The sequence below is a fragment of the Chelonoidis abingdonii genome, chromosome 2, assembly GCF_003597395.2.
Source record: "Chelonoidis abingdonii isolate Lonesome George chromosome 2, CheloAbing_2.0, whole genome shotgun sequence".
NCBI lineage: Eukaryota > Metazoa > Chordata > Testudines > Testudinidae > Chelonoidis > Chelonoidis abingdonii.
The window spans coordinates 163044277-163115994 of NC_133770.1; the positions used below are offsets into that span (position 1 = coordinate 163044277).

Below are 71718 nucleotides of genomic sequence, written 5' to 3' on the forward strand. Positions count from 1 at the left end.
TAAAGGCCACTCAGGGTTTGCACTGGGGTAAAATTTTAATGAGCTTGGTTAGTGTTATCCCCAATTTGCACTTGCCAGCAACTCTGCAGCTATGCCTAATGCTATCATAGGGCTACTCCCCATTATACAACAAGGACAGTATACTAGACTCTGAGAAGAGACCTCTTATCTCAGTGGCAAGGCAGCAGCGTTCACGACAGCATTTGTTGCGGTGCCAGTTTTAAATATCAAACATTCAGGCTCCAATTAGCACAGACTGCACTCTGGCCCAGTGTTCCGGCATCTCTGCCTTCTTTGTTGCATTTCAGTCCATTACTCCTCCTTCATGTTTATATTCCTTCCACTGTTTCTGTACAGTTTGTAACATTGCTAATGCCCTGTTGCAAGAGAAGATTCAGTGGGTTAAAATGAAACTCAGTCAACCTTGGTATTTGATTGGTACTCAGCACCTTGTGCACACTGGGGTGTGCCCAGATAGACAAATTGAATGGAATCATCATCTCTGTTCCCCTGGCTACAACTGAACACAGGACCCTAATGAGGCAATAGCTTGGTCTTCAATTAGAAGTTAAATTGGCATAGCTATATATGTTGGGGGTGTGAACAGCCCACCCCTCTGGCCAAGGATGCCAGACAAGGGGCAGTTTGCAGGAGTACATTTTACTTTTTTTTTTTTTAAAAAAGTCACACTACTCTCATTCAGTGTTGGCTATGCTGGTATACTTTGAGCAGCAGCCCAATCCAGGCTAAGTGGCTTGGCTACTTATCATCCACTAGCAGCTCAAGGGCTGCTTCATTCAAAGCATCACCCTCACAAATGTTTTTATACACACACTTTGCTTTTTGGGTGCTCTGTTAAGCCTTATTTCCTGCTCATGTTTCTAACCCTCTTGAGAAGTAGCTGCTCACATGGCTGTGTCCACTAAGCTCAAAAGTTGGTTCAATAAGATACCTCTCCGACCTTGCCTATCTAAGCGTAGAGTCAGTCCATTGATCCAGCATTTGCTGTTGAGCATGGGCCCTTGCTCAGCAAAAACTCTGTAGGAATCCCCTCACCAAGAGAAACATCTGTCAAGCTGGAAGCCCCTGAGGGATGTAATGAAAATTTAGGAGGAGGGAGTGAAGAGCAGAGAAGCTGGGAATGGTCAACAGGGGATGGATCACTTGATTATCTCTTCTGTTCATTCCCTGTGGAGCACCTGGCATTGGCCACAATCAGAAGACAGGATACTAGGCTAGATAGTATCAGAGGGGTAGCCGTGTTAGTCTGGATCTGTAAAAGCAGCAGAGAATCCTGTGGCACCTTATAGACTAACAGTTAGTCTATAAGGTGCCACAGGATTCTCTGCTGCTTAGGCTAGATAGACCTTCGGTCTGACCTAATGTATCTGTTCTTATGTAAAGAAGAATCTGCTAGGGTTAGTGCATCAAGTTTGGGAAATAGGGGAGTAGAGAGGTGCACAGAGCTGATTTGAAGACACACACTAACCTTCCTGTCCGTAGTAGACAAGTATAGTCTCACTTCAGCACCCCTAACTAGTCTCTACAGCAGGCAGGATGATCAGCGGTCAACCTGCAAGAGTAGAGCTTGATTTACTCAAGTTAACCAGGCTGGAAGCTGGGAGTTATGTTGAAGTAATAGCCTGATAGGGAAGGGGGGAATCCTCTTCCCTAGAGGACCAGATTTTATAGAGACAATCCTGATAATAGGGGCCTATAAAGAAAAAACCCCAACTATCCCCCACCACCCCATCCTGATTGGTCATGCTCGCTATCTGATCAATCTACCTCTTCCCCAAGTTTTGGGCAAGACTATATGGGTCAATGGAGCAGATTAGTGTCTGAGCTGATTCAAGAACCCTGAACAGCTTGAGGCCATATAGAAGGTCACTTCCCTCATATAAGCTTCTGGTTCTCCTCCTCTTATGGCCTTTACAAGATGTTTATACAACATCTCGAACAACCAGGCTCCCTCCAGAAACCCAGGGCCTCCAGCTACTACACATTAAGTTTTTCTGTGTATACAGGTGACTGCATTTTATCTGTCCACTCCAGCCTCCATCAGCACTTGACTGCTAAGCCAGTCCTCAGATGCCAAGAACTGAATGGCCCGGCGAGAATAAGCTACTTCCAGGTCGATCTGGGCTACCTCCAGCTCAAAAGCAGTGTTGTAGGGAAGATTTGAGTCTGTTAGGGGAAGAACCCTCTTTCCTTGAGGACCAGTAGCCTTTAATTAAAGTTAGTATTTGCATTCTGCTTGCTGCAGCTTTTTGGAGCAGATTCACTTGCAGTCCACAAGCTCAGCCTTACATAGAAATTCCCGAGGCTATTACATAGCTCTAAATCTCTGGTGCTATCCAGAATTTCAGAGCTGAGAGCACCATCCTGTGGTCATTATTGGATAGCACCATAACCAACCCAGTAACTGCCAGCAGCAGGGGACAGAGACATACAAAGTTTAAGTAAAAACAGATTTTATTTTGGAGTATGAGAAAGGTTTGCCCAGTGCACTGAACAGAGCGTGCTTAGGGCACAGACATTTGATATTTCATAAAAATGAGAAAAGTTTTTTTTTAAAAATTTGGTAAGAGACTGAGTGCACTGGCCCCCCAACTTCATTCACCCCAGGCAAGGCCTGAGGAACCTTTGAAAGCTGCAGTAAGCAGCCTTTGACCACTTAGCCTGTATAGCATCAAATGAGGCACTAAGGGTTTAGACCAGCACCAGTGACCCTCTTCTCCCAAACACAGTAGACGCTGGGCCCATTCATTTATATCCACCTATAAGTGTCCAGCAAGCAGGCAAAGGGCTCCCCCCCGCCCCACCCCACGCATTTCTGATCATGTCCTTATTAGGTTTGGGGTTGTTTTTTTTTTTTTTTAAAGTATGTTAAAATCTAAGTCTAAATATTTAGTAGGAAGTGCCAAGTAAATACTACAGAGAACAAGACTGAATGTCAGTCAGTCATGTCCCTATCGAGTTGTGTACCACTTCTTGCTTGGTGTTTGTACTAGACAGTTAAACACCCTGCCCCTACACAACCTAGGAGGTCTCAGAACCAGCCTGAGCTGCTGCTTGTTGGAGCTGCTCTTGGTGCACTTTTACTGCAGTCATATGAAGGGTTCAAGAGCACAGGGTTGGTCTCCTTGGAGTCAGAGGAGACTGCAGGGCCAGCCTCCATGAACAGATCTGGCAGAGCTGTTGAGTGCACCTCCTCAAACCCAGCAGGTACTTGAGCCTCTATTGCTCCAGCTGCCCTCCCACTGCCAGGAGCAATAGGTTGGGCTATCCTTTAGGGGGCTGCTTTGGTCCCCGGCCAAACTGGCCCCAACTCCTCCCTCCAGCTTCATCTCTGCCCCCTCAGGCAAGCTTCTCACCAAAGGCTTAATGGAACTAGCTGGAGATATCTTCTCTCCCTTACCAAGGTCTCCACCCTCTACAACCAGCTCTGTTTCTACCTCCATGGCAACAGGGCACAGAGGTGGCTGCTTCTCTGTGGCTTCTAGAAAACCCAGGTCTCTAGTAGTTAGCGCAGCAGACAGGGCTTGGTTAGTATTTAATTTCAAGATGATGGCATCATCCATGCAAGAGGCAGCTAGGACGTTTATGTTCTGACCTGTGCCCCTGACAAGCAGATCTTACACAGAAGGGCTGGTTTCTAATGGGCAAGAGGCATCAAGGGGTGCTAGAGACAGATGTTTGCAACTGGCAAGGTCAGTCTTAAGAGCACCACACTGAGTAGTGATTTGTCTCGACCAGGATTCTGGTCACCAAGGCCAAGAGGCTGGGCCACCTCACTTGCTGGGCCTGCACTCAGCTCCCCCTCCACACATCTCACCTGCTGCTACAGTTTCTGCCTCCCCTTCATTCTCAGTGTTCTCCTTCCCCACAGCCAACGGGTTCTTGCTACTTGGAGACCCGCTGCAGTCTGTTGGCTCAGAGTCCTGTGAGATTTGAGCAGTAGCACCCAACTCCAGACTAGTTAGAGAGCCACAAGGGATCTCCTCAAGGTTGTCCCCTTCCTCTAGTAGGGTGATTGCTGGAAGATGACTAGTAGTGCTCCTTGTATTATCTTCAGAGCTTCTGCTGGGATCTTCCTGTTCCCTAGAGTTCCACATAGGGCTCATATCAGTTCTGCAATATGCCAGTTTGAAATGGGAGGAAGTGGTTCTATTGTGTCAAGTGGGAGCACTGACCCAGATGAAAGCTCCCAATGTTGAGATTTTAGCTGACAGCGCTGCAGGCACTCCAGCCCCTATTGGGCTCTGCTAGGTGTGGCATTTTAGTCTGCTGCTCCCAGACAGCTTTGGGGATTGATAGGGAACTTCATTAAGCATGCAGGACAGAAGTGGGTCACTAGGGAGAGAGATTAGACACAAAGGGCAGTTCAGGTGCCCAGCTCCCACATGGGCCTTGGAAAGTCTCCCTCTAAGCAGTTGGAGACACAAGCCAACCAGTTGAATTTGTTTTTGGAGCAGAAGGGTAGGCTATAGTTAAGGCACCCAGACTAGAGATTTGAATTGATTCCCAATTCTGTCACAAACTCCTTGTAGCCTCCCAACCTCCATCCATGCAATGAGATCCATTGAAAGAAAGGTGAGAGAAGGGAAGTACTATTTAAGTTGCCAGCTTTGAGGCAGGGACCATCTCTTCCTGCATGTCTGTACAGTGCCTAGTAACCTAGGACCCTGGTCTGAGGTCAGGAGCTCCAAATATATTTAGAGGCCATGAGCCCTTCCACTCCTAACACCTTCAAAAGACATTCTGTACATACCCCAGAAAAGGTTCTCAGAGATGGCCAAGAGAATTCTGGAATGGGTGAAGACTGGAAGAAAGTGCTACAGCTTAAACATTATGGAAAGATTTCCTGCAAAATAAGGTTGTCTGCTTCTCAGTCAGCTCCAGTCTTCTAGACCTCATCCATCCTGTGGCCCTTTGCTTGCTGATACCATGGTTGCTTTTAATTTTGTGGGAGGAGAAACCTACAGCAGGAACATACCTCACTGCACAATTGTAAGCTAGTTCTAGTCTTTTAGAAGAGTGCTCACCTACAGATAGACAAGTTGCTAGAGATATTCCGCTGCTAAAGCTAGCCAGGAAAGGGTCCAAGCTCACCCTTTGGAGGAACTAGAAAAGGACAGTGGGTGCAGGACTCACATGTATGCCTATATCAGAAGGGGTAGCCGTGTTAGTCTGAATCTGTAAAAGCAGCAAAGAATCCTGTGGCACCTTATAGACTAACTGTTAGCCTATAAGGTGCCACAGGATTCTTTGCTGCTTTTACATGTATGCTTGCTGTTCTATATCTGTGAATTAGAAGAGGCCACCTTGATCTTCCTGCAAGCAACTCACCTCCTGCCAGATACACCTAGCTCAGAATTCTAGAAGCTGGATGTGATTGCAAGGAAAGTCTCCAGCAAGTTAAATTCCTTCCACATTAGCAGCTAGATAAATGAGCACTTCATGGCCATGCAAGCTTTTGGTTTACCTTTGTGAGCAGCTATCCTCCTCTCTTTAAGCCTGGGAAGCACAGACACCACTAGAAGTCCCACTGCTAGGGACTATGATGAGGCTCCCAAAGGGTTGAAGAGTCTGGCTTGAAGTGGGCATGTTGCCCAAGGATTCCAGAGGGCCATCTGCAAGCAGAAACAGAAAAGTTCTTAATACCTTCTTCAGACATTGACAATGTGAAGGCTTAGCCATAGTTCATGTGTTCTCCACTGGGATCGGTGCCTCAGACTTGCTTTGGCCATTCACATTCTGTTATTCATATCTGTTTCAGAGCAGCTTTTGTTCCCTTTCTTGGTCACAGGCTCCTGCTCATATTCTAAAGATGCAGCCTCTTCCACTCAGGACATCCTGCCCTTTGGAAGAGGAAGAAAAAAAAATGAGGGAGAGTTCAGTGCCAGACACAATCACTGACAGTTACTGTAGCCAGCAGGGAGATTTCCTTACTGCCCTTCATCCAGTGACAAGCCAAGGAGGAAGACTGTACTTGATCTCCTTCCCTTAACATCCTCCATTCTTACTGCTTTGTCCTCATTTAGCCAATCAAGTCAGCCATTTCCCTGGTATGTTCTGTCTAGAACGCAGCAGTAGCACCCTAGGGTGCTACAACTAAGGTAGCGCCAGCCCTTCCTTCTCTGGACATGCACACTGGTCTCAACAGATTGTACCCAGTACTTCCTCCCTCCATGCTGCTCTGCTTGGCCAAGACATTCATCTGCAGGATGAAAAGGGGCGGTTAGACATGAGCCTTGGAGAGCTCTCAGAAGGTGGCCCAGGGAAAGTAGCCTCCAGTTCAGGGAGGCAAGGACCACTACAGGGGACAGAGCTGCTTCCCACAGCACCTCCAACTCTGTTTTGGTGAAGCCCTTTCATCCCATCCTCCCAGGAGGGAGACAGGGTGGGCTCATTGAATTGGGCACATGTGGCCTTGCCCAGTTGAGATTCAAGATAGCTACATGTAGCACTGACAGCATCTCCTCCCCCCAGTCCCAATGCCCTAGCTGGTGAGAACTAGCCCAGGCTGGTGCTACACATACCACAGGGGGCACTTCGCTGTTTCAGTGGAGTCTGCGCCGCTGGCTTCACTGCTGACTTTTGGGCATTTAGAGAGAAGGAGTTGGGGGGGGGGGAGGGAAGAAGAGGGAAACACACCTGTTGTGTCTGAGTCCCTCATCCTTTGTACAGTACCCCTCCCACTGTCATCCCATATGGGCCCAGCAGCAATGCATCATGGGAGCAGTGCTACAGCCCAGTCATTGCAGATGGTGGAGGCAGCGGTGGCAAGGGGAAAAGCTATTTCTAGATCCTTCTGTGTGCTGAATCAGAGCTCAGGTCTCTGCCAGGGTAGAGGTATTCTAGTGATGCAGAGACCTTAGCACCACCTTCAACCAGGGCCAACCACTGAGTAGCTGCTGCTATCAGGAAAAAAGATTAACACAGATCTTTGGTGAATGAAAGGTAAAGGCCAGACCCAGGAGGTCCTGAAGGAGGAGAGATGGAACCTATGCAGCAGGTATGCATTATATAGCAGTATCTGATCTCAACTTCAGTTCTGTTGCTTTTAAAGCCATCCACCCCACAAACAACTCTGGTACCACAACCATCAGGGCACTTCCGCTATATGTCTAGCTAGTGCCACTGCATCCAAAGAGGATGGATCTAGACTGTTCTCTGTGGTACCAGATGCCAGAACAAGGAGTAATGGTCTCAAGTTGCAGCGGGGGAGGTCTAGGTTGGATATTAGGAAAGCTATTTCACTAGGAGGGTGGTGAACCACTGGAATGGGTTACCTAGGCGAGGTGATCAGAACTCTATCCTTTAGAGTTCTAAGGCCGGCTTGACTAAAGCCCTGGGCTGGGAGATTTATCTTGGGATTGGTCCTTGTTGAGCATTGGGTTGACTAGATGAACCTGCTGAGGTCCCTTCACCCTGAATTCTATGATCGAGTCCAAGTGCTCACAGGAATATCCGGTGTCTCCTACAGCCAAGTGCCTAAATCCAGAAATGGAGATATTAGGGTTTAATCATTCACTGCAGGTAACTTGAGTGTTGTCCTAACTTGACAGCCACTCTTGAAAGACGAATGGGCTGTCTACTGAGAGTTGGGGCTGTCCCGTTGGAAGTGAGCAGGCACTCTTACCAGTTGTTGATGTGGGACACAATATGGGGATCATGGGAGTAGCACCTCTCAGTTGCCAACAGTGGCAAGGCACTGGCAGGACAATTCCCCCACCCCTGGGCCCCAGAAGGACAGATTCTCCCCCCCCCCCCAACTGTTTATGGAATAGCTCAGCCTACTGCAGCACTAGAACCATGAGATGTTTCCCTAGAAATCTTAAGGCCATGACCGAGTGGCATTGCCATTATAGTCAGCCAGAATTCCTCCAGACTGTACTCCCACAGTAGACCTAGGAGTTCTTGAAGGCATGAAGGAAGCTATTTTCCCCTCACCATAGCAAGGTCTGAGAGTGGTATATCATGAAAAAGCCTGTTCTGCTTCTGAAGTCATGAAGATCAGTTAGGGAACATCATCTCCTAATGCTGATAGAACCCAGATGGCACAATACCCTTCCTCAAGAGGGCTTAGGAACCCTGGACTGTGATCTGTGACTACATCAGCATCCCCAAGGCAGTGATCCAGCCAGGATGGGGACTCCAAGTCCCAACATTACCAGCTACACAAGGGACCTGAATAAAGTTTGTCAAGTGGAAAACTCAGATTTTGCAACACTGAGAATTTAGAAAAAAATTTAAACAAAACCACCACAAAGTTCTGAAAAACATAATCTAAGTGTTTCAGTTTTGAGTGACTGTTTCTGAACTCATATCAGGAGTTTAAAGATGGAAGAAGTCAAAACAAATATTGCAGAACAATGTTCAGGGTTTTAAATTAGCTCAAAGTTCGGTTCAACTCAAAGCCAACCCTTCGGTTCACTGGCAAATCCAAAGAGTCAGTTCTTTGCAGAGTTGTAGGTCTGAACCCCAGGTGGAAGGTGCAATTTGAAGTTTGCCCCCAGTACTTCTGACACCCGTTTAGTCATCCCAGCCCCACAGCCTGGTTTATCTCTAGGGTTTGAGTTTGTTGTAGAGTTGCCCATCTATAGCCATCTCTTCATAGTGATGGGAGAGTTGCCACAGGTCTTACCTAATGGAAGAACGTTGCAGGGGAGGGGAAGGTGACAGTGGAAGAGACTGAGGAGCAATAGCCAACAGAGCTATGGTGGTTGGAGAGAGACCCTCAGCCTGCAGGCACTTCTTCAGAACAGCCACTACAGAGTGGGAGAGGGAGAGAGACATTATTCCATTTAGTGTTAATGTTGGCATCAGCAAATGACAGCTCTGGATAGTGGTTACACCAAGTGCATGACAGTTAAGTACCCTGGATACAAGTCACTTGTATTCACCCATCTCTGAAATGCTTTGAGCTTCCATATATAGGTGTTCGGCAAGGTCAGTGCTGTCTCCCTACTTCCACTCCCAGATACAGTAAGTTTGGAGCATTTTTTGTTCCTGGCCACACTCCAGCCTCCTTTCCCACAAGGGAGTATTGCTCCAAGCCTGGAATCAGCCATATACATGGTGCAAAGAATTGCATGTCTCCACACCTCCAGTGCATCACACATAAGGTCCTTACTCTCATGCTTGAGGTCCTGGATGCTCTCCTCAGCCTCCAGAGCTCTGCATTCCAGCTCCTGCTTCTCTAGTAGCGAGCACTCCAGGTGCAGCTGCAGCTTCTCACCCAGGCTGGGCTGGACAGAGTTATGCCACTACATTTGCAGCGTGAGGGTGGTCAGGGAGAAAGATCAGTCACCAGAATCCAGACCGCCTCAATGCTCCCATGAAAGCCTGAGTGTGTGCCTACCCCTGGGAACATGAGGCACTCCAGCTCACTCACACGGCAGGACAGTTCTCTGGCTCATGACTGAGAACATTTCAGTTTCTCCTTGAGCTCTGAATTGAAAGATACCAAGTCACTGAAGACATTATCCACATTTCCCCAGCATTCCCCATTAGTGTGCTTACTTTTGATTGTATATTCCAGGATACAATGAAATACAGCCACCTCTAGAACAGAGCATGGCAGCTGTTTAGATTACAGCAGCAGTATTAGTCAGGAAGTAAAGATTACTACCTCTCACATTGTGGGGGGAGGCAGGGGTTAGAAGAGTTGGCCAGTGTGCTGGCCCAACTAGATAAGTGGTCAGAGTCTTGTCTTCACCATATGGTGAGATGCTACCTTGGATAGTGCCCCACTGTGGAGCCATGGGGCATTCACGCCAGTACTAGCACTGAAGTCACTGCAGCAGACTGGAATGCTTGCACACAGGAATGGTTTCCTGCAGCTCATGCTCCATGCCCATGCTTCACCCCCCACAGAACTGAGTTTACCATGAATGCACTGTAGATAAAGTAGTTCAGCATTTTGATTTGCTGTTTCTCTGGGCTGAGGCTCTGCATGGGCAGGAGGAAGGGGACAGTCAAGCTGGGTACTCACGCTAGTCTGGAGTGGAGCCTGGCAAAGTTTCTTTGTATTAGTTCCTGAATGCACCCCAGCCCAAGTCCAATTGTGCAAACTGCTTTAGAGAAGCCTGACCTACAGAGTTGCTCCATTGTAACTAGCATTATTGTATACAGATTTAGTTAGACCAATGCCTTTGTCTTGTTCTATGCTTAGATCAGTATATTTGCTGATACAAGCTAAACCAACAGAATGAGTTTGAAACAAGAGATCAGGCACCAGTCTAATGAAAATCTGAGTTAAACCCAGGTAACAGTGTTTAGACATGATCAGCTACATAACAAGAGAAGTCCCAGCCCTAAAGAACCTACAATCTAAGTAAACAAGCTAGACACAGGGTGGGAGGGGAATAGGGTGACCAAATGTCTTGATTTCATTAAGAGACAGCCCCAAATATCAGGACTGGTTTTCATAGGTGCCTATTACCCTCCAGCCCATCCTGATTTTTCACACTTGCTGTCTGGTCACTCTAGAGGAGAAGAGAGTTACCCAAGGTCACAATGCAGGCCAGTGCCAGGGATGGGAGCATGATCTAGGTCTCCTGACCCCCAGACCAGCACCTTATCATCCAACTTAAAGCTTCCCTGGGCTTTTTCCCTGGTGCCTAAAGTAGGGCTTGGCAGTGAAAGCTGGTTGTATTTGCCCAATGGGAATAATGCAATACTCATCTGATATAGTGCCCACCACCACATCTCAAAGTGAGGCATTATTCATAATCCCCATTTTACAGATGAAACAGAGGGGTGGGAAGTGACCTGCTCAAAGTCACAAGCTGGTCAATGGCAGATCCAGGACCAAGTCTCCTGACTTACTCCAGCGCTCAGTCCTCCAGGCTATACTACAGTCTCCCATGCACTAGATTCAGTCCCAACTACCCTGCAAGGTAGACTTTGGGGGAGTACCACTGCTAGAAGGCAGGATACTTTGTAGCATAGCCTGGATTAGAGAACATCTACACCAGTGAATAGCAGTCCAGGAAAGACTCCTTGCATAGTCATGGCTAAATACAGCCAATACCCATCAGATCAGAGTTTGAAAAGGGGTCTAACTGGAAAAAAAATTCAAGAATGCAGAGGACAGAGAAGACACCCTGCTCTTTTTCCCAGCCAAGGTCATTTTGTATCTCTAGAAAACCCAAGAATATAGAGACCCCATCACTGCAGTATTGATCTGGAGGATGATTAACCAAAGAGCCTAGCCTGGACCAAAAGCTGGAGGGAGCTCAGGGACTACAGAGCATGTATTTTAAGCAACATCAACCTGATGAGTTTTGCGTTTAAAAGGATACTGGTAAGGCTCTGATGTTAACACCTCCCTCAAGCTAGCAGTTGTTTCCCCACCCTGCTTCTTTTTGGGAGAGAGACAAAGGCCATATATTTAAAGACAGTTTAATTAGGAAGACACTGAACTATTCATTATGTGCTCAATGCAGGGAGAGGAACATGTTTGCACTTCATCAAGGAAGGAAATGGAGGTCGTCCTAGAAATCAGACAAAGCACATTTCCTGGGCAAAGTAATCGATACGTGAAGGGGTATAATAATAGCACGAGATGATCTGACGCAGATGCCCTTTCAGTCTACTGGGGGGAAATGCAGGGTAAGAAGTTACCGTGAGAAAGGCAGTTGTCAACATTCAGATTTTGAAGCTCGCAAGCACTGGACAACTGAAAGCAGCAGTTGATACCTTCAGGGTATTCTGATTAATAATATTTTGTAATCAGATCTGCTGATGTTCCACACTGATCTGGTATTACACATGTTTTACAATGGGCCAGAATGACACATGTAGCTACAGTCCTGTGAGCCCCTTAAGATGATGTCTAAGATGAGAAGAGCTGTTTCTGGAGTGCACTGTTGTCCAAAGGATTCTCCTCTAGTCTGGTCCTTTCCTCAGCAAGCTGACAGTCTTGGATTGTCTTTTCAACAATGGGAACTGCATAGGTCTGAGCTGCATATATTCCAGTGCAGGTCCCAAACAAGTCCTAGTACTGCAGAAGATCAGAGTTTGGCTACAATGTAGCCTCCCAGAAACCCTTTGAGAAATGGAGATGCCAGCAAAGAATCATCCTGGCCCATGCCAGCCTGCACCTCACCCGCCACTCACTGCTGTAAGTTTTCCAACTGAGTTCAAAAAAGCAAGATCCTTCAGCTTTGTCCACGAGTCCTTATCTACCGTGACAATTTTTTGTAGGGCAACCAAAGTTCTCTGAAATAACATTGGAATTAGTTTTAATTCCCCAGCCCCGGGCACTTGTTTCCCAGGACACAGAGTTAATTTAGTATTGTTTACTACTTCAGTGATACCACCCTGTAGTGTTGACAATTTTGGTATAAAGGTGTTTATATTAGTATCACTTATTCCTATTAGGGAAAGGGAATATGATACACTGGTAACAGTACATTTATACCACTGTAACTCCATCCACATTAGGGGCTGTACTCATATAGCTATTTCAGTAAAGTCACCTCTTCCCCCCGCCCCCCAAAAAATAGTTAAATCAATATAGAAGTGTGGAGACCAAATCTTCTACCCAGTCTCACTGCTGAAAACAGGACTGCCTGTGAAGGGAGAAGCAGTCAGAGAAGATTTAAAGATGAAACTAAAGACCTTAGTTGCTGTGACATGAGTGCAAGACACCTGTTACCAAATCAAACTAGGATCAAGGCCTTGTGTACAGAGGAAAGTTGCACTGGTTTATCTTAGTCTGTTTTAAAAACAGAATTTAAATTCAGCCAATGTAGGCTTCTGGGTAGACTTATTTCAGTTTAAGAGCAACTCATTTTGGTTTTAGCCTAAGTCTATTTTTAATTGGCCTCAGCTAAAGTGAAATAAAAGTATAGTTTAAACCCAAAATAACATCCACACAGCCTTTTGCACCTGTTTAAGTCTACTTAAAAGCCAACACACATACTGACCCTAAGCCAGTACAACTCTCTCAGTTAAACAAGCCTTAAGTAACTATTCAAGGTACGTGGGTGAATCAGGCCAAACTATGGACTAATACTGCCACTTAGTGGCTGTATTGGTTTGTCACTGTGTTTAGGATTTGCTTTGCAGTTTGTGTAGATCATGTGATTCAGACCTGACCCAGCATCTCCAGGTGAGCATTGTGTTGGCTGATTAGGCTAAGGGAATTGCCTAGGCTCTAGACCCAATGGCTATTTCACATTTTATTAATAGCTACAGCACTTAGTATTGTCAAGTAATATCTCCAATATGAAGGTTGCTCACCACCACCTCCCACCTTTTGGTATTACAACAGATCTTAAGACTTCCATCCTCCTTTGGGCATCAACCCATCTGCTGATGCTTCTGAGGTAGCTGGCTTACTACCTAGTTAGTTCTATTCTCTTTTGGCAAAACAGCTTGTCATGCCAGTTGGCTCATAGCATTAATGCTATCCTCAGAACCCATCTGATGCAGAAATAAGAGTTCCCCCCTCTTCTGTTTTACAGAAGAGAGATTAAGTGAGTTGTCCAAGGTCAAACAGGGGATCTGTGGCATAGCTAGAAAGAGGGTCCAAGTCTCAGAGGTTCCAGTCAGTCTTAATCACAGAGATCAATCAATCATCATCATCTCCCAACATGGACACTTAAGTTCTCCTTGTTTTCCTCCCTCCCCCACATCTCACCCCAGAACAAAGCAATTTGGCAACAAATTGGAAATAAGAGGCTCTCTTTCTCAAGAAAGAAAGACAACTGTCCACTTTGAAGGCTAGATGACAATCAAGGCATAGCCCTTGACCAAACGTGCAATAAGTATGAATCTCATTGTTTAGGGTGAGCAATCTTTAATAGAGTTAGGAATTGAATGTGAATTGCCATAATTCACTACCCAGTTTGTTTTCATATCCGGTGAAAACTCTAGTATCTGCTGCAGAAAAGTTAGTTTTGGGAGGCCCTGCAGCACTCTAGATTCTTCTGCACTAACTAACTCAAGAGGAGGCATTCTATCCAACAGAGAACAGGTTTTCAAAGCTGTCTTAGGAATTTGGGTACTTAGTACAGTAGCTAATAGGCATTGGGGAATCCATGTGTCTAAGGCAGGCTTGAGCACCTCAGATGTATATGCTAAATTATAGGACTTCACAAGAGTACTTCCAGTCATTACACAGGCTGCTTCAGTGTAATGTGACTATTCTAAGCAAATGCACATTCAGACTAGAATAGTTCACCACCGCTCCAAGAATGGTCATTACACATGGCTAGAATGGGTTATTTTGAGTCTTATCACCCCATCCTCTGGGCACATAGGGCCATCAGACACACACAGTGGAGGCTGCTCCTTCTTAGGCTCTAATGCACCATCTAAAGAGGAGAGATGTTAACAGTTTCCCTACACACTTCCACAGATATGAATACAGCCAGATCTCTTTTTAAGAAGAGCCCCGTACTAGAGTTAATGGGAATCAGATTTCACATGCCTAATGGAAGACAACATGCGGGAAAGGCAAGACCACTGTAGCAGGAGGATACAAGACATTATTATCTTTATGCCTTATACCTGAAGGTAGCAAGTTAAAGAATCATGATCATTAATCTCATTTAAGTTACAGTCCAGTTTTTCAGAAACTACTAGCTACTTTAGGTACCCAGTCAAATACCTTAAAACACTTGATTTGAGAAATTGCTGAGCACCCACCAAAAAAAAAAATAGATCCACACACAACACCACACACTTTAAAGGTGTCCTCAGTCAGATAACTAGAGTCACTACCTACTTCCAAAAACATTAGCCTATAGCTTTATCTAGCAAGAAGAAAGTTATAACAATGCAAGAGAGACTGGAGGAAAGAGGAGAGGGATGAAAAAAGCTTCAAGTTGGGTGTTTTTGCCAAATTCAGAGTTCTGACAGCAATTTAAAAAAAAAAAAAGAATTCAAGTTTTAGAAAGTTTTCATCCAGCTCTAGGGTTACTAGACTTGGAGCCCATTATCATGTTAAAGTCCTAGAGAACTAGGACTGAGCAGATCAAGAGACTCTACCAGTAAACATTCATTTTATCAATCAAAAAAACTAACCTTTTGTAGCCTGGCAGCAAAGTACATGCTTTACACTAGTCCTCAGGTACCTGGCAGGAGCTATTGCTTAACTAAACACATTTCTGGATCACTTATATTAAGTCTGTGCCCCTTGGCCAGATCAGCAGGGCTCTCTCATTGGTGAAGCCACACCAAATAGTTAGCACCTCCAAGACTATCAGCAGCCAGCAATTAGCTTTAAAGGCATTGATACTGCTGCTCCTTCCGCACCCCCTATAAGGAAGGCACTAAGTAATGAAAGGAAACTCCTTTCATCAAGAGGCAGCAGGCTTGTCAAATGAGAAACTATTGCAGCACATTGACAAACAGATCTGTTGCAACCATCTCCAGGGAAGTGAGAGTGACTGATTGACAGGGATCTGAGTTATAGCTAATACACTGGTTTTTCAGTCATGCTTAATTCCAGCTCAATCATGTTCACAGGGATTCTTTTATTTGTTTTTTTAATGAACCTCACAATTCTGCAGAGATTTAAGGGCAAGTGCCTGGCTCCAAGACACTCCTGCTCCGTGGATGTTTGCATGGTCTTTGTCCTAGCTGCTGTAGGGCTTTAGGAATCCCTTCTCCCAGCCTGAGTGGTGTTTTAAATCCCTTTTGCCTGAGGTTACTTCTGAACTTTGGACCCTCTCCTGTAATGGATGTTTCCAAACAAAGAACAAGCCCCAGGGCACAGGCAGGTCCAGTCTCCTTCAGCTGGACAGAGGGTTCGCTCTGCTGCCATAATTTAAAGAAGTTATTAAAGTGCCTTAATCAGAAGATATTCCTTTAAGGGGGATTGTGGCCCTGCACTAGAACTTGGGAGGCTCCTGGTTCTGCTGTAATTTCCTGTAAACATCCTCAGCTCTGCTTTGGAACAATCTCCATCTCATGATTTTTTGGACCCTGCCTTATGCTTGCTGCCTATGTGCCCTTGGGCAAGGCCCTGATTCCAAAGGTATTTAGACTCCTTTCACTGAACTCCATGGAAGTTAGGAGCGTAAATACCATTGAGGGTCTAGGCCCTCATCTCTCTGTGCTTCAACTCCCCCTCTGTAAAATAATACTTCCTCCCTGCCCATCCTTTGTCTGCCTTGTCTATTTAGACTCTTTGATACACACACAGTGATTGTCTCTTACTAGGTGTATATACGGCGCCTGGCTCTATGGGGCTTAATATGAGGGTAGAAGAAATACGTGGCGGAGCTGGGATTGACTTTCTTAGATGCAAACCAGGGCCTCAACTACAAGACCATCCTCTCCCCCATCAAAGGCCCTCAAGATGCTTTACAAAAGGGAGTATCATTTTCATTTTACAGAAGGGGAAACTGAGGCATATAGGCATGACATTAACCAAAGTCACCCACTGAGTCAGAAATGCCTTTCTGCTGGCTCTTGGCTCCCTTCTCTGCTATGCATATTGTCTTCCATTTTTCTACTCCCTCTCCCCCCTTTTTTGAGACCAGCAGGGAATGAATGAATTTACTCTTTTAAAGGTGTGCCTGGGAAAGTCAAGATATATATCCAAGACTGGCAATGCAATTATAAATGCCATTTTCCCAGAGATAATGGCTTGTGAAGTGTCTTGCCCAGGGAAAACACATATTTTCCAAGAACTAGTTTGAACATTTAAGTGACTTTAAAAATATCAACTAACGCCATCATCTGCTGCAAGGCCTTGTTGAACTCCTGTACCTCAGTGAATTTCAAAATGGAATGGCTGTTTAATGTGGAGGAGGAGACCTCAGAGAGTCCTTGGATTTATCACACAAGCAAAAGGAAACGTTGTTTACAGGAGATGGCTGTCACAGCAGCACTCCAGAAGTTGTGGAAACTCCAGGCATGGCCCTTAAAAAGTGAACTGAAGTGCAAGGGGGCACAGCCCTTAAAAAGGGAACAAAGGCTTATGTTTCAGGCTCTTTTCCTACTACATTCCCCTACTTTTTTCTGTTTATGGGGAGGATGTTTATCCATGTTTGCAGAGGTACCATTTTAACTATAAAGTGACATAACCCTCTACACACACACATACTTGTGTGGAAGCAATTTATTACCTCACCCATCTTTTCTCTCCTCTCCTGGGACAACATGGCTATAACATTACAAACTTATGGCAGTATAACAGATTCCCAACTAGGGAGGGAAAAGCTAAACACATATAACTGGATCCACCTTAGCAGTTGTACCAGGATAACAATGTATTAACCTCCTCCACCCCCCCAACGGTTATGACACAAAAATTGTGTCGATGCGGGTTTCGTTGCAGTAGCCTGGGGATCTGGAGTAGGGCCCATGGAAAATCCCTTATTCTGAAGCTTTACCCTCAGTTTGTGCCCCTTTCCTTTAGCATACGTCTAATATATGCTTTCCTAGCCTTTTCTGGTGCAAACTAACAATTGTAATGCACAGAGTTGCTGGTGCCATGCTATCTCACCCTTCCTGAAAAGTGGGTTCAACACAGACAGCAACTCACTCTTTCCCCCCATTTTGCCTAGCTGAAGCATTAAGCCCCCGAGTTTATGGCTATTCAACTGCTAATATTTTGCAGACTACATCACCCTAGCCAGGAGGCAAGATGTCACTCTTTCTGCAATCATCCACCTGACTTTCAGCAGAAAGCATCAACACTAGTGACCCTCACATATTGTGAACTCACTCCACAGATGAGTATGGTAAAGACTTGTACTATGTTCATTTGACTTTGGGATAGTGTACTCCTGTAATGGGGTAAAGTCAGTGAATTGGGTATGTGGTGTTGTAGTCATATTGGTCATACTATTAGAGAGACAAGGTGTGTAAAGTATTTTATTGGACCAACTTCTGTTAGTCAGAGAAGCTTTCAAGCTAAATGGAGCTGGAGGACTGCCTCACCCACCTTGTCTCATTGTAGTGCCAAGACAGTTTTGGTGAAGTGCCAAAGTGTGGGGTTTTTTCCTCCTCCAGCTGCAGATTTGTATCAATTATGGGGCACATAACACTAGCTCAATTCCACTCCATGGCCTTCTCTATATTTTCCACACCAGTAGCAGCAACAATGGAGATACTATGGCAGACAGTACAGGCAGCTCCTGCTGTTTCACCCACCCTGCCATCTAGACCCACTCAGAGCTAGAGCAGTGCTTCCAGCAGTGGAAGTGTTGAGGGGAGAAGGCTAGAGACTAGGTTATTTGGTAGCACAACCCTCCACCTTTTGTTAATACAGCAGCAGAGCCCTGTAGACATGTAACAGAAGGCACCTGCCATACAAATTTGAGTAGAGACCTCAGAAAATGCTCACTGAATGAAATCTGAAGGAAAGGCCTTTCCTGAACTTTATCATCAGTCCTACCTTTATTCTGAGAAGCAACTGTTGTGAGACAAATTATTTGCATTAGTGGAGAGCTATGAAGAAAGGATAGTCATTGACCAGTGCTTGGCTCTGTGCACAGACAAAGACAATCCAATCTTCAGAGCAGGTTTGGTTGTGATCGTCACTGGAAGAAAGTTAGGTGGTTGCTATGCCCTACTCCTTGCCATCCCCTCCCCAGTTAGATGTTGTCAGGACCCCAGCACCATACTATATGCTTAGCAGAAGTTCTGTACATCTAATATTTTCCATTTTCATAAAACAATTGTCAGTCCAAAAGCCACTAGAAATGTTGGTAACTGAAGCTGATTCATTGACCATATACTACTATTCCGCTTTGAAGAAATGGCAGCAGCAGCAGATTTGGCCATGGTCGCATAGAAAGATCCAGGAATAGAACCAGAGTCTGCTTTGTCCCATTACTCTCTCCCTTACCATAAAGCTAACCTCATACTCTTAAGCTTCCAGTGTATTTCAGAAACTGGAAGATGGGCTCATGGCTATATGAGGGCACTGAGCCACTACAGCTAATACTGGCAAGCCTAGGGAGTGGGAATAGTTAGGCTTAAGTCTACACCTTAGACATGGTAATTGTTTAAGTTTCAATGTCAACTGTTACATGTTTGTAGAATTAAAGTTTTAATCCAGGGATCAATATCCTCTAGGTACAGAGCTAATTTTTGCCAATGCCTATTTATGCACCAGTACCACCACAACTGTAGTTGGAAAACAAAGCAGATGTGTGCAGGATCATGTCTTGTAAAATCTGCCTGCAAGTGTGAGGAAGATTTGCTACAATTTTAACCAGTAGGTCTCAAGTTTTGTAGCTTAGCGTAGCAGTTGTGTGTGTAAAATGGTTTCACTGGAATTGGGAGATACTCCTGCTGTCTATTCCAAATGACTTCACATGCCTCAGGAAAGCCCAAGCAACACATTTTTTCACCATAGAGCCACTGAGACTTGATTTCTTCAACATTTATTTTTCATATTTAACTTATTCAGATATCACATTTTCTACATTAAAATATTCTCATGCTAACACCTTCCCATTCCTCCCTCCCCAAGAAAAACAGAATTGATACAGCTTTAAAATGGAATGCGCTAAAGAATCTGCTATTGCACTCGAGTTACAGAGCCCAAACAATAGAAAGTGAGATCTGCACAGGACACAGCTGCAGGGCAACGAGGGACAAGCTGAAGTCAGAGTATTTGGCACAGTTTAAACCATGTTGCACCTCTGAGTTTAACACTTGTCTAGGAAGGTACTAACATGGTTTGCAACTCATGCATGGATAGGAAAATAACTTGAACTGACCAGATTAGCCTGGAAATGAAAAGTAGACAAATAAGGAACTCTAAAATCCTCTCTGCAGTGGTCTTTGAACCCAATTTAAACGAATTCCAAGCATGCAGATACTGGCTGGGTTAGAAGTGTTTTGGAAACACTTAACCATTTGGCCAGATCTAAACTGGCTAGCCAAATCCATGTTTGGAAGGGTGATTTAAACCAAAGTTAAAACATGGTTTAAGGCCCAATGTCATGCAGAGAATGACTTAACACAGAATTCAAAATATCCTTTCATACACGCCAACAAGAGCTGTCTTTTGCCTGTGTGCATCATTTAGTAGAAGACTTCTAAATTACAAGATTAACTGGGCCTCCCTCCAACACTACCAATACAATTGTATCTGGAGGACCTGGTATAATAGGGTTGTCTCCTATAATGGGGTAACAGTTCAGTTTTGTACTGAGGAGAGTCTGAAGCTTTGGACAGTCTATAGTGTTGTACTATCAGGCGTTTGCGTGATTTGGGACAGCGCTGGGCTTTAGCCCCCTTTCATATTTGTGACTTCTATATTTCAGGGAGTGGAATGGTTGGAGTAAGTTTCCTGCGTCTCTACCTTTCCCCAGGGGGCAGTTCAACAGGCTGATTGACTCCCTAGTTCAAGACAAGGACAAAACCTATGATCCTCATATAGAGACTTACTGCTCTGGATCTCTGAAGAGGTAGGAATCTTGCTGTGCTACTTGGAAAGCATTATTTGTGCAAATGTTGCAACTTCATATATGCATAACTCTGGGGACAGCAGCAAAATGATCAAGGATCCCGCAGTTCTAATTAAAGCAAACAGTGAATTGTGTTCTGGTATCAGATGTACACTGCCATGTAGCCAACTTTCCGCTTGCTAGTCTGTCCATCCATCACAATAGCAGGTCAGCACGGAGTGCCATCTGTTCTAAGCAACAGCACAGCAGTCGCACATGATCAGGCTGAAAGCAGATGCTCTGGGCAAGAGGGGGGCTACCACTTGCTCCTTGGCTCCCCCTATATAACTAGTTATATTGTTCCTGGTTTGGAGACCAAGTGCAGCTTCTGGTAATCCCTCTCCTGAGATGATTTAAGGGAAGACATAGTTATAGTAACTGAAATTACATATATCTACAAAGATAGGTGACTTTGAAGCTTCTTCCTCTCAGGAAATTTTACCAAAACCACTGAAGATCCAGGATTTGGAAAGAGATATTTTAAACTTTTATCAGCATAACACATCAGGAACACTGGCACAACATGTCACTTAAACTTAGTTTTAATTACAGGAGTGACAAGTAAACACCAACACATGAAAAAGGAAAATAAACAGCCTTTCACAGAATACAGAGCCAGAGATGAAGCTGTGGCTAGTGCTTTGCAGTGGAGTCTCGAGGATAGAACTCTGCCAGGGTGCTCTGAGGAATTCTCTTTAGCATCTCTTTGGGGAAGATTCGCAGAAGCTGCCAGCCAATGTCCAGGGTCTCGTAAACAGTGCGATTTTCATAAGGACCTGAAGAGGTAAGAGACTAAATTATGGAAACAGCCCGAGGATCAGTATCAAAGACAAGACCTGGTCACTCCATCGTTTGAGTGCCTTGCACAGTATGTCCCATATACTTTAGACATACTTACCCTGAGCTATGAAATTCCTTTCAAACTTCTGCAGAAACTCCAGATAAAGAAGATCATCTGAGCTAAGCGCTTCCTCACCAACTACAGCCTTCATAGCTTGCACATCCTTTCCAATAGCATAGCAGGCATACTAGAAGGGAGGCGAAACAAAGAGGGGAGAAAGCAAGATCATGAGGCATTTGACCTATGTTACAAGGAGTGATGTACAGTACCAACAGTGTACTGGGTGGATAGGACAACAATTTGAAGCTTTTATTCCAGAGTTTATGATTTTAAACAGAGCTGAGGGATGGGGAGCAAGAAACAGCATGACATCGCTCAGACACGACAGTGTTGGGTGCAGTGTCAGAACCTGGTATTAGAGTAAGTTACTTAAGGAACAAAACCTTAAGTTGACTGACTATATACACAGCATCTGCTGGATAATGACACTGCACAAAATACAGTCAGAGTGGTTGGTGTGGAAAGAAAGCAGCATTTGGCAGAATGAGCCTGGAAAGAACTCCACAGACTATTTACTGGTACATTAGGAGCCTACATATGATTTGTGCACAAAGCCCAGTAACTGAAAAGGGCTTGTAGCAGCAGACCAAATGGGAAGAGTGGGTCGCTTATAGAACAGATTTGTACAAAAGCTCTTATCAGCGTACTACAGCAGAATCTCAGCTTTAAGGTATCAGAGTGAAGCGGCTTCAGATTTGAAAGTGCTAGCCATGTCTGATCCTTTTCAGGGTGCTTGACGGATGCAGCAAAGGTGTATGTACAGGTGAATACAGATTCCACATAAGAAAGATAACACATACCAGCTGGTTGGACACATCTGAATGGTCCTTCCTGGTCATACCCTCTCCAATAGCAGACTTCATCAGTCGAGACAAGGAGGGTAACACGTTAATAGGTGGGTAAATCTTTGGGAGGAGAAAAGAAAGTTAATAGATAGCACTGAAAAAAGCATGTGGAAGCTCAACATTATTGGTTGTTACATGAAGTTTTCTTCCTACACATACCCTACAATCTGTTCATCGTAGAGAGACTTGAGAAAAATTTGGTGGCATTCACACCACTATTCAAAAAAACAGTAGCCTGATATCTGCTGCTTCTAGCACTTCCATGTTTTCAGTGTTAGTTTGCATGTACCAGCACCACAAATTCATAAATACGGTTTCTGCAACTTTGTATTAATTCAGATACAAACAGCTTCCTAAGAGCTAGCTCCTGAAGATAAAAGTTCTCCTGAGAATGGAAAGAAATAGCACAACCTGGGAAGTTTGAGAAGTGGTCATTTTGGACTAGCCCTCAAGTTCAGGAGTGGATTTGCAAGGAAGGGATTTGTAAACTTACAAAGAGGATCTTTGTAATCTGTTATCTTGCTAAGTTTACTTTGCAATGAAGTCAGAGTGAACAGCTTACACATGGCAAGTAATTCAGACACCCAGTTCGATTAATCCGCCAATTGGTTTTAGACCTCCAGTCTTCAATCTATGGCATCTTCTCCCCCTGGGCTGCCTACATCTAGAGATGTGCAGGACCTGCAACCTCAACCAGACCAGTATTATAAAAGTCCTTCCTCTAATATCTTTTGTCAGAAGAACCAGCTAATAGAAGAACGCAGACGAAAACTAACTAAGAACTTTGCATGTAAGATTGCTCAGAGGTGTGGTACCTACCTGTCTGTTGTGCAGCTGCCTATCCACGTAGATCTGCCCCTCGGTAATATATCCAGTCAAGTCAGGGATGGGATGAGTAATATCTGCAAGAGGAAGTGGTTTTATGTTAAGTTTTCAGACCCTGCTTTTTATATTAATTCCAGACAAAGCCACTCTGATGTGTTAGCTTTATAAAAGCTGTCTGAACAGCATATTTTACTTTAAATACCATAATAATCTCATGTAATTAGTATGCAGTCTAAAATGCCTTGAAGCTAATTCAAATACTGCACATAAGAAAGCAGAGGATGACAAAACAGAGCAGTGCAGTCTCAACTAGGTAGAAATACATCCACTAAGAAAACAGACCAAAGGACTTGATAAAAGCCACCAATAGGCTTGTTAAATCGATGTAAGGGGCATTCTAAAATCCTAGGCAGCACTGCCATTACTAGAAACAATGCAGTGCATTATTACAGAGACAGTCTGTTCTGCGTGTCATCTTGAAATTGCTAGTTTCCCAGTTACCTGAACACATGTAGTTGCTTTTACCATGCAAAAGATTGAAAGGGAAAGTCATCTCACCTTTGTGCCTCACTGCCCGTTTGATAGGTGGTATGATACTTCATACATGTCAAGAGTGAGGAGAACTAAAGTATTTTGTATGCGAGATGCTACACTGCTTTTTTTTTCTTCCAAAACTCTGAGGTGATCCAATGCTCTTAATACATTGTCTCTCCAACTGGTTCTCAAGGATGCTGAAATTAGAGTACTTCTAACTCTTTGAAATACAGCTCTTGAGCCAGATGGAATTTGGATGGACCATATAAGAGCACTAGAAACAAAGTGGATGACATAATACCTTGTACTGAATCAACTTCTGTTGGTAAAAGACAAGCTTTTGAGCTTACACAGAGCTCTTCGGGTCTTCAGAGTGGTGCATAAATTCAAAAGTTTGTCTTTCAAGAACAGAAGTGGATCCAATAAAAGATATTGCCTGACACCTTGTCTAATATCCTGGGACCAACACAGCTACAATACTGCACACACAGATGAGCACCTCAGCTGTATGACAGATCTGATTCCTTTGAGATGTTATATGTTGCACAATAGAATGGACACGTTTTTACTGTTAAGGTACAGCTTCTCTTCTTGGCCAACACTGAGGTTGCAGATCTTTATCCCAAGTCAAAAGGAGCTCCAGTACCTAATAATGGGAAGGAACTTAATGACTATGGAATCTCAGGCATTGGAGATTAAGAGCAGGTTGGACAGACTTGTCAGGGATGGTCTAGATAATGCTTGGTCCTGCCTTGAGTGCAGAGGACTGGACTAGAAGACCTCTTGAGGTCCCTTCCAGTTCTATGATTAAAACTAGCAACTCCAGCCTCCTGACTGGTATGAATCAGGCATCATGTGATTATCCTCAATCAGTACCCTCCCATGGAATGCACACAGCAACAGCGCTAAAACATTCAAGAACTACATGACACAAGTAAGTGATGTTACATGCCCATATGTGAAAAGCAGATCTATTCCCAGGGAAAAGCAGTGGCCAGGACTCACCATCATTGGGCATAGTAAGAATAGGAATCTGAGTAATGGAGCCATTCCTGCCTTCCACACGCCCAGCTCGCTCATATATAGTGGCCAAGTCGGTGTACATGTAACCAGGGAAGCCACGTCGGCCAGGCACTTCCTCTCTAGCTGCTGAAACCTGCAGGCAATTCAGGCAAAGTTACTCAAAGCTCATCACTAAGAGTTCAGGCACAGCCACTACAAAGTCCGCCACCACATTCAATAAAGTTATATTAATAATTAACAGGACCTGCCACATGGTGGTGCCAACATACAGCTATTCAAATCCTCTACAAGCACCCACAAGCCAGGCATAAAGATCATTCCCTGTGTAAAACAGATCCTGTAATGCTGATCAGAAATTGACTGCAAGGTTAACAAGGAACTACTGAATCAGTCTCCACTACAAATGAATTATATATCCAGACAGACAAGCCAATTTTGCAATGCTTTATGACACAGTTCTGGCTAGTTTCAGAAGCCTGAGAAATGCAGAAGTAGCTTAACCTTGCATGCAAACATCAGTAATTTTTATACATTTTCCTACTAGAGCTATAAGCAACTGGATAAATTAGTTTTGAAACAGGAGATTCCTGTGCACCGTTATTTCTGACAGAGCCCAAGGTACAGGTGTCTGGTTTAGCATGGAATGTGGAAAGTCGGCGGTATGCACTGTCCATCCCCACATCTAGACTAACTTGTTAGGAATAACTTAAAACCTGACAGACTAGCTTTTTTAAAATGAATTATGTATCCTTCTCAAAAAGGACTGAACAGCTAGATGTTTGCTGAATAAATTACTCATTTTATGCTCCCATTAGATTTATCTGCTAAACAGGAACAAGTACCTCTCGCAGAGCTTCAGCATAGGAGCTCATATCCGTCAGAATGACCAGTACGTGCTTCTCACACTGATAGGCCAAGAACTCAGCAGTGGTTAGAGCAAGTCGAGGGGTGATAATACGCTCAATGCTGAAAGGACAGAATGGCATGTTCAACACTGCCCAATACTCTGAAGTTACAACTACATACACTGAACAGAACAACTCACAAGTGAGAGGGGGAACAGGTTAGGAGCCCTGTGAAACCTCAATATACTAACTGGAATGCAAATAATTAGTGTCCAGGTCTATAGTATCTCAGTCTACTGTCACTAACGCAAGATATTTGACAAGCCAGTAACGTGACTTCTTTTGAGGACAATGGAACAGATGTCTGAGGGCTATGGAAGCTCCTTCACTGGAGGCTTTCGAAAGAAGGCCAGATAGGCATCTGTCTTGGATAGTTTAAACAACAATCCTGCATCTTGGCAGGAGGTTAGACTAGATTAGAGTTATGTTCCCTTCTAACCCTATGATACTAAGGTTCTCAAAACCAATTTCCAGCAGCTTTTGGACACCATAATGACATGTTTTCCAGTGCACCAGTTCTCCACATTTCTGGTTGGAAAAACAGCCATTTTACCTACTTACGTTGGATCATTGGCCAAGTTCAAGAACAGACACACATTGTCCATGGAGCCATTTTCCTCAAAGTCAGATTTGAAGAATCGAGCCGTTTCCATGTTCACCTAAACCACAATATCAAGTTGTCATTTGCAAACAGGGAGACTGTTTTAAATAACTTACTTTATATAATCGGAATTTAAAGATTGGTTCAGAGCTGGTGCAAGCCTTTAGTATCTATACTACAAGCCCATCCTTTCAGTCAACCTGTGACTAAGAATAATGTTGGACAGTCTATCCATAGTGCAATATATTGTCATAAAGGAATCAGCGCTCAAGACCAAATGTGGCAGGAGGGGTAGAGATGAAATCTCTTGCCTTACTCTCATGACCATGCCCAGTCAAATGAAGACAATTCTCAACCTAGGGTGAGGAACATGCAACAATCCTCTGACAGTCAGATGTCCTGCAGAACTCCAGAGAGATCTAGCTTGGATGCATGTGCATTGTCATCCTACCATTCAAGTAATTGTGATATTGCTCTTTAGTAAGCACCATCCCAAGACGACTTTGGAGTGAGACCAAAATGACAACAATTCTGCTTCCACCTAATCTGAGAACATGACAAGGCAATGACACTACAAAACGATGCATAATATGTTAAGAAACAGTGTTTAGATTTCTCAGTGGGATGGCTTGCTACAGACAGCAACAGAATATCCTGATACATTGAAGTTTCCCCTTCAATTGTGGTAGGGGTTGCAATCTGAGCAATTTACACAGTTAACTAAGTTTTTTAAAAGGTAGTGCTTAGGATCATTTAAAATGTTCTCCTCTTGTGTTCCAATTACAATGGAATCGCCTATTCTTACAGATACCATTCTACCCCATGAATCATTCTCCCATCAGACTGACAGGTAGACTTATCAGCCTGGATAAAACTATTGCTTTTACAACAGCATAGTACAGACTGACCTAAAATATGACAAGTACCTCAAAAAATTACGGTTCTCATAATTCCAGTGAAATAGCAAATGGGATTGATTGATCAATCTTATTCAGTTCTGAAAGTATTGGAAAGAAACCACTTTTACGATGTACCTAAGCACAGTGGTACTTACACCCATAGCAGCAAACACAATGGCGAAGTTCTCTTCACTGTAGTCCATCACATCTTTGGATTTCTTCACTAAACCAGCCTGGCGACATATCTGAGCCGCAATCTGAGACGAATTCAGAAGGAGCTGCATAAGTCTACTGTAGTAAGTTGCACATTTGTTTATCTACTGTACAGACTAACTCAGGGAATAAATCACTTTTTGACATGGATAAATACAAATGGTCTCCCAGAACTTTGCCCTGAAGCCATAAGCAAGAGAAAACAGATGGCAGAAAACTGGTGCTAGAGCAGGAAGATTATGTTGTATTTGGCCAATCATTCTTTGATAAGAAGCATCTTGAGAGAGCAGGACTTACTCTGTTTTAAAGCTGTGTGTTAATTTATGTATATTTTACACACACAGTCTCCCCACCTGTATCACCACATAGCTCATTTATTTTAAGTTCTTTGCACTGCAGAACTGAATGTTTCCAGCAGCTAGTTTTTCCCAAGACTGTCAGAGCTCCATTAAAGCACCCACCTCATTATGGGGCAAACCAGCAGCAGAGAATATGGGAATTTTCTGTCCTCTGGCAATGCTGTTCATGCCATCTATTGCAGAAATGCCAGTCTGAATCATCTCTTCTGGGTAGATTCGACACTGAGGATTGATTGGTTGACCTATTGTATTTTTACAGAGAAGCCGCCACGTTATTTATCTAACTTTAAGAATGCATAGATTAATAAAGGTTTCACAGGCAAGGTTTCAACATAAGGCTACAAAAATGCACTGCATTTAGAACCACAAACATTTTAGCTCACCAGACACTTCTGGTTCTAGTTTGACATTAGTCTATTGACCTTTTTTTATTGGTCATGAGATCATTTATCAGTTTGGCATTTTATATGCATGCCAACAAAAGGGATAGGATACTGTCATCCTACTCCTTGGAGAGAAATTAACACCCTCTTATCTTTGGGGGAACATTACCACAAGCCTATTATAGTTAGCACTATGAAACCACTTTAACCAAAGCACTCTCCCTAATTAAGAATTGCCATCCATTACTGTAGGGAAAAAAACAGACCACTTGCCTTGTGGGCCCATCTTAACAGTTTATGAACAACTTCCTGATGAGTTAATGGGCACTCAGTACTTTCTATGCCTTCTACATGATTTTAGGGCTATTGTTTCATTTCCAGAGGCCTCTGAAAAGTGGCTTCTCACTGCATTTTTTGTAGAGTACATAATGGAATTCAAGTCAAAAGTCAGCCTTTTGCTTCCTATCAGAAATGGGTACCATGAATAGTTTTTGAACCAGAAGTTCAAACTGAAAGGAAGCCTACTCATTTTATATCTGTGCAGCTTCAGAGCACCCCTGATCTTCTCTCTGCTTCAGCCAATCGACCGATTAACTGAATTGTCTCAAACCTTCTGGTTTGGGAGAGGATGCATAGAGGCCATCTCTGTCATCCCACTTTCTTCTGTTTCTCTGGTATTGCTAGTGATTTACTCAGTAAAGTTCTAAATACTCTTCAGCAAGCCACTGTTTTCATTTATGCTGCCAATTAGCATTCATGTTCAGTTACAAGCCTGTCACTAAGCTTATTCAAAAGCAGAAAGCAAGATTCATGCTACCAGAAACCAAAACAGATTGAAAACATACCCATAATGTCCAGGTAATCTTCAGCCAAGACAATGGGACCTCTGTCAATAGGTTTTCCTGATCCATTAAATACACGACCTGCAAAAACAGTAACAAGATTATGATTATATGAACAGGACAGCAGTTACCTAGTTTTCTCATCTACAGTAATATTACATGAAAATAAATCTGTTCAATCCAAAGAGCAAGATCTAGTGCATACCAAGCATATCCTCAGATACTGGGGTTCGGAGAATATCCCCTGTAAATTCACAAGATGTTTTCTTAGCGTCAATACCCGAAGTTCCCTCAAATACCTGCAATATATCAGAAGAGACCAGGTGAAATGAATAAATGTTCCTTTAGCAGAGGTAGATAAAGACATTGTGCAAAGAGTTTTAACAGATGGGCTGGAGATATACAGGTCAGTGATTCTCTAACACAACAAGCAATGCATTAACCAACAAGCAGCAAAACCAAGGTAGACCTCTGTAATAAAGGAATTTCCAAGACCATTTAGAAACTGTTCATTTGTACAGATATGTACAGAAACCAGCACTGTATAAAAATATATTTTACACATGACCTGTAAAACTTAGATAACCAAAAATGCCAGTGGCTTTCAGGGATCACTTTAAAATTTAAGATCATTTTCTTCTGCCTACACAGTAAAGCTCTTCAGTTAAGCAGGATTACAGTGGTAACTATTAACAGCTGCTTTGAGAACTACACAGAGCTGTGTCTCAAATACACTGAAGCTTTACAATGCATCTACATTGTAGTGGTATATGTTGCATGAAGAAGATGGAGTATGATTCTTGCCTTATGTCTACAAGACCCTATTCTAATTAGACGTTTCCTTAATTTTTAAACAAAAGCAAAAACTGAATGTTACTCAGATCCACCCACCAATTATTTCCAAGTGTTTTTTAAATTTATAGTAAGTTTTGACTCAAGAAAATTATATTAAGTTACAAAGACTTTAGATTTGCCATAGCCCAGACTGATGCCCACTAAGGAAAAGTCTTTACAGGACAATTTTGTCCCTAGTTTACCTGAACTACAGCTTTAGAGCCGCTGACTTCTAAAACCTGCCCACTTCTCTTTGTGCCATCAGGAAGTGTCAAGTGGACAATCTCTGCATACCTAGGAAACTAATGCAGAAAAAACTCTGTAAGACAGTGGGGAAAAAAGTTAAAATCCACCAACTAGAGTTACCACATTATCCATAACAGACTTAACAGAGCTTGAGACAAAAAGTTACCATATCTTTTACGGAATTCACAGACAAAGAGAAACACCAAGGCAGTTAAGGTTTACTGACAAAAAAGTAGCTATTTTTATGATCTCCTTAATCTGAGTGGTAGATTTAGCAAGCTGGTGAGGAAAAAATAAAACTTGTCTAAAGACAGCCTGAAACTGTTCTCTTGAGAAGAGTCATAGTAGTCTCTAACTTATTTGAAGTCATATGCCACTAGTCAAGTACAACAGAGATCCATATTAAAGAGAAGCCAAGAACTCTAGCAAGGGATAATTGTAGCTTGTCTACCACAAGCAACACCAATAACCTCTGCAACCCTCCTATGAAACAGAAATACCCCTTCCCTTCTAACTCCCCCCAAATATTTGATAAGCATATGCTAAAATTGTTTCCTTTTGTTCATGTATCCAATACCATGCACCAAATACTTTACAAGATTTGAATCATTAACATTAAATTTGAGTTTGATAAAAATAAATATGCATTAGAGTTTAGACTGTTCAGCTGTAGCATCCGTTTCCCCACTTCTCTTCAAACGTAGAAGTATGAACAGCACTGTTGCAGACTTATACTCCTTTACATTTCACCCACAGGACATTCTTTCCAACCAGGGTGCCTGACAGCCTGTCCCAGTGTCCTGAAGCAGTCTCTGTGGCAAGTTTTGGCATTTAGCTCTGAGTGTTGGGAATATAAACAAGATATTGTGTTTAAACTAGATCACAGGACCCATGGAATGCAGAGCTAAAGACTCTTCAGATGTGTATCTAGACCACAAGCCAGCTTTCCTGCACCATCTCCTTCAAAAGAAGATTTCATTAGAATAATTTTTACCTTAACTTGATCCAAGATTACCAGTGGACCATTAACTCCTGATACAGTTTTATATGCTGAAATATAAAAGGTGCAAGTCAGACAATATTTTAAAATCAGCATAAGCATTCTACAATGAATAAGTAGAACACCCCTTTGCAATGTCTGGGGATCTAATCTCCTCTGAATCCGTGCAACCTTCCATATTTAGTAGAAGCTATGTGACCAGAACAGCAAGTGCCATTACCTGGTGCTGGTGATTCTGTAACCAGCATTCTTTTATTGGAGTCCCTACTTGGCCAATATCCTCAAGTGGTGTTACAGGATGCTGTAGCATTGGAGAGGTAACTTATGACCAGAGAAAAGCCATGAGTTCAGTGATGTAAACCTACATAATATGGTCAAATTTAAACAAAAAGCTATCGAGATTCCCTGTTCTTTCCATCAGATATAGTTCAATTCCCTATCTATCCTAAACTATTGTGTAACAGTACTGCATGCAGTGAAATAACTGCCATTTTAATTCATCAGAAAGGTAATCAATACGATGCATCCAAACATTTTATCAATTGTGAAAAGTCTGTAACATAAATACTACACAATTAATTGCAACACCTTAAAAAGTTACCGAAAGCAATCTTTGAAGTATAGGATAAATAAAGGGGATGGTATGATGGGATAGCCTAAATTTTGGCAATTAATTGATCTTTGATTATTAGCAGTAAATATGCCCAATGGCCTGTGATGGAATGTTAGATGGGGTGGGATCTGAGTTACTACAGAGAATTCTTTCCTAGGCGCTGGCTGGTGAGTCTTGCCCACATGCTCAAGGTTTAGCTGATGGTCATATTTGGGGTCGGGAAGGAATTTTCCTCCAGGGCAGATTGGCAGAGGTCCTGGAAGTTTTTCACTTTCCTCTGCAGCATGGGGCACAGGTCACTTGCTGGAAGATTCTCTGCACCTTGAGGTCTTTAAATCATCATTTGAGGACTTCAATAACTCAGATATAAGTTAGGGGTTTGTTACAGGAGTGGGTGGGTGAGATTCTGTGGCCTGCATTGTGCAGGAGGTCAGACTAGATGATCATAGTGGTCCCTTCTGACCTTAAAGTTTATGAGTCTATAAGGGCAGTAGTAACTCACTGCATGTTAGTCTTAACAGAGATCAAAGCAACAAGCAAACACTATATGCCATTATCTCAAGACTCAAATAGTCATCTTTAACAAGAGCAGTAAAGTATCCTGCTTAGTGATGTCAAAATACACCCAAAAAATTCTGCATTACAATTAGTTTAATTTACACTCAGATGTGACCAGATGAGGACTCTCACTTGCTCAAAAGCTGCTGATCCTCAGAGCACCTACAATGCATTTGGGAAACATTTTCCAGCATACCATGCCAACTGCTGCTGAACAGGAACCTTTCAGCACCATCTCATGAGAAGCTATGGGACTGCACCATGAAAGATGGTGTTTCACTTTAGTCAGTAATCCAGAAATTCTAGTATTTACCACAGCTCATTTAAGGTGCACTGTCTCAAGTCTGAGTAGAAACATGCACAGATGTCTGAAGTCAATGTTTTAGACAAACAGCAGGTCTACACTAAAAACAGGGCATCAGAGCAGCTGTAGTGCTTAAGTGATGAAACACAGATGGAGTAGTTAATCCACTTCCCCAAGAGGCCACAGCTATGTCAACAAGAGAACTAAAGCTCTTCTGTTGACATAGCCCAGCCAACAAAGGTTTAAGGTCAATGTAACTAAGTTGCTCGGGAGGGGGGGGTTTGGAAACTTCACAGCTACTTCTGAACATTCCTCTACACCAGTGGGCACTAAACATTGACTCATGGGACTGTGGCATGAGATGAGCCCAACACTTTATAGGATGGGTTTTATTATTCACCTTGTAACTGGCACATTTTTTGGTAGTAAGATATTACTATTAATGTGTAGAACATAACTTTTCAGACGCTGACAACAGGAAATGACTTTCCAAGCATGATTGATGTTATTCCACAAAAACCCTTATTACTCCCAACCAGGGCACCAGTGTCTTTGTTTAAGCTTTGCCTCACTTGATCTGTGAATACAGGAAGTTTTTGAGAGCCACAAGGCTCCTCTACCAGAGTCACAAGGGAAGACTAAGCAAGAGAGTAATCATTAATCACAGGGGGGAAGGATGAGCAAGTTGAGCTATTTCTAGATTGGGAAAACAGACTAATATGACCAAGAAAAGAATGTTACCAGGAGCCTTTAGTCTTAGGGAAAGATCATAAATCCCACGTGGACAAAAACAGGCTATGAAGACCTGGAAATACAGTGTAGGCCAGACAATGTGAGAGTTTAGTACACACTGAAAGATGTGTACCTAAATCATGTTTTCTGTATTATGTCAATAGTGTGATATTTACAGTGTTAACAAAGGTAACAAGAGTTTGCTGATGAACAAGCATAATAGTATAATCTTGAAAGCTTTTAACCTGGAGATGAAACAAATCAGATATTATACTATGTAAGCAGCTTATAGGAGCCATTCTATTACATTTGGTTGGTTATAACTGAATTTAGATAAATATTAAAGCTAAAGAGGATGAGAAGTCTAGCTCTGTATCTTTATTATTTAGAAGGAAATGTTTTGTTTGTCCCAAGTTAGACACTTTAGGTTTCTCTGAACTGAACACTTCTTTCATTCTTGTTATGCCAATTAGAACTATTCAGTGTTTGTACCCAATGTGAATGGCACTTAAAAAAAATCAGGGTGAGGGTGGAGCCAGACATTTACAAAAACAGGAGAGAACTATATTGAGCAACATTACATTTTAACTTGTGACAGTCTTGTCAGCACTTCCTCACTGATCCAGAGTGAAAAGCTCACTTCCTAACATTGTCCATCAGTGAGATACCAGAGTCATTACATTCAACAGCATCAAATCTATTGGTATCACACAAGCAGCTTGGCATGCTGATTCCAAATCCCCGTTTTCAATAACATTTTAGCCATTCCAATTACGAGGTGGGTCACAATCAAATCTCAATGTACTATTTTACATATATAAAGACCCTTCTATCTCAAAGGATTTCAAAGTGTTACAAGCTATATATATAGATACACCCCACAAAAAATGCAGCCGCCTATGAGGTGGAAAGCAGACAGCAAGTGCCCAGCAACAGAGGAAGGTTCACTCTGGGGGGAAAATGCTGAAAAATCCATGCTGATTGATACTTGACCACAGGATCTTTATTGTCCATGCTGAGCAGACACTTAATTTTTAAAAGGCTCGTCCAAGAAAGAAATTAAACTGCATGCAACTCTACCTTAGAAAGACAGAGCTAAGCTGAATAAGTTCAACCCCCAGGAAACAGAACATGTGTTCCAAACATCCATGCTCAAACCACTAAACCACCCCATCTGGCTGTATCTTGGGCTTCCATGTCCTGTTCCCTTCTACTTTTGGATGAAGATGATTTTGTATGACTTTTTGGGTCCACAGTTACTGATCTGGACTTCAGATTTCACTGAAATACTCAAAACAGCAAAGGCAAAGAGCTTACTTATCTACATAGTCAGAAAATTCATGTTACTTAAGTATACAGGCTCTTTCACAGAGTTACTTAATCACATAACTTCAACTGATCTAAATCAAGAGTTCTAGCAAGAACACTGCTCCAATCAGTTTTGGCCTTCCTCATACCCACACTGCAGCAAAGGATTTAGAACTGTGAAATAACTGCCCAGTACAATCACTATTTCCCCTTTTCCTCAACTTTCACAATTACAACAGTTTTAATGCATAAAATCACATCCCTCCCCCCCAATTTCACCTCACACTATTTACAATATGTTCAGTTTCTGCCAGAAAACGGATCTGTGTCATGCAGGGAAATACAAAATAGTGGATAACTAACAACTAGATGTATCCAAAATTTGACTATTAGCACAAAATTAAGTCAGTAGTCATACCAATTACATTGAAGAAACTCCAGCTTCTGTATCCAGTAAAAAATATAAGCTCATAGCAGTTGAGTCAGTTCTATTTATGAAGAGCTTGTCAGAGCCAAAGAAAAATCTTGAAGTGTCCTTACTGATTTTGAATTAAGAATGAGTCTCTGACTTAGGGCATGTCTGCACTACAAATTTAAGTCAACCTATGTTAGATCAACTTACAGCCACTGCAGTAATTTACTATATGGCTGAGGTCCATACTACCCTCCTTCTGTCAGTGGTGTGTCTCCTCACTAGGAGCACTTGCTCCAACTGAAGAGGGGCAGCACTGGGGGCTGAGAGCCAGGGTTCTCAGCTCTGTTCAGCTCCCCTTTGGGAGACCAGCTGCCCCCCAGGCTTCTTGTTTCCCTGATGCAGGGGCAGCTGTCCAGGCTTCTCATCTCCTTGATCAGAGGGGCCACGGTGAGAGCAGACAGGCTGTAGTTGGAGCCCACCACCAGCCTATGCTTTCCTGTCAATTTCATGGCTCCAGCATGGAGTTATGAAATTGACAAGAAATACAGGCAACAGCCAATGTAAGTAATGCAGTGCGTACAGGGACATTGTATCCCCCTAACTTCACCAGGATAAGACCTATGCCTCTCACAGAGGTGGAGTTATGTTGGTGAATCAGGGCATTTACACAGGCAAGAGCAAGGCTGCATTGTGTACACTGACATAATTAGGTCTATGTAAGCTGCCTTACATTGACTTAACTCTAGTGTAGACCATGCCTAAGCTTTTTATTCTGACTGATGCCCAGCAGCAGAAACCTCACCTTCAGCAGGTTATTATGTGCATTTCATCTACAGAAACACTAGCAGCACAAGTTTCATGAAACAGACTATGTATTGAATATCTTGAGAGAGTCACCTTGCTTTATTTCTATACTCCATGCAGCAGAACTATAGAAGTTAGTTATAACTAATACAGCTATACATCTACTTCCATCCCCTGCTCCCTTCTCTCTCACACACACACACAATACAGCAAATGATTGCCCCTTACAATCTAGTGCACTCAGATTCAGGGAAGAGTTTTCAGTTTGTCCCCTCCTTCTGGAAGCCCATGCATTTCCAAATGAGAGCAAGCAGGTCCCTTTGGAATGTGTCTGTAATAGTCAGATGTGCCCACCTTCACCTAAATAGCCTTGTCTAAATTTAAACAATATAGGATTTTGCTATAGAGCTTGGATAAATAAGTCACTTTGAAATATGAAGAAATCTGTAGTCATGATTAGCTATATAACACCTGCTCCAAATCACATTTAATACTTGTATCATATAACAGACTTAACACATGTACATCTTGCATATCTATGTAGTCAGTTTCACACTCCCATTAAGCTGCAGTGCAATCACATGACCTTGAAAGGGATCAGGAACAGATTAGTGAATCCATAGGAAGAGCGATATTTCACAATTCCTTATTGTCCTCTACTCAAGTAAAAATCAGGACAATTAATACTCCATATGAATAGCTTCCATCACACCACTTTAAGGATACTAATTAAAAGCAATATCCAACATCTGCCTGTTATACAACCATTCCTGTTGAAATGGAAACTGAAATTTGTCAGCAGCCATATTCTGCACACAGAAGGCTCTTGGAATGAGTAACACCACATAACCCTTATTGATGCTACTTCAAGGGGTTGTGCCCAAAAGTGTAGCAAACACCACAATCTTTTCCAATAGCTTCTGTATCTCATAATTTTTACTTATGGCTCATCCATGCCAAGAGTCCCATGTGGTAATATTACAAGGAAAAGCCAATACCTGCGTAAAGAAGCCAGATAAAGCCCTCAGACTTTTCTAATTGCCTATGTGGAGTAAGCGCTCTGTCCCCAGTAAGAATCTGTACAGCTTTATCACAGACAGGGAAGTTAACTCTGCTATACTGATAAACACCCAAAAGGTGGTGATCTCAGGGGGCTGCTACTCAAATCCAGTCCCATCCACAAGGCACACCCAACTTCTGACTCTTATTCCTACACCATGCAGACGCAGCCCCTGGAACTAACAGAGCAAGCATACTCTGTTTGACACAGACCTACACTACTACACTGGAGCCAAGCTGGTCTATTTCCACCCAGTGGACACTCAAGCCCAAGACACTGGTCTGGGGAGAAGGGATGGGTCAGATGACAGGACAAGAGATGGCTTGGAAGTACTGGGACCAGTGAGAATGGTCTGGGTACAGGGCCAGAGAAGCAGATAAGGGCACCCCAGCCAAGGGGAACTTGACAGCACCAACAGGCATTTAGGAGGGAGTCTAATGGCTAAAAAAAATGGGGGGAGCTCTCTGCTCTGAAATGCAGGAAGAATGGCTCAGACTTAACCCACCTGCCTGGAATGGAGGGAGCATTAGCAATCAGAGCCTGGGTTTAAAGATGCAGAGGTCATGAGGAACCAGGCTCAGCCGCTTATCATCCCCCACACACACATGGGGTGTGGCAGGGTCCCCCCCAGGCAGCCTCTTGCCCCCCCTCAACCCCACCACACACCCCAGCCCAGCCTCTTCTCCTCCCCATCTGGCGTACGATGGGGGCCACTCTCCCCCGCCACACACACACCCCGGCCCAGCCTCTTACCCCACGCTCGCCTGGTGCGCCGATGGGGACCCCCGGCCCGGCCTCCTGCGCCCCCCCACACACACGCACCCCGGCCCAGCCTCTTCTTCCCCCGACTGGGATAAGATGAGGGCCCCTGCCCCCGGCCCAGCCTCACTCCCCTCGCCGCCTCCCGCCTGGGGCACGATGCCCGCCCCTCCCCCGGCCAGCGTCTGCCCCCCGGGGGCCTCTGAATGGGGTGCCGGGGCCCGGGTAGGGTCTCGGCCGCGGCCCGGGACTCACTCAGTCGGGGCTGGGAGATGTAGTCCCGGTTGGCCGCCGCCGCCTGCTCCCGTGCGGCGGCCGCGCCGCTGTTGCCCCCGGACAGCTCGGACACGGCCCCGTTCACCATCCCCCGGATCACCCGCAGCGCCGCCATCTTGTCTCCGTCTGAGCCCCGCCGCGCCACTGCGCAGGCGCTGATATACCCTCTGCCCCTCCCGCCGCTGTGCGCGCGGCCGAGACCCGGAACTGACGGACGGAGGGGAAGAAGGGGTGGAGGCGCGCAACCGCCAATGGCTGGGGAGCTAGCCAGGGTGCTGGAAGCGTGGGGACAGTGGAAGAGTGGAGAGGGGGAGAAAGGGAAGCAGGAGGAAGGGGAGGGCGGGGGAGAAAGAAAGAAGTTTTCACTGGAGCTAGTTGGGGAGAAAGGGAACAAATGTATTGCATTTCTTTTTTAAATCTCTAGAATGATTTTTCCCCCTTCTTTTTCATAGATTCATGGACTCTAGGACTGGAAGGGACCTCCAGAGGTCATCGAGTCCAGTCCCCTGCCCTCATGGCAGGACAAACTTTCAAAAATGTGTCTGTTTTGAACTCTGTCCATCTCCTGTTGCAAGCAGCCTCAGAAGTGTGGGTGATACCACTGCCTGGCAGAGGCTCCCCCGGAGCATCTCAGTACCTTTAGGGACTGTTCCCCAAGAGGGAAGGCTATACTGCACCTTGCTTAGTTCCACCATTGCTCCTAATCACACACCGCTTGACCCAGCCTTGAGCAACTCTTGTTTCTGCTCAGTATTTTCTGGAAACACATGTAGAAAATATCAGAGGAGTAGCCGTGTTAGTCTGGATCTGTAAAAGCAGCAAAGACTTCTGTGGCACCTTATAGACTAACAAATGTATTGGAGTGTGAGCTTTTGTGCATGCATCCAATGAAGTCAATATTCAGCCCTGGAAGCTCATGCTCCAATATGTTTGTTAGTCTATTAGGTGCCACAGAACTCTTTGCCACTTCTGTAGAAAATAGACTATGGTGTACCAGCAGAGTGCCATGACTCTTCTTCAGGCCTTTCAAAATGCTGCATGATTCTGACTGTGGTGCTCCACAGCACAGCTATACCAAGAGAACAGTCATAGCTGAGAGTGTAGCATTCAGAAGTTATGTGTACATTTGTGTGAATGTAGCTAATTTTTTTTTACGTCAGAGCTGAAAAGAATGCCAAGGTTATGTTTTCCAGCATCCTGTCTCTGTTGTAACTCTGCTGGAGAGGACACAGAGACTCCACTTTGGTCAACGGGATGGATTTAGCAGAATATGGTGCTCCTGGAAGATATTCCAACAAGCACTCTGTGTGTGTGTTTGCATTCTGACAAAAGTTTTAATAACATGCTCCAGCTTAAAACAATAGCCGGGTCTAAGAGTGCAACAAGAGTGTCGTAGGGTAGATAGCAAACATGAAAAGAAACATGGCTTCATGTGCAAAGATGCTCCATACACTGATTCAGCCATATCTGGAACATCAAGTGCAGTTTCTTGGATTCATAGTTTTAAGGGCAGGGTCAGAGTTGCCTTTCTCAACCAAACTTTTCATCTAATAAAAAATATCAAGTTTATTTGACAAGAGTCACCCACCCCACATTAAACTATGTTGATTGGCATTAATTATTCCAGCATCCTTTAAATTTTTACTGATTTTATCCAGGATCAACGTCAGGCTAATGAGCTGGTAGGTAACTTAGGCAGGCTGTTAGCCTTTTTCAATAGTCACACTATATTAGCTTTTCCCCCTCAGTCCTCAGAGCTTCCTCAGAATTCCAAGACTTGTTAAAAATCAACATCAATGATTTAGAGAGCTCTTCATCCAGTTCTTTGAATATACTTCAGTGCAAGTTATCAATTCCCACCTGTTTAACTATAATATTTGCTGTTTAACATCCTCCTCAATTACTGATGGGATAGAAGGCATTAACATTTTACAATATGAATACATTGTCTCACTTCTTTCCATATATAGTAGAGAAATATTTATTGACCACTTCTTCCTTTGGGCACCACATTTCCAGAAAGATATTGGCAAATTTTAGCAGGTTTTGAAGACTAACAAAGTATCAGGGGCTGGAGGGACTAATGTGAGGGAAAGATTTAATAATCTAACTATGCATAGTCTAGCTAAGTAATGACTAAGTGAGGATACAATCATCAAGAGGTAAAGCAGTGACTGAAAAGCAGTGTAGTCTAGTAGATTAAACACAGGGCTAGAATCCCAGTAATATGGGTTCTGGTCCTAGCTCCACTATTGATGTACTGTGTGACCTTTAGCAAATCACTTACCTGCTCTGTTTAGTTCATTAGTATCTGTGAAACACTAGACAGACTATTGATAATAAATAGAAAGAAATCAGGAGATCATACATAGCAATCACTTTGAGGATGAGGTTTGACTTTTCTTTCTTCCAGTAGCTGTTTTCAGTCATCTGCAAAGCCTTTCTAAAAAGTGTTTCAGGGAGATGTGATGCGTTCAGTCACAGAGACCCCCTTGGGACTGTCACCTAATGTGCTGAATTTGTCTCTGAGCCCATTTTCCCTGTCAGCTTGGGATTCCAGAACCCTGCCTTGTTGAGCCAGACATGCTAGCCAACTGCAAACACAGACTCAGGTCTCGTCCACGCCCCCAAAGCTGCAGCCTTTAACCAAAAACTACTCATCAAGTACTCCTGTCTCCAACGCCCAGACATCCAGCTCAACAACGGGATCCCTACCCCAAATAAATCTGTTTTACTCTGTATAAAGTTTATAGAGGGTAAACTCATAAATTGTCTACCTCTATAATACTGAAAGAGAGATATCCACAGCCGTTTGTTCCCCCCAGGTATTAATCACTTATTCTGGTTAATTAATAAACAAAATTGATTTTATTAAGTATAAAAAGTCAGATTTAAGTGGTTCCAAGTAATAATAGACAGAACAAAGTAAGTTACCAAGCAAAATAAAACAAAACATGCAAGTCTAAGCCTAATACATTAAGAAACCGAATAAAGGTAAATCTCAACCTTAGAGATGTTCCAATAAGCTTCTTTCACAGACTAGACCTCTTTCTAGTCTGAGCCCAATCCTTTCCCCAGTACAGTTCTTGTTAGTTCCAGCTCAGATGGTAACTAGGGGATTTCTCATGACAGGCAACCCCCTTTGTTCTGTTCCACCTCTTTTTATAGCTTTGGCACAAGGCAGGAATCCTTTGTCTCTCTCTGGGCTCCCACCCCTCCTTCTAAATGGAAAAGCTCCAGATTAAAGCTGGATTCCAGTTCAGGTGATGTGACTACATTTCACTGTAAGATCTCCTTCTTCATTACCTACTGGAAGATACGTACATAGGAAGGCCTGCAGATAAACAAACCCATTCACAGTTCATTGATTCTGAACCATCCTTAACGGCTTTCACTTAACATGTTTACATTAGTAATACAAGTTTATATTTTATTCTCCTAACTCCAGACATAGAAATAATACATGCAAATAAATAGGGTGAACACACTCAGTAGATCATAAGCTTTGTAATGATACCTTACAAGAGGCCTTTTGCATGAAGCATATTCCAGTTACATCATATTTACACTTGCACTCCATAATGTTATATTTCCATATAACATTATGGAGTGCAACGTCACAGGAGACATAGTCCAATTAGTCTAGACAGAAGGATTCTTTCATATTCTAAATAATTACATGTATTGTTGACTACAGTGGCTGAGAAAATGAGTTTCAACATCCTACAATAACACAACATTTAATATCCCATAAAGCTTTACAGACTGTATACATTCAGCACCACAGAAATTCAGTTACTTTGATAATGGAGCAGCAATCAACTTACAGTAAAAAAACACAAAGCTATTAATTTACGTGTCAAGCAACATGAAGCTTCCTCTATTACACAACAAAATAGATACAACCAGAAAGTTTCACTGTGAATGGAGCACTTTTAGGAGTTGTCAATGCTGATCTCTGTTTAGACAGCAGTTTTCACCTGACACAGAGCTGGCAACATTATATCTGTGAGCCTTTTGTCAAACATAATTTTATCACATGCAGATTTGACACACTAGTATACTGGAGAGTTCCAGCCCTCTTATGGGTCAGTTAGAGGATGCTCTGTAACTAATATATTTTACTGCATTTTAGAAAGAGGAGTCAACAACAGAGGGTAACCCAGTCAGAATCTATTGACAAAGTGAATTCACAATGATTGCAACTAGCCTGTAGGTTATGCATCAGGTGCTGCTTACAATGAGTTGCTCAGTCCCATATGGCATGGATTTGAGACACGCTAGAAAGTCTATAATAATTTAAGTAACATATTAGGAATGTGCATTAAATATCATTATTTCATAGAATCATAGATGATTAGGGTTGGAAGAGACCTCAAGAGGTCATCTGGTCCAATCCCCGGCTCAAAGCAGGATCAACCTCACCTAAATCATCTCAACCAGGGCTTGTCAAGCTGGGCCTTAAAAACCTCTAAGGATGGAGATTCCACCACCTCCCTAGGTAACCCATTTCAGTGCTTCACCACTTTCCTAGTGAAATAGTGTTTCCTAATAGATCTCCCCCACTGCAACTTGAGACCATCGTTCCTTGTTCTGTCATCTATCATCACTGAGAAGTAGAGCTCCATCCTCTTTGGAACCATCCTTCAGTTAGTTGAAGGCTGCTATCAAATCCCCCCTCACTCTTCTCTTCCGCAGACTGAACAATCCCAGTTCCCTCAACGTCTCCTCATAAGTCATGTGCCCCAGCCACCTTATCATTTTCGTTGCCCTCCGCTGGACTCTCTCCAATTTGTCCACATCCTTTTTGTAGTGGGGGAGCTCAAAACTGGAAACTGGATGCACAATAGTCCAGAATTGTGGCCTCACCAGTGCCAAATAGAGGGGAATAATCACTTCCCTCAGATCTGCTTGCAATGCTCCTATTACTAATGCAGGCCCAATATGGCTTGTTAGCCTTCTTGGCAACAAGGGCACACTGCTGACTCAATATCCAGCTTCTCATCCACTGTCAATCCCCAGAATCTTTTCTGCAGAGAAGAACTCTTTGCATAGCGCTAGTCCGGTCCCTAGCCTGTAGTCAGTGCATGATTCTCTTCTCATAATTGTAGACTCTGTGCACTTTGGCTCCTGTTGAACCTCATTCAGCTTTTCTTTTGCCCAATCCTCCAATTTGTCTAGGTCACTCTGGACGCCTATCCTACCTCCAAGCATATCTACCTCTCCCCCCAGCTTTAGCGTCATTTGCCGAACTTGCTGGAGTGCAATCCATCCCATCATCCAGATCATTAATGAAAGATTGAACAAAATGGCTTCAGACCTGACCCTGGGGCACTCCGCTTATACTGGCTGCCAACTAGACATCGAGCCATTGATCACTACCTGTTGAGCCCGACAATCTAGCCAGCTTTCTATCCACTTATAGTCCAATCATCCAATCCCATACTTGACCTTAAAGGGATCTGCATAAGGCTACTCGTCCTGTGAGCATCACAACCTTTCCCAGAACAGAACAAATCATCTAAAAAATTACCAACTGTTCAGTGTTTAGTGGCAATAAAATGTGTTTTCTTTTTTTCCATTTTCCTCTTGAGTGTTTTTAAATAATTCTTCAGACATTTTCTGAATATTTGTAAGGTAATTTGAGATATAACCACAAGAATGTTCTATTCTGGATTTATTAGATTTCCTCATTAATTCTTCTAATCTTATGAAAATGTTCTGAAAGTCTCACATTAAACTCATGCATGATATATATCTCCATCATCTTTAATCTCCTCAAGTATATATATAAAATATAACGCTAATAGAAAATTTAAAAAAATCAGGATTTTTTCCAAAAAAACTGAAAACCCTCAGTCTGAAAAATGTTGGATTTAAGTGGGCTCTGGTACAAACTACTGATTCACTATGTGTAATCTCTTCAGAATCTACTTTTCCTGCAGAATTTCAAACCAGCTAACAAGTGATCAACCAGCCCAGTAACAAAAGTTATGTATTAAGTTATTATATAAAAGATTCTTTTTCTCCCTTCTCACTTTCCCCCAATGCATTTTAAATTATATTCCTAAATCTTTTGACCTTGTCAGAAGCCTATTGCATTTGTGACAGCCTGTTGTCTGTGTTCCTTGGATTCTCCATTAGTCTTTTTAAATTGTAAAGATACCCTTGGCTTACAAGCCCAGTGGTCTAATGCTTAAGCTATGGAGAGTTTATGTGACCCAATATGTCTTACGCTATGTCATAACTATACAGGGAAGCTAACAGCCCTCCTGTGTACAATACTATAAAATCCCTCTTGGCTAGAGACACGAAAATCTTTTTACCTGTAAAGGGTTAAGAAGCTCAAGGTTAAGGACACCTAATCCAAAGGACCAATAAGGGGACAAGATACTTTCAAATCTTGGTGGGGGAAAGGCTTTTGTTTGTGTGCTCTTTGTTTTGGGGGTTGTTCGCTCTTGGGACTAAGAGGGAACAGATGTCAATCCATGCTCTCTAAATCATTCTGGACAAGTCTCTCATAATTCAAACTTGTAAGTAACAGCAAGGCATGTTAGTTTTATCTTTGTTTCCTCAACTTGTAAATGTTCCTTTTGCTAAAGGGTTTACCTCTGTTTGCTGTAACTTTGAACCCAATGCTAGAGGGGGTTCCTCTGGGCTCTTTGAATCTGATTACCCTATAAATCTATTTTCCATCATGAGTTTTCAGAGATGCTTTTTACCTTTCTTTCTTTAATTAAAAGCCTTCTTTTTAAGAACCTGATTGATTTTTCCTTGTTTTAAGATCCAAGGGGGTTGGATCTGCATTCACCAGGAATTGGTGGGGGGAAAGGAGGGGGAATGATTAATTTCTCCTTGTTTTAAGATCCAAGGGTTTGGATCTGTGTTCACCATGAACTTGGTGGAGAAGTCTCTCAAGGCTACTGGGAGGGAGATAGTCAGGTGGCTGGGGTGGGGGAGGTGGACAAAGGTTCCCAAATAACTCTTAAAGGATTTGAGTGGTGGCAGTAAAACCAGATCTAAGCTGGTAATTAAGCTTACAGGTTCTCATGCAGGTCTCTACATCTGTACCTTAGAGTTCAGAGTGGGGAAGGAACCTTGACATTCTTGCTTGCTAGTGCCTGGCTAGAGCCTCTGCCTGTTTATAAAATAGAGAAGTAAGAATGCAAGTGGGAATGGAGCCATCACACTCACTGGGTCATCATCACAATCAGCTGCCTTCTGGATGATGACTTAGGTGGAATACAAGCCACAGGAATTAGTGGGAGTACTGAGAAGCCAAGATCATGTTTTCATTGCAAATACCATTAGTAGTAATAACAATTTTTTTAAAAGTCCAGGGGAAGAGACTGAAAAATGTCTAATGCATACATGGAAATGTTTCCAAGAAGAATATTTTAATAAGTTTTGCCATTATATCTGTGAAAGAAGATACACAATAAAGTAACAAATGTGTGGTCACCTTAGCCTATGGCTGCTCAGAACTTCATGGTGACAGCATAAATAGAACTAAAATCCTCCAGCTCTGGATCCCTAACACTCAAGCTGAAGAAGAATCACTATTAGGTGCTTACCATGACATAACAGAGCAGTTATGATTCTATCCAGTAGATGGTAGTGGTACACTGCTCATGCTGTATCTGTATTGTAGATATTTGGAAGACAGTTTCCAGATCTAAACTCACAACCCAAACACATGTAAAGGCTTCCACCTCTGCTCTCCTACACAGCTAGGAGTTATTGACAATAGTTCTTGATTGTACAAAAGCCAGGTAAATGGTCTCAATGTCCAGTATAACTGTCAAGAGAAGGAAGGTGAAAATGACCAAGATTTGTTTATTTTCACAGTGGTAACTTCTATCATAAAAGGATGGAGGTAACATTTTGGATCTAAAAATTAGAGACTGCAGAGCGTTATGTTGAAAGAGCAAAATAAATAATGGAATAAAGTATAAAATAAATAATATTTCAAGTGACGTGTACTGTATCACACACTGCCGTTATTTTCCAGCCAGCAGTCCGAGGAGCTTCTCAGTTGAAACACTGGACTTTTTGCTTCCCTAATGACATGGCAAATGGTTGCTTTTCCCTAAGGACAAAGCAGCAGAGAACAGAAAAACAAGGGGCAAGGATTTGTTAGGAAAATCCCACTTTTCAAACAGAGGTAGCAACTATGCTGCTGCCACTATCTCGGCATGCTGCAATGGCACAAATATGTCCAGGTGTGGAAGGGGGAAAGGAGCAAGACAGTGGTCATGATGTGGAATATTTTATTGCAGCATTGTGATGGAGGCCTGAAAGGACCCTTACCCAGATCCATGTGCAGCATTGCATAGTCAGGTGGTGTGGCCTTCATCTTCTCTGAAACTCCCAGTATCAGTCACTCCTGGAGGCAAGCTGCTGGTCTATGGTGCGATTTTTAAATTTCACATGGCAAAGAGGGTCTTATTCTGAGCTGCTTTCTTTTCCCCTGGATTAGGGCAATAGGCTGCTCAGTTTCTTTTTCATGGGGAGGTTTGTTGTTGTTGTTTTTAATGACTCCCTCCAACAAAGCAGTGAGATAAACCAAACAGTCTACTGGAAAAATGTTATATCAGGTTTGAGGGCTGTGAGATTACCAAGCAGACCCAATTGTATGTCTGCGCAGGGAAGAGAATAGGAGCTTTTTTCATGTTAAACATGGAAAGAGAAAGGCCTGGCTGGGGAAGTATCCTTTTGAGGAAGACCCTTGCAGTCCATCCCAGGAGAGAAGGAGCATCATCATGTCTTTACTTTCTGCTTGCAGCGAGGATTTAACTTAAACTTTCCCCTTCCTCCATTTGTAGCCCATAAGCTAATGCAATTCGCCCATTTACACACATGTACTCTGCCCCTTCACACACCCACATAGATGCTGCCCCCTGCATATACGCCTTGATGCAGACCTCTCTCCCACACATGACACACTGATGCAACCCCATACGCAGGTACTCACAGTGACGCAGCACTCCACATGTGCACTGACAGGGCCAGCTCCAGGCCCCAGCACGCCAAGTGCATGCTTGGGACGGCATGCCCTGGGGGGCGCTCTGCTGGTTGCCGGGAGGGCGGCAGGCGGCTCCGGTGGACCTCCTGCAGGCGAGCCCGTGGAGGGTCCACTGGTCCCGCGGCTCCGGTGGAGCATCTGCAGGCACACCTGCGGGAGGTCCACCAGAGCTGAGGGACCGGCAAGCTGCAGAGCGCCCCCCGCGGCGTGCCGCCCTGCTTGGGGAGGCGAAATGGCTAGAGCCGGCCCTCTGCACTGATGCAGCTGCCCTCCCTACATTGACACAGGGCTCACCACATACACAATGACGTAGCATTATCTACACACAAACAGACTCAGCCCACATGTTGGCACAAGCTCCCATACAGTCACATACACACTGACACACATCCCTACATAGTGCATCAATTCCTGATACACACACACACACACACACACACAGTCCTCAACATCCCTCTTTTTTTCATTTTGGTCCCAGAATGATGGATAAGATCTAACCCTGAAATTCCTGCTCCACCAGAGGCCTTACCAGTGAAATCTGCCTGTTTATACATAGGAGCTCTGTAACTTTGATTCAATATTTGAACAATGAAGTAGGAGACAAAAACTACAGCTACAGCTCCCATTTTAGCCTGCACAAAAGATTCCTCTGAGTCCAGGAGATTTTGTTTTTGTCATTTTAACGTGGTGGAAGTTGCACAGGAGATTTTGAACTTGGCTGTTTGTTACCTATTTTATTTATCTGAGAAGTCTTGTTTGTCCCTGCAGTCAGCATTTGGGAAATCAGAAAATAATCATTAATTTCTCAGACTCTACTACTCCTCCCAGCAGGTTCACCTCAATTCAGTAGGGGCATTCTGACCACCTGTACAGGCATTTGGGATCCCTGGAAGGATCAGCGGCAGAGCAGGGTCGGTTTGTTCTTAGAACCTCAGGACAATTGTGGAGAAACAACAGAAGGATTTTAATATTTTTAAATTTAATTTTATGTGCATTTAAGGCTGACGAAAGATACCAGATTGACAGCCGGGGAGATGAATGCCTTCTGTTTATCCACAGAACAGATATGAAGCAGGCTGCACCAGAACATCCTGTCCCAGCACCAATTTGCATCACTCCTAACTTACAAGATCCCACCTATATGGGTCAGAGTGGAGTTTAGATTCCATGGCCCATTCTTTCCTTGGCCTGTCTGCTGAAACTGCCAACTAATTCGTGGCAGCTGTGTAGGTAGGAATTTTCTCATGTGGACACTGGACTACAAACCTTCAAACTCATTCCATTCAAAGATCATGGAACAATCCTCAGATGTGAGTGACCACCAGTATCTGGAATCAGTAACTGGTGCTTGTGACCTAAAGGTCTATTTCCCATGACCAGTTGCCTGAGCTAGCCAGTCCTCCAAATGTTTTATATTATATTTATTGTTATTTTTATTATTACAGCCTGTAGGGTGTAGAAGGTCATTTGTGGCATACAGGTGCCTTCCACACCATGGAGAAGGAGAGCTGTAACACTCTCCACTCACTGTGCTGAGACCCAGGCAACAGGTAAGGTGTGTGATGAAAGATAAGCACTGATGAAAAACTGTGGAGTGGTGGTGCTTCATTGCTGCAGATAATCTGTCCATCCTCTCTCCACTCTCCCTTATATCCTTCTTTCCTTCCTCTGACGCAGAGGGAGCTGCAGGGTTGAATAGAACCTGTTTGAGGTTGCAATTAAATCTTCACGGAAGCGGGCCATTCATATCCTTCCCAGAGAAAAGGATAAATTCACTGGGAACAGCAGTTTCAGACCACAGTGCCCCCACTGCTATGTCTAGCAGCCAGCTGCAGAGACCAAGATGTGTTTTCTGGTAAGAGTCCTTTCTTCTCTGCTCAGTGCAACAGATTTGCAATCTGTTGTTCTGGGAGCAGATTTTAAGATCTAGATTTAAAGGATGAGTTTAATTATGTTTATTTTAAATTTTCTGTATTCTTCCTTCCTTTCTTTTGAGTCTCTAAACCGTTTTCTTTTTCTTTCTTTCTTTCTTTCTTTCTTTCTCATGTAGATTCGTGCTTTTGTATTTGTTAGATTGCATACTTTACATTTGTTTGCTTCTTCTCATTTACCTTGAGGAAATGACCAAATGAAATAACCCAAGGTTCTGAGCCAACAACTGATGGGTGGGACTCAGGCATTAGGTTAAAAAAAAACAATGTTTTTCATAAAGAATTAAGTGTAAGGGTAGATGGCATTGTCCATGATTTCACAAATCAACAGGTGGATGAGGATGAACGGTAGTTCTGATCCAATCTCCAGACCCTTTCTTCTTATCACTCTAGTCTATGAGGTGACAGCTCTTCATATCAGCCATTTAGTATATTAATTATTTTGTTTGGTTGGTTTGGTGCCAATTAATTGCAGATTTGTAATTTATATATTCACCGTGGTGGAACAAGTAATCTTTTCTCAAGGCATCTTAAGCCCTGATCTTAATTGTATTTGTTCGGTTTTTAAGTCTTGTGTTTGGCTGTGATGTTTCAATTAGGTGAAATGAAAAGAGGTGTAAGGGAAATGAAAAGCCTTCAAGAAACTTAATTTAATCTCCAAGGACCAAACGTGAAATGAAAGATGTGGAGATCAATACAAATAAGCTATCAGCTCAATATTTGCTTAGAGTCTTCTAAAGCCTTACAGAAAAGAAGAATTAAATGATGCCCTAAAGCCACAGTGGCTGATTCAGGAGATTGATAATGGGTAATAGGGAATTTCACATGTAGAGGTTACAGTTTCAAATGTAGCACAGATCCACAGCTGATGGAAATTACCGTCACTTGGTAGCTGAGCTGGTGGTCCCAGTTCAGCTCCTAATGAGTGGTGCCCACTTCTCCAAAGCAATTGACACTGCTGACCCCATCCTGGCAATCTCAGCAGATAAGCCAAGGGCACTGTGAGGGCATGACCCAGAGGAGATTCCTTAAGAGCAGGGGTGGAAAGGGATTTGGGGACATATGCACTGTTGCTGCCTATACTGCTCTGCTGTGTGCATAAACCAGAGAGCTTCGGCCTGACTCCTGAGCTAAGAACCATTGAAATGAGGCACCTGCTTGTCTTTCATGCATTATGGGCAGGCTTGGCATAATCCAGCTGTTACTTTTTGTAATTTCAACAGATAATATCAATGTTTATTTTCAAGCATTTTTAAAAGATTTTTATCTGTTCAATTGTTCCAAATTGCACAAAATTATCTTCTAAGCATTTTTTTTCCAATTTGTATCTACTTACATGTTCACAGTTGCAGGAAATTATGGGGAGAGGTCAGATAATAATTATTTATTGATAACAGACAATGAGATTCAAAAAATTAAAGCTTTATAACCATTAACACACAAATTGTCAACATCACATGTCAAAATATACAAAATAAATAACCGTACATCAAATTCTATAAGTGCTCAAGCAACATTTTTCTTACTTTGCCTAACTCTAAATTTTGATTATTATCGATTGAAATATTTTTTCCCCTCAGTTTGTTTGCGTATATAGGGTGAAACTGATGTTTAGTGACATTTACTGATACAAATCTAATCTTTCCAAGCCTAATTAGGGTATGGTCAAAAGCTAATTGAAGTCAATGGAAAGATTCCAGTTGATTTCTGGTCCTTGGATCGGGCTCTATGTATTTTCCTGAGTATTTTGCAGAGTGTATTTCTTAAAGATTACAGGACATCCTCAGTCCTAAGAAGTCATACAGGAGTCAAAGACTGAAGCAGCCCTGCTGGGTTTCCAACAATGCCTCAAGAGGTGGAGTGCCCCCCGTGGAGGTGGCTGAAGGAGGGAAGGGAGTCGCGGAAACTGGTTCTGGTGGTCGTGTTTGTTGCTCTGCTGCTGGACAATGTGCTGCTCACTGTTGTGGGTACGTTAAGTGTGGGTGTGGGTGTGGGTGCAGGTGTAGGTGTCAAGTTGTCCTCAATGCTGCGCTGAAGGAATTAAGACTCTGTAAATCTCAGTTGCAACTGCAGAAACCAATCATAAGAGAAATGAGTTTAACTGGTCTCCATCTCAGGCAGTGCTGCAGCTCTGGAGCAAAGTGCACTGGGAGAGTTGGGTATGGGCAGTTTACCTGAAACCTGTCTCTAGCTCGAACTATTAACCTTTCATTAATTTCCCACACACACACCGGAAGTGCTGGATAAAATACTAACCAATCTCCTCCTTTAATTTTCTTCCAGTGCCAATTGTCCCCACCTTCCTCTATGCAACAGAATATGAAGGTGCTAACAGCTCTGCTTCCCAGAACTGGATCATGGCAGCTCCTGCAGCCTTTGCAGCTCCTCCCTTCTCCTCCATGTTCTCTTACTTTGACAACACCACAGTGACTGTCTCAGACGACGTGGCTGTCAACACCACAGTGGGGGTGAACAGGACAGAAAACAGCAGCCTGCCTCAGCTCACTGAGGCCAGCCTGCCACCAAAAAACAGCTGTGTAGATGGTGAGGCATTCCTCATGGAGGAGAACGTGCGCGTTGGACTGCTGTTTGCCTCCAAGGCTCTTATGCAGCTTGTAATCAATCCATTTGTGGGTCCCCTGACTAACAGGTATGTCAGCCAGGCTGTAAAAGAGTTTATGAGCGTGTAATGCAATGAACAAATTTGAGTCACATTCCCCCTCTAGTGGCTAGTCTGTTCAAGGATAGCAGCCTATTGCTGCTGATAGGAAATAAAGTTACTCCTTCTTAAATGGTAGAGATCTGTGTTGCAGTGCTGAAGGGCATGCATTTAAGTCTTGCCAGTGACCCATGTTTGGGATCATTATGATAACACAGTATAGGAGCTCACCAAAGCCATTTGTGAGCTAGAATGGCACAGTGGAAATATCAACATCCAATCGTCCAATTGTCCAGGAATTCCACATCTTTAAGCAAGCCAGCAAATTGCTTTGAACGTGTGGAAATTACTAAGGAAATATTATTAGTGCTCCCTGGCCAGGAACTCATTTGTCCCAGGCCCTGCTCAGTCCAAGGTACATGACCGTGTTAGGAACTGTGTGCCAAGTTGAGCCAAGGGCATCAATAGCTTGCATGATGCTCCAATGAGACTGAAAGAACAGAAATGTTGTCACACATTCTGTATCAGTAGCTAGAAATCACAACATTTTGTACATGAAGAAGGAACAGGAATTATTTTTTTACACATCCTTGTCAAGTAAATAAATACTAGTGAGCAGGTGGCATTCTCACAGAGTCCACAAACTAGATATTGGGCCAGGTTTACTCTCTCTCTACTCCCTTAAATTTGTCTTTGCCTTTATTTTTAACTTAAATAACAACATCATCACATAATCCTCAGCCTAAAATTCCCCCAGAGCTTGAGGCTCCCAGGTATTTTCCCTGCAGGATCTCTCTGTCCCTGCACTTCACTTCCTTCTGCTTCAGAGAGGCGCCTGAGTTAGAGCTAATAGGACCCCCTGATCTGACTAGCAGGATGGGTCAGCAAAATAGATCTGCATCTCTGTGCAGAGTTCTAGAACTTGTTACAATAATTTCACACACTTATACACACACATTTATACTTATGCACACATCTGTAGAGACTAACACACACATTTGCACCCATATACTTTGATATAAATCCTCACACTTCCATATAAAAACATTCATTGACACATACTCATATACAACAGTGCACACATTCACACTTCCCTATACAAACACACATAGGTGCACTGATGCACATTCACCACACCCTTAGAGACACATCTACACAGCCACACACACACAGCCTTGAATACATACTCACACATTTATACACCTACACATACATATATTGTACATACCCATATTCCCCCCTTCTCCTGCAGTCTCATACATACATACAGCATTTACTCATACATGTACACAGACATACACTCATTCGCATACATGCAATAATGCATTAATGCTAAGATAAAGTCCTTGGCTTTAAACTCTCCTTGAGTTCTTGACTGTCTCCTCCCTTTTTAGGATAGGATACCACATTCCCATGTTTGCTGGATTCATCATCATGTTTCTCTCTACAGTCAGTGAGTATTCTCTTTCTCTACTTTTCACCGGGTAACATCAGGTCTGTTCCAGAGAACCAGTCACTAATCTGCAATGAGGCCAGCATGGAGCCTTGGGATCCTTTGTCTGTGAATGTCCCAATGTCTGAGATATGGGAGGACAGCAGATCAGCCTATTCCCATTCTAGAAACTGAGAGTGAAATTCAACAGGTGGTTTCCAGTGCTTGACAGCATTTGAGTTGGATGTTTGTTGCAGCAGCATTCCACTCTTCTTGGAACACCTCTGGGTGAACCCATCAGCATGGTTACCATTTAAAGGCTCCAAAAAGGAGATCTTTGAATAAGGTGTGTGGTGATCTCCCTTCCTCTGGACCAGAGGGTAGTGAAACACACTGAAGTGGCCTTCAGAGACTGTAGGCCTGTGAGTGCATAGCTAAGAAGATTTGTGCAAGCTGGTTTTAATTAGTGATGGGCTTGAAAAATAGCCCCAAATGCTGACTCTGCCTTTCTACTTTCCCCCCAGTGTTTGCTTTCTCAGGTACCTACACCTTACTGCTTGTGGCTCGAGCACTCCAGGGCATTGGCTCATCCTTTTCATCTGTCGCAGGTAAATGTACTGGCTTATGGGAGCAGCTGGCAGCAAGGCAGATCTTAGCCAGCTAGAAGGACTGATGTCCCAAAAGTAGCTTCTGGGCTTTGTCTGCTTTGTCTGAGCTTAAATGGTGCCTCTCAAGCAACCTGGGCCATAGAGAGTGAAAATTCACAGAGTGTGAAATGTGATGGTTCAGTTTGCAGAGCAGAGAATCAGAAAGATCCTTCCTCCAGCTTAGGAAGCTCTCACTAGCATACCCAAGCAAGCACTAGATAGAAAGTATCAGAGGGGTAGCCGTGTTAGTCTGGATCTGTAAAAGCAGCACAGAATCATGTGGCACCTTATAGACTAACAGACGTTTTGGAGCATGAGCTTTCGTGTTGCAATACCCACTTTTCAGATGATTTATGGATTTCCAGCGGCAGGTCTATATAATTGTGGCAAGCAAGTAGGAGCTAACGGGTTAGTTCAATCAGGAGGATGAGGCGCTGTTCTAGCAGCTGAGGTGAAAACCAAGAGAGGAGACATGGTTCTGTGTGGCAAGCCATTCACAGTCTTTGTTCAATCCTGAGCTGATTGGTGTCATTTGAGCATGACTGAAGCTCACAGTTCTCTTTTGAAGTTGGCGGTCCACCTTTACAGGCGATGGGTGGCAGGCAATCCTCGCCAACAGACAACTGAACACTGAAAACGTTTCTCATCAGCAACTGCCACACCACACATAGAAACTCCCAGCTCAGACCCATCCCCCAATGCAACAAACTCGATGCCAACTCTCCTACATAATTTACACCAGTGACACCATCGACAGGACCTAACTAGAATCAGCCACACCATCACGTTCTTCACCTGCAATCACCAATGTAATATACGCGCGATCATATCAGCAATGCCCTTGCTTTGGTACATTGGCAAACTGTGTCAGTCTTACGGAAAGGATAAGATGGATACAAATCAGACATAGAAATGGGCAATATACAAAAACCGTAGGAGAGCACTCACCTCAATGGCCACACTATAGCAGACCTTAAGGTGGCATCTGCAGCAAAAAACTCGGACCAGACTTGCAAGAGAAAATGCTGAGTTTCAGTTCATCTGCAATTGACACTCGCTCAGGATTGTAACCAAAGGACTGTGAATGTCTTGCCAAGTACGGAACCAGTTTCTCTCTCGATTTGGTTTCACACCTCAGCTGCCTAGAAGGGCGCTCATTCCTTGATGAACAACCTCGTTATCTCTAGCTTGCTTGCTAACATTATATTATACTGCCCTGAATTTCACTACATGCATCTGACCAAAGTGGGTATTCACCACGAAAGCTCATGCTCCAAAACGTCTGTTAGTCTATAAGGTGCCACAGGATTTCTCTGCTTGCTTCTTACTACGATTAGAAAGGTTACTAAGAGAGGGCTCCGAAGTGCGTACAATGCACAGACCAGGAATCAATTTCAGACTGTTCAGTTAAGTACGCTTTAAACTCTGTTGACTTAGAACTTTCATAGATTCCTTGGCCAGAAAGGGAACATTGTTGTCATCTAGTCTGACCGCCATTTGCATAACTTCCCAGAATAATTCCATAGACGCAGAGGCTTTCAGGAAAAACATCCATCTTGAATTTTAAAATGATCAGTACAGAGACTCCAGCGCAACCTCGGTAATCAGTCCAATGGTTAATTATTCTCACCATGAAAATTTGCTCCTTATTTCCGTCTGAATTTTTCAGCTTCAACTTCAGTATTGATCATGTTGTACCTATTTCTGCCACATTGAAGGCCCACTGTTAAAGTTTTCTCCATTTGGATAATATAGATTGTAATCATAGTTATCCTTAACCTTTCTACTTTGTTAAATGATTGACACCTCAGGTCTATCATTATAAGGCATGTTTTCTAGTCTTTTATCATCCTTGTGGCTCTTCTCTGAACCAATTCCAATTCCTCCTCCCCTTTGCCACAATTTGGCACATCGCTTGTGCAGGCATTAAGGCATGGGCTACTCCTAAAAATTAGATCAACCTAGCAACATTGCTCAGGGCTGTGAAAAATGCCATGCCCTGTGCCATGTAGCTGGGTCAATCTATCCCTCCATGTAGGTACAGCTAGGTCAAAAGAAGAATTCTTCCACTGACCTAGCTACCATCTCTCTAGGGAATGGATTTACTACACCCATGGAAAAAAAACCTTCCAGTGTTTACGCTTCAGTGGTGTAGCTGCAGAGCTGCAGGTGTGCCACTGTAGTGCTTGGAGTGTAGACATACTCCAGTACAGAGCATGGTAATACATAACACTGATTACAAACAGGATGAAAGTAGGGGCCCAGGTGTGACATAGACAACTGAGCTCAGGTAAGCTGGAGACTGAAGTATCCAGATGCGATTCAGACATAGGTCCTGATGAGATACTAGAAGCCTAACTCAACTTAACTCTGCTTCCTTTCTATTTCCAGGCCTGGGAATGTTGGCAAGTGTGTACACAGATGACTACGAGAGAGGAAATGCTATGGGGATAGCATTAGGAGGTCTGGCATTGGGGGTGCTTGGTGAGTAAACTTTGTTCCCAAAATATTTAGATTAATGAGAACTCAAATGCTTCTTCAACCATTAGATGCTGGTTTCCCCAAGTCCTTGCTCTGCATCACTGTCGCACCTGTACCCTGACATGCCACGCTGGCTCGTTTCAAAAGGCATGGCTGGTCTTTCCTCCTGCCATTCCCATGATTTATCTCCATTTTTTCTCCTGTGCTCATTCTCTGGCACTGTTTTCTGCTTGTGCTGGAAATTTTTCTCAGCAGATACCTAAGCCCGTGAAAACTGAATATAACTGAATATAAAATGCTCCTTCCTCTTTCTCCCCACCTCTTCAGTTCAATACCTAATGAGAGGTGGGCAGAGTGCTGGCATAATGCCACGGTTCTAATGCCGGCTTTCCTACGGGAGTCAACAGGACTCTTTCCATTGGGTCTGGGGTCAGGCATCAGGAATAACTGACTGTTGCTTTGCTACTGCCGAAACTCCAGTGCACCCATGTACCCTTCACACTCATCGAACTGACCCAGCCCTTTCCCTTGCAGTTGGGGCTCCTTTTGGAAGCGTGATGTATGAGTTTGTTGGAAAATCAGCGCCCTTTCTGATACTGGCATTCTTAGCCCTTTTGGACGGAGGTGAGTAACCAAGTGTGCTGACCAGTTTTGTCTTCACAGCTCTTAGTATCCACCCGCAAACTAAAACATTCAAGAATGGGTATCTGAGAGGAAACATCCCAGGAGGAATTGACAGGCTCTATAGTGCTATTCGCAGCAGCAGTTACTAGTACTGTTTTTTTTTTGTGCACTCACCACTTTACACATTCAGACACTGGCTCTGTGCTCACTGCCTGACATCTGACTTACAGATACCATCAGACCCAGCTTCTCATTCCCCATACAACCCACTTGATTGCATCACTGGAGAGGGTAACAGATTCAGGGAAATGTGTGTTAAGAGCTCCATATGCTGGCTAAAGTGGCTACTCTGCTTAACAGACATTCCCGGTCAAGCAGAAAACAACTGAAAACAGGGTCTTATAGTAGCAAGAGATAGGCAACCTTAACAAGAGGCATTGATATCATCTCTGCCTATAGTAAGTAATCGTCATTGTTAACTATAGCCATCAATACTGCTCTGCTTATAATACTCTGTCACTTCATGCTGAGTTAAAATCATTAGCATGGTGGAACAGACATCATCACCTAATTTTGTTGTTATTATAATTTATAATTTGTACTTGTATTTGTATTGTACTTGTAGTGCCTAGAGGATCCAGGTCCCATTACTTTACACTCCTACAATGACAACATGGGCCCTGCCCCCAAAGAACTTACAATCCAAGTAATAGGGGTAACATTTTCAAAAGCACCCGAATCATTGAGAAGCCTACGTCCCATTTTCAAAAGAAATTAAGGGCATGTCTAAACGGCAAATTACTGCCCAGCAAGACAGGCTGAGAATCTCCAACACATCATCTTGCCACCCAGTGGTGTCCTGTGTGGACACGGCTACAGTGCAATGAAAATCCAGGAGCACAACCAAGCTCCAGGAATTTCATTGTGCTGCAGCAGTGTCCACATGGGACGTGACTTTGTGGCAAGCTGGTGCACTTTAGAGTCATACCCTGGTTTGCTGAACTTGCCATAGAGATGAGACGAGCTCTTAAGCACGTGGGAGACTTTTGACAATGGGATTTAGGTTCCTAAATCTCCAAGGGCGTAATCTGGCCTTAAAAATCTCACTGATTTCAATGCAAGTTAAGTGCCTAAATACCTTTGCAAAGCTGTCCCTTAGGCCCCTTTGAAAATCTTACCCTAGGTCTTTCCATCTCTAACTTCCAACTGTGCTCTCATTGTGACTGCCCAACAAATGGCTCTCACCTTAACGTAGGTTGTTTGTATGTTTTACTGCTTTGTGTTTGGATAAAGCACTCACACTATAATGGCCCAATCCTGCTCTCACTGAAGTCCACGAGAGTTTTGTCGGAACAGAATTGGGGCCTAAAATTTCTCCCATCTCACCAGATGCCCCCTGAGTATGTTGGAATTGAAACCGCTGGCCCATTTCTGAGATCACTGGGCTTTGAGATACTGAAGGGGGGTCTACAGTAAATATGAGACAAGAGGTAATAATGGATGAAGGTGCTGTGCCAAGGGATAAGCAGATAATGATATTTTTCTCTTAGCTTTACAGCTGTGCATCCTGCAGCCGTCTAAGATTTCCCCCGAAGTAAGTACAAACATATGAGTGTATGACCTTGTGCTACACAGTGTGAACAATGTGGGCATGGATTCCCAGTAGGGGAAGACTGTGGTGATGCACCCAGCCATAGAGCATGGCGGCACTAGGACATGAATGCATGGGAAAGGGACAGAGATGGCAGCTGGGAATGGTTACCTAGCCGAGTGGTTGGTGCGTTGTAATGTGTATTAAATAGATTCCAGGGCGATATTCTGATCTCAGTGACATTCGTGTAACTCTGGAATAACTCCATTTGCATCAGTAGAGTTGTTACTCTCAGTGTCACGGAGAGTACAGTTTGGCCCTATTATCTGCCTTTTGAAACAGCTAGGAATTTAGCCTTCCCTGTGAAAGGTGCTCAATTCTTATGGCTGTCCATAGGATGCCCTGTGAGAAACAACTGCTGTGCTTCCTGCTGCTGGCTAGACACTTGTGTGGATTTACCCAGTCCAAGGCAACAGGGCTCTCTGCATGCAGCTGCAGTTTGACCAGCGCTGTGCTCCATAGGCAGCCATTATACCAGCGATGCTCTCTCTGGATAGCTGGGGGATGTTCTGACAGGGCTGCCCAGAGGATTCAGGGGGCCTAGGGCAAAGTGGGGGAGCTGTGGTGCTTGTACTCATCCGACGGCGGTCTGGGTCTTCGTTGGCTTTTCAGCAGCAGGGAGCCCTTCAGTCGTTCTGTGTCTTCAGCAGCACTGAAGGGCCCCCCACCACCGAAATGCCACTGAAGACCCAGACCGTTGCCAGGCCAGGGCTTGTGGGGCCCTGCAGGGTCTGGGGCCTGGGGCAAATTGCCCCACTTGCCCCCCACTCTGGGCAGCCCTGTGCTCTGAGCTCAACCTTACTAGGAGTGACTCAATGCTGATTTCACTATAAGAATAGTCCATGAAAGGAAGATGCCAGGTTGACAGATCTGGGCTTAGGTAAAAGAAGCTGACATGTTGGCTTTTTGAACCATGGCTAGGTGAAAATGCTGAGAAGAGATGCACACACAGACAATGGACACTGATCTGGAAAGGGAAGCTCAGAAACAATCCCATGGTGGAACCAGCTGTTTTAGCACCTTCCCCATCTTCGCACTCATAGGACAATGCCAATGTGCCTTTACACAGAAGGGCTGGCTGGCCACATGGGCCATGCATCTGTACGCACACAGGCTGCCTCACAACCTGGACTGTGCACTTCTACAGCATCTGGTTTGGTTTACATGCTTTCCCTAGAGCACTACTTGTAACCCCCTCCCCCTTCCTTTCTGTATTACGCAGAGCACCAAAGGCACCCCCGTATTCACTTTGCTGCGAGATCCCTACATCCTAGTTGCTGCAGGTAAGGCAGGATGGCTGCACCCCTCACTGCCCCACAGTGCATCTTTACCTTGTTTTTAAGAATATTTACCGGGGGCTTGTGATGGAGTCGTACTCGTAATCCATTAGCAGGATCAAAATGTGGGCTGTTAAAATTGAGTATTTCCTGTTGTTTTCTCTCTCCCAGGTGCCCTGTGCTTTGCTAACATGGGGGTGGCAATGCTGGAGCCCACGTTACCCATCTGGATGATGCAAACCATGTGCTCCCCAAAGTGGCAGCTGGGTAGGTGCCTCATTTCTCAGCCTTCTTAGTTACTAAACAACAATAATAGCCCACACGTGTTTAAATCACATCAGCTTGTAGAGGGTGGGGAAGGTGCTGGTTACTGGTGCTGCCTCTTGCATGAAATGAAATGTATGCATCCACCTGCAAAGGATGAGTGCTGCCAGACCATTACAATGTAGTGCGATCAGAGGGACACTCATGGTCTCTGAATGGGGGTCACTCTGCTGTCTATAAATAAAAGTTAGAGAAGATTCCTGAATGAAGAGGGAGAAACACCAGGGACTTGATTTTCCCTGCACATACACTGATGTAAATCAGGAATAACTGCACTGAAGTCAGTGGGGTGACACCGGGATGAGAGGAGAATCAGGACTCAGGTTGAAAAAAGAGAAAGAAAGTGCTGTGCTGATGGGCACATAATAATGCAATTCCCACACAGGAGAGGGGGCCTCTGGGAGCTGTCTCAGTCAGGCCTGACACATTCTCTGAGCCAGAGAGCTCAGGTACACCAAGCAATATCATCCTGTGAGGTAGAATCTAGGTGATTTAGGATCAAATCTATCCTTATGGTAAGGGGTGCCACTCCATTGAAATCAGTGGAGATGTGCCTGTTTACCTTGCTGCTGAATTTTGCCCTTTTCATGGCCAGACACTAGCACAAGGCTTAGCCAATTAGCAGGTTTCCCTGCTCAGTACCTGGTCTGTGTGCTCAGCATACTGCTGCTGTTGAGACCTGAACCAGAGCCCAGCCTCTCTATGGGCATGTCTTCATTGCAGAATTATCGCCACCCAGGTCAGTCTACACTGCAGCTGGGGGCGAGCTTCCCGGCCCAGGTACATAGACTTAGAATCATAGAATATCAGGGCTGGAAGGGACCTCAGGAGGTCATCTAGTCCAAACCCCTGCTTAAAGCAGGACCAATCCCCAGACAGATTTTTACCCCACTTCCCTAAGTGGTTCCCCTCAAGGGTTGAACTCACAACACTGGGTTTAGCAGGCCAATGGCTCATGCTAGTGTGCAGGGCCGGCTTTAGGCCAATTCGCCTGATTCCCTGGAATCGGGCCCCACGCCTTAGGGGCTTCAGTGGCATTTCGGTGGCAGGGGGTCAATTTGAATTGCCAATTACTGCACCTCTATTCAGGGCCAGCTTTCTTAACTGCGGGGCCGATTCAAATCCCCGGCAGCGGTTCGGGGCTTTGGCAGCACTTCAGCGGTGGGGCATCCGCTCTGGGGGTCTTCGGCAGCATTTCGGCAGCAGGGAGTCCTTCGGTGCACGGAAGACCCGGAGTGGACCCCCAACCGCCGAAGTGCCGCCAAAGCCCTGGACCACCACTAGGGATTCGAATTGTGCCCTGAAGTTAATAAAGCCAGCCCTGCTAGTGTGCTAAAAATAGTAGTGTGGATGCTGCATCAGTGGTGGAGGTTCGAGCTAGCCACCCGAGCTCAGACCCCAGGGTTGGCTGGGTCCAAGCTCAAGGGGCTAACCCAAGCCTCTGCTAGTGCCACAATCTCAACACACAATCTTAAGAAACAAGGCTATTTGCAGAGCCACAGAGAGGGACGCATGGTGCATACTAATTACTCACTGTCTAAGAAATGTGATAAGGAGGTAACACTGCCTACCTTTGGTACAAAAAAATTATAAAAGCCAACTGGCAGTGGAATGACCTTTGGGGACGCTCCAAGCTACACTTGCAACCCAAATTGAATTACAACCTGGCAGCAGCAGAGCTAATGAGAGCTGCTAATTGAGTTACTAACTAGTCAGTCAGGAGCCTTCATCCAGATAAGGGGCCATGATGCCTTGGCTGGAATGAGTGACTGAGCAGGAGTAGATGAGGTTAGCAGACTTATCTCTCAGGGGCTATGGATAGTGGAGGGAAGGGATAGTGCTTGGTGGTGGAAATGGAAGTCACTGAGCAATTCACTGGGGAATTATCCAGTGTCCACTGAAGATGAGTGGAATCTTTCCACTGATGTTAGTGGACATCTGATAAGGCCCTTGCAAAGGAAGAGGCAGAGATGGTGGAAATGGAGCCCAGAGGGGATGCTAACCTAGGAACGTAAGAGAAAAACCTAAACCAAAACCTTAGCTGTAACCATCCCCAGAAAAGTTTGGATCCAAGCACAAACTCCTTGAGCTGAACCAAACTCTCAATACAAACACCTCTTGAATCTGGGTCCCAGCTTTGCAGCCAGGGCACAGCTTCACATTTATAAAGCACATGGCAAAGCAGTGTCCCAGCTGAGCTGCCCCTCTAGACTAGATTAATACATAACATGCATTATTTGGAAGGATTCCCCCACCCCCCACCCCCAGCTTCCATTTTGGACCCCTTCCCTCCAGATTCCATGGCCTGTAATCATTATTAATGATTTGTATTACTTAGTGCCTAGGAGCTATAGTCATGGACCAGGACCCCATCATGCTAGGCACTGCACAAACACAGATCTGCTGCCATTTGGCTCCTATCCATGCCACTGACATGTCACTCCCATGAAGAAACTGCAGAACAGCACATAACCTCTCTCCCCTCATCACCCAGGGCTGAGTTTGCTGCGAGGTCTAAAAGCCAGGAAAGAAAGCAACCAGGGCCAGGTCTCTCAGGTACCAGTGCTGAGCACTAGACAAAGGAGGCCTGATTCTCCACTCTGCATAGGGTATCAGTAACTCCCATTGATTTCAAAGGGAACAGCTGGTATCCTGCGGTAGGAGAATAGGTCCCAGGGCTGCTGAACAGCATCCATCTTAAAAGCAACTGTAGAATCATAGAACTATAACTATAAACTTGAAACACAAGTGTTATTCTTTGTTTGTTTCAGTTTGCCTACCCTTGTGTTCCTTGGGGAAATGGGAAAAGCTCAGACTTACCCAGCAAACCTGCAGGGATTAATAATGCTATATAACCTTTAAAAAAGAGAAAAGGAAATTAAGCACAAATCAATGTACTTTAATAAGGAAATTGCCTTAATATGCAGGCAAATAGAGGCAATCATGATTTAGTTATAGTCTGTAAAGGAGAGTATATTAAAAATAAACAACTGGTAAACCAGCAGAATGGTCAAATATTTGATTTTAACTTAATTATAATCCCTGAGGCTTTTCAAAAGGCAGTTTTTCTACGCTATGAGATGAAAGGGGGAGAATGAGAAAGAGAGAAAGCAATACAGAGTAGCAGGATGGCTTTATGGTTAAAGCAACAGTCACGCAATCTAGGTTCAGTTCCTGGTTTTATCACAGATGCCTTGTGTGACCTTGGGCAAACCACTTGATGGCTCAACTTTTCATCTATAAAAAGGGGATAAAATCCTTCTTTTCTACCACCCTGTGTGTGTCTTGGCTATTTAGACTGCAAGCTTTTTGGGGTAGAGGTTGTCTCTCACTACGTGCACAATGCAGCCCTGATCTTGGCTGAGGTTTGCAAGCACTGCTGTAATACAGACTGTCATAGCTTCCTACTCAGATTTGAACCTTAGCGTTCATAAAATGAGAAGCTAGCATGAAACCTCCACGCTTAATTACCAGCTTGGATCTGATATCGCTGCCACCAGCCAAAAATTCCAGTGTTTTGGCTCACTCTGGTCTCCCCAAAACCTTCCCTGGGGGACCCCAAGACTCAGAGGCCCTGAGTCTCACACCAAAGGGAAAACAACCTCCTCCCCTTGTCTCCTCTTTATCTCATCCCCAGCTCCCACTCCCTGGGTTATCCTGGGAGATACTGTACTTAAAATCCTTGAATGCAAAACAGAGAGGGCAATTTACCTCCCCCCCTTCCTTCTTCCCCTGAGGCTGCACAGATTCACCCTCCGTAAATCTAACACAAAGAGAATTTCCCTTCCCTTCGTTCCTTAGCCTGCCCAGAGGAAACTCACACAGGTCTTAAAAAGAAAGCTTTATATAAAAAGAAAGAAAAACACATAAACATGATCTCTGCATCAAGTTGACAATACACAGGGCTATTGCTTAAAAGAAAAATATGAATAAACAGCCTTATTCAAAAAGAAATACAATTTAAACATTCCAGCAAACTACACAAGTAAATACAAAAAAAACAATAAAAGCCTATTGTCTTATACCTGTACTTACAACTGGGAAACAGAAGATTAGAAGCTTGAAGATAGAAAGATCCCTCTCGTAGCTGAGAGACAGACCGGAGAACAGAGAGAGCAGACAAAGAGGACACACACCCAAACATTCCCTCCCTGAGCTTTGAAAAATCCGGTTTTCTGATTGGTCCTCTGGTCAGGTGTGTGGTTCCCTTTGTTAACCCTTTACAGGTAAAAGAAACATTAACCCTTAGCTATCTGTTTATGACACAGACATATAATAATAATCATCAAGAAGAATAGAGAAGCCATTGCCTTGTAAGGGCTAATATACATTATGACTGGGGACTGCATTGGATATTTATTTGCCCTGTCTAATCTCTTTTGGCTCACATGGCCAATAGCATGTGTTATTTGACTGATCGCAAGACTGTTCATGATTCATCACTGGAGCAGATTTAGACTCTATGGAGGCTGGATCAAATTGGACCTTGAGCTCTTCTGCACATTTATAAAGTGGTTGTTACTATGACCATCTGACTATGAGCCATCTAGCACCTAAAGGGCTTGAGCGCTGAGCTTCTTTGGGAGGTGAGAGGAAAATCTGATGTCCTTAGGCAAATCTTCTCTGATGATCATGTGTATGTATTTGAGGTTGGGGCTCTTCTTTTGCAGGGATGGCATTCCTGCCTGCCAGCATATCTTACCTTATTGGCACCAACCTCTTTGGGGTGCTGGCCCACAAAATGGGGCGGTAAGTTGAACTCAACGGCTTTCAAACCTTGGTGTTCTTCCCAGCAATCTTCAGACCACCCAGCTGCTTATTTGTAATGAGAAGGTGACGCTACTCAGGGGAATGCCTGCCTCACACTACAGTGTGGTAGAGAGGAAGGGTAGCTCAATGAAATTAAAGGGCAGCAAATTTAGAAGCAACGTGAAGACTCTCTATTTCATGTGGCATGAAATTGGCCTGTGGGACTCAATGCTGCAGGAGGATATTGAGCCAAATACTGTCTAGATTTCTCAGAGAGGTAGAATAATTTTATGATCAATAATAATATTTATGGCTATGTAAGATAAGATAAGATGATGAAATCTCATGCTTCAAGGTGTAAACTTTCTAGGTCAGGAAGTAAACATTCCCCCTCAGTGAGTAGCATTGCATAGTTGGTGCTGAATTAGATTGGAATGATCAATGATCTGATCTGGTCTGATGGTTTACGTGCCCTTGGGGGTTACAGTGCGTCATGCTTTTCCTATCTTCTTCCTCATTGCAGGTGGCTGTGCTCCCTGATTGGAATGGTCGTGGTGGGGATTAGTCTCCTTTGTGTAAGTATTGCAAGGTATTGTCAGACCTCTCTGCAGAAAACTCATTGGAGATTAGGCAGGAAAAGCAAGAGCTTCACTGCCCCAGCCTTTCACTTGTGCAAAACTAGGTTACGCTGGGGCCCCCATCATGCCTGAGCTGACCTTGGGCATATCAGCCCAGCCCCTACTGGAGTTATTCCATATCAGGAAGCCAAGATAAGTTGTCTCTGCTCAAGGGATACCCAGCACAGGGTTAGCAGAGGATACTGTGTTGGCAAAGTGGTGGGTGAACAACAGGGTTGCTGTTAGTCACAATTAAGGGCACTGCTAGTGCTTTATGAGGATCCAAGACTGGAATGGAAGAGTGCCTCAGATCAAGATTAAGGTGCCCTGACAAAGCTGTGTGAAGTAACACTGGTGCCCCATCTTTCCTTCTGTGGAATCTGTAAATGGGGAACAATCCTTTTCTTCAAAAGCCAACAGGACTCTTCTGGGGCACGAGGCACTGGATGGATTTTGGTGCTTTGCAGTATCCCAGGCTTAGGGCCAGATGTGTAATGGTATTTAGGCATCTAACATTGCAGATAGGCATCTAGTGGGATTTTGCAAAGTGCCGAAGTGAGTTAGGTGCCTAATGTCCATTTATTTTCATGGGAAATAGCTGCCTAAATACCTTTGACATTCTGGCTTTTATTGACTTTTCTGTCTCATCTTCGTGCAGGTCCCACTGGGCCCTAGAGGCGTGAGAAGTGTGCTCACACGCCTGGCAGTTAGTTGGAACCCAGTGGCTGCATTAGTGCGTCTATTCCACTAGTCATGTGCCCCACAAAGAAAGGCATCTGGCCAAAGCCCCTCTGGCCTCCCTCATAGCTTCTTTCTTTCCCCTCCAAGGTACCTCTTGCGCAAAATATTTATGGACTGATCGGCCCAAACGGTGGGCTTGGCTTTGCCATAGGTAAGATGCCAATGCAACTAATCACTCTGTCCAAGGCAGTCCCATATACCATAATCCTTACTCCATCCCTTTGGAAGGCAGATGTCGCTACAACATACCCAATGGCTGGTTGCTGAGAGCCTGTAATCCATGCTTGAACTCCCAGGAACCCTTATAACCAATAATATGCCCTATACCCTGCTCTCAACTACTTCCCTTATCACTCATCCTCTCCCAGCCTTGGTGGGAATGAGTCTGGCCAAGAAACAAGCTTGTGCTGTTAAGTGACCATAAAGCCACTAACACAGGGACAGTGATGGTGCACTAGGCCTTTCAGAAGCCACTGGATGGAGCTCAGTAGCTTGTCTCACCCGTGAACACTGCTTTGATTAGAATTGTGTGTGTTGCACTCAGGAGAGACACTGAAAGCCCTAGATCCTGGAAAGACCATGGTCAGGACATCCGGGTTCCAGTCCCGACTCTGCTGCCAACGTGCTCTGTGGCCTAGGGCAAATCACTTTCCTTGGCCTCGTTCCCTCCCATTCTGTAAAACAGGGATAACAATATTTATCTGTCTCGCAAAGGGACGTTGTGAGGACTAATGAAAATATAGTGCCCAGAGCGCCTTGGCTGAAAAGTGCGGGAGAAGTGTTGCGTGCCCTTCTGTTTGCCTTCGAAGAGATTCACTTGGAAAGGGCAATGGCTGACCATATTATTTTTGCTTTGGGGGCAGGCATGGTGGATTCCTCGATGATGCCTATTATGGGATACCTGGTGGACCTTCGCCACACCTCTGTCTATGGCAGCGTCTATGCCATTGCTGATGTTGCCTTCTGCATGGGCTTTGCTATCGGTACGGATTAACATTTGCCTGAAAGGACAGCATATATGATGATTTACCAGTGTATGGCTCCATAGCATTAATTCAAAGCACCCCACCTCAGTGTTGGCTGGAAGCAATTGGTATTAGGCATAGAAATCAGCCATGATACAGTAATTTTACAGTCCATCTGTACTGACCTCTCCAACTTGGCAAAGGAGGTTTTTGTAATCTTGCTCTTTGTTTAACCCTTCCTTATATCCAGGTCCATCTACAGGAGGTGTGATTGTACAGGCTATTGGGTTTCCCTGGCTGATGGTCATCATTGGAGTGACCAACATTGCTTACGCCCCGCTCTGCTGGTACCTGCGAAGTCCTCCAGCTAAAGAGGAGAAGATTGTGAGTTGAATCCTACAGCATGTAGTCTTGATAATCCAGGGGATTTGCATGTGACTGGTGCAAATGTGTGTAGAATATTGTATTCAGATCTGGGCACTGCAGCACCAGAAAGATATTAACAAATTGTCTGGGTGCTGGAGGGACTGACATACTAAGGCCAGACTAAGAGTTAAATCTGTGGTACAGTGATCTTGTAGGCTGGGAGTTGGCCTAGGACTTGAGATACCTGGGCTCTGCCAATGGCTAGCTGTGTGACCTTGGACAAGTTACTTCCTCTCTCTGCGCCTGTTTCTCTTTCTGCCTTGTGTTTAGCTTGATTATAAGCAAATCTGAGGCAGGGAGTGTCTTGCACTGTATATTTTGTGTATGTCTTGCTTTGTGTTCCTAGCACAGAAGGGCCCTCATTTTGGTTGGGCCCTTTACTGTAATATAATATTTCAGCTTTTTCTAACCCTGCCATGCTCAACTAGCAAAATATTCACCCATTTGCTCACAAGAGTGAATCCCAACCTCTGCCACTTCTATCTGCTCTTCTCTTGGGTTTTGGATAAGAAGCTGGAAGCCACTAGAGAGCAAACAATTTCTATAGTTAAAAAAACAAACCAAAATACTGCCTAAAATTTCCCTTGGCCCAGTTTGTTATCATTGTGCAAAGTCTGTGTAGGGCTTTGGGTTATGGTAGATATTTGTAGATATGGTAGATAGTTGTATTAATTATTATTATTTTAAAATATTATATTATTCAATCTTATTTTTCCCCCATTCCCAGGCAATTTTAAACCAGGAATGCCCCATGCAAACCAAATGCTACACCACCCAGAAACCTCTGCGGGAATTCCCCCTGACAGACGGTAGTGAAGAGGAGGCAGAGAGTGAGGAATAGCAGAAGCAAAGATACAGCTCTTGCTCTGAAGCTGTGTCACGTTTACAAAACCCTGGACATCTTATCAAAGAAGACTAACCCAGAGACCTCCCTCCTGACAGCCAACAAGATCCAGGAATCCTGGCTTCATTAATCTGCCATTCTCATAGCACTGGGTCGTCAGGCAGTTTACAGGAAGCAATTGAGAGCCAGGGCTCCTGGTTTCGGATCCCTGGCTATTCTCATCTGCTGGGTGAACTTGTGCAACTCACTTAACCTCATTATGTCTCATCTATGATAAGGGATTACAAGCAGGTGGGGTCAGCCCATACTGTCCTAGAGAAAAGCAGTCGTAGTGCAATCTACCCATCTGTGATATGTGGATAGTACCAACCTACCTCACAGGGGTGTTGTGAGGCTGTTAATTAATGCCTGTGAAGTCCTTATGCTTCTTGGATGAAAAGCACTAAAGGGTAAAATACTATCTCCAGGGGATTTTCGTCTCTGAGGATCCTATTATAATCCCCAGCTTGGATTTTCTCTGTAACACCATGGAACCATCACTCTGCACCACTGTCAATCTGCCAATAAAGATACCACTACATTAACTTGCTCCCCGCTTGTATCAAGGTGGCAAAACAAACAACAACAAATCCTGCCTTCCACTGTCTTGGCTTATGTGTCATGTGTGCTGACTCCTCTAGGTGCCTCTTCTACTACCTAGTCATTAATTTCCTTTGGGAATTGATAAAGAAATTCAGGTGGAAATGGGGTGGAACCCACACATAGAATCCTCATTATTATCTATATTATCATATTGCCTAAACGCAGCAATTTCTATAGCGGCTGAGATCACTGGTCCATGTAGCCTTGTATCCCATCTGTGACAGAGGCGATCACCATGTGCTTCAGAAGAAAGGACAGGAGCCCTGCAGCAGGCAAGTTTGGAATGAGCTGTCCAGAGAGGAAGCTCCTTCCTAACCCCCATCATCTAGTGATCAGCTTATGCCTTGAAGCAGGAGGGTTTATATCCTTTCCATGAATTTGTTTTTCCTCCGCATCTTTGCTGTGAAATTTCCATGTCAAAATCGTAGCCTTACTCGTAACTCAGGATCTGTGTGTGCCTTGAGTGCCCATCTCACTCAGTCCATATTCGCCAGTTTTCCCCCCATCTCTTGCAAATAGAAAATGGTATAATTTTCTTAGGCGACCTGGAACTGACTAGCTCAAAACCTACATACAGGAACCAGATATTTTTATTTTACGACTTTCTCCCCAGCCCTCCTGAACATCAGCACCTGCTTCTTTGTGCTGCCACGATTTCCAACGAGAAGTGTGTTTACTTTCTCCAGGGAGGAGGCAGAGGGAGAGACCTTCCTATGCTGAGATCTATTCACACCTCTACAATGGGTCTCCCAGTTAAATATTAACTTTAACCTCATGTGCGCATACCCTGTGGCTGGATGCTATGGAAACTCACTTAAGGTGGCTGACAAAGGATGCAGAGGAGACTGAGAGACAATGGTGCTTACACAATGGGTTTCTCATCAGTTACTCAGCCACTGGGCACCTTAGCTGGCAATACTCCATTAGGTTCAGATGGGGAATGCACGTCAGACCCCTTACTCATTTCTGTGTGTGTTTATAAATCAAGAGCAGAGAGGTTGCGCCCCAGAAACCCCCCCACCTGAGCATGCTGAGTTTATAATGCTTTGACTGCCTGGGGATGGTGGCTTTCAGGATTTTTTATTAGTATCTTATGCCAACAATTTGGAGAGAATTGTACATGTAGCCAAGTAATAATGTGCACATACGCGGTATGTTATCATTCCTGTCAAGTCAAGTTTATTAATAGTGATTTAGCCAACATGCCCAAAACACAGCATATTACAATAAACCTTAAAACTAAAGCCACAATGGTAAAATATTCAAATATATATCAATACACATTAAAAAGAACATAAGCCAATTAAACCATATAATCACCATGCCACTTGCCTCTTCCTTATTTTGGCGGCTGGCCATGCAAATAGGGCAACCGCTTGGATCACAGATACATTGTCAATTACTAATAAACAGTCTGTTTTCTGAAAGATTGTAGAAAAAGGCATTGGAGACAAAACACACAGAAAGCCATTTTGACCTCAAGTGCATTACACATTACTATATAATAAATGATCAGTCTTCCACCTACCCAGAGCCGCATGGGCAGAGGCAGTTACATTTCTCAATGCCAGTATATTGGCTTTCTAAGTAAACTGTTACTATTTATATATTTTATTTGTATGGCAGTAATGTTAGGGGCCCGAGTCAGGATCAGGTCCCATTGTGCTAGGCACTGTACACATTCATAATATTCTGCTCTGAAAATCGAAGTCTTTGCAGGTTCTTGCAGGTGCCAGTCAGTGGGCATGATTCCATTCTCAAATTGGTGTAAATTAGTGGTAGCTCCACTGAAGTCAATGGAGCTGCACTGGTGTGGGAGGAGAATCAGACCCATAGACTTCAAACTGAGCAAAACTGAAAATCCCAATGATATTATTCCCTGTCAGGGGACAGCAGCTTAAAAACAGATGCAGATTCTAACCCTAACAAGTTTGTCACTTTAATAAATCTACTATGCACTGTACATGAATAGGACATAAACGTCCATGTAAGGGCACATGCAAACATTATGGAGGCACCAGACACAGTTCATAGTTAAGACTGAGTTGACGAAATATGTGTACTGTACTGTGTAAACCTAGCACAGAATAAAAGAAACCTATTCCAGATGGGCACTGATGCCTTTGAGTGACATGCGGTGGGGAGAGAGAGAAGCTTAGGGCATGTCTACACTACCGACACTACAGTGGCACAGCTGTAGTGCCATAGCATAAATGCTTCCTACATCTATAGAAGGGGTTTTTCTGTCAACGCAGGTAATTTTTCCATCGACTTAGTCAGGTGCACACTGGTGCTTAGGACAGCTTAACTACAGCGCTGAGGGCTGTGAATTTTTCACACCCCTAAGGCACGTAGCTAGGTCTACCTAATTTTCAAGCATAGACCAGGGCAGCATCTACCTTTTGTTGGGCTAGCAATGTTGGTTAGGAGCATGAAAAAAATCAACGCCCTGACAAAGCTATGCCAGCAAAAGCACTAGTGGGAGTGCACTTATACTGGCAAAAAAGTTGTTCTACATGCAGTGTATTCCGTTCGGGGAAAAATAGCTCTTTGATGCTATAAACTGCATCTTGCCCAGAGGGTTTGCTGGGATAGCTATACAGGCAAACTCTTTCTAAACCAGGATTAGAAGATTTTCTAAAAGATATGCTCTAGTTCAAACAGGAATTAATTCCAGGAAGGGCAACGGGGTCAAACTAGATGATTGCTGTGGTCCCTTCTGGTTTTAGAATCTGTCTCTCTAGAGTAGGTGTGGCCAGAGAGAAACTGCATGATATTTGCTGCTTTTCAGTGAAGACTGAGATCTTTGCCCTGCAGCCATTCACACATCCATTTCACATCAGAGCAGAGAAGCACCTATGTTTTGTGTCTGTGGCAGCCTTTCACTTTATAAACTATATTACATTTCCCGTTGTTGTTTTTTTCATGCTTCAGTGACTGCTGCCCTTTGTGGGCTAGATTAGGGAACAGAAGCCTTTCCTTGCTTGCAAATTTAACCAGTCACTT

General features: G+C 43.8%; 2 protein-coding genes and 1 pseudogene across 6 annotated transcripts; 1 reads left to right on the forward strand and 2 right to left on the reverse strand.

The window, feature by feature from the left end:
• Positions 1-11849: 11849 nt before the first annotated feature.
• Positions 11850-12463, reverse strand: LOC142046219 (SLC35A4 upstream open reading frame protein-like; annotated as a pseudogene).
• A 6888-nt stretch (positions 12464-19351) lies between these two features.
• ATP6V1B2 (ATPase H+ transporting V1 subunit B2) lies at positions 19352-37825 on the reverse strand. Its single transcript, XM_032806047.2, has 14 exons — positions 37657-37825; positions 30843-30898; positions 29806-29904; positions 28974-29067; positions 28772-28849; positions 27646-27785; positions 27127-27228; positions 26033-26130; positions 25409-25532; positions 24549-24699; positions 23004-23086; positions 22140-22244; positions 21337-21466; positions 19352-21214 (listed from the first exon to the last, which is right to left on the reverse strand). Exons 1-14 carry the CDS (start codon positions 37790-37792, stop codon positions 21072-21074), a joined length of 1539 nt encoding a protein of 512 aa, XP_032661938.1. The 5' UTR covers positions 37793-37825; the 3' UTR covers positions 19352-21071.
• An 11107-nt stretch (positions 37826-48932) lies between these two features.
• Positions 48933-68581, forward strand: SLC18A1 (solute carrier family 18 member A1). 5 transcript variants are annotated; one of them, XM_075062769.1, is made up of 16 exons: positions 48933-48964; positions 50509-50600; positions 50917-51283; positions 52687-52745; positions 53249-53332; positions 55763-55855; positions 56387-56476; positions 58027-58070; positions 59350-59410; positions 59576-59671; positions 64399-64477; positions 65001-65052; positions 65923-65986; positions 66699-66818; positions 67051-67184; positions 67954-68581. In XM_075062769.1, the coding sequence occupies exons 1-16, from the start codon at positions 48933-48935 to the stop codon at positions 68065-68067; spliced, it is 1581 nt and encodes a 526-aa protein (XP_074918870.1). In that variant the 3' UTR covers positions 68068-68581. The 5 variants fall into 5 exon arrangements, with proteins under 5 accessions (XP_074918870.1, XP_032661945.1, XP_074918872.1 ...); XM_032806054.2 differs by lacking the exon at positions 48933-48964 and having other exon boundaries at positions 50456-50600; XM_075062771.1 differs by lacking the exons at positions 48933-48964; positions 59576-59671 and having other exon boundaries at positions 50456-50600.
• The last annotated feature ends 3137 nt before the right edge of the window (positions 68582-71718 follow it).

Bases quoted from the DNA above. Each gene is read 5' to 3' on its own strand.
- ATP6V1B2 (XM_032806047.2), bottom strand. From the start codon at position 37,792: ATGGCGGCGCTGCGGGTGATCCGGGGGATGGTGAACGGGGCCGTGTCC. The intron at 29,068-29,805 runs GTAAACTAGGGA...GATATATTGCAG, and splicing joins GCTCTAAAGCTGTAGTTCAG to GTATTTGAGGGAACTTCGGG. The intron at 24,700-25,408 runs GTACTTGTTCCT...AATTGCCTGCAG, and splicing joins ATGCTGAAGCTCTGCGAGAG to GTTTCAGCAGCTAGAGAGGA.
- SLC18A1 (XM_075062769.1), top strand. From the start codon at position 48,933: ATGGCATTGTCCATGATTTCACAAATCAACAG. The intron at 59,672-64,398 runs GTAGGTGCCTCA...CTTCTTTTGCAG, and splicing joins CTCCCCAAAGTGGCAGCTGG to GGATGGCATTCCTGCCTGCC. The intron at 67,185-67,953 runs GTGAGTTGAATC...CCCCATTCCCAG, and splicing joins CAGCTAAAGAGGAGAAGATT to GCAATTTTAAACCAGGAATG.